The following is a 69,661-nucleotide window of genomic DNA, read 5'->3' as shown; positions in this document are numbered from 1 at the left end:
GGGACCGGCGTCACGGACGGCCGCCGGCTGGTCGTTGTGGTCGGGCGCTCCGTGGTGGTCGGCGGCGGCGGTTGGGAGGTCGAGGGACGGGCCGTGGTGCTTGAACTGGCCGCCGGAGGCGCGGTGGAGGGCTGCGGCGCCGGCCCGAGGACAGGGATGGGCTGCACGTGGCCGACGGGCTTGGTGAGGACGTTGGAGCCGAGGTCGGAGGACGGGGACGGCATGGGCTGCGCCAGGCCGTCCGGCTTCATCGGCGCCATGGTGCTCGGCGTCTGCCGGTCGGGGGGAGGGCCCTGGTCGTCGGTCGGCCGGTGGGGACCCTGCCCCGCCGGCAGGACGGGGATCGGCTGAATGTCTCCCGTGGGTTTGGTCTGGACCGGGTAGCCCGGCTCCGCAGGTAGCACCGAGATCGGCTTCACGTCTCCAGTCGGTTTAGTCTGGACCGGCCGGTCGGACTCGGCGGGCAGCACAGGGATCGGTTTCATCTCTCCGATGGGTTTGGTCTGAACCGGCCGGTCGGGCTCGGCGGGCAGCACAGGTACCGGCTGCACATCGCCGATCGGTTTGGACTGGACGGGATGGCCCGTCTCGGGAGGACGGACGATGATCGGCTCGACGTCCCCGATGGGCTTACTCTGCACCGGGTGCCCGGTCTCCCCCAGGACGGGTATCGGCTGGAGATCGCCGGTCGGCTTGGTCTGAACCGGGTGGCCGGGTTCTTTCTGAAGGGACTGGATCGGTTCTTCACCATCTGTTGGTTGTACACCTAGCTCTGGGCTATCAGAACCGTCCTCCGGTGTCAGCTCGTTCGATTCAGCTGGTTTCGGGAGTCCTGTCGGGGGCCGCGGAGTTGGGTAAACTGCCGGACCGGCCATGGGGTATCCTCCAAACGATCCTCCGGGCCTGGGGTATCCTCCAGGGGATCCTCCGGGACTCGGGTACCCTCCGAACGATCCTCCGGGCCTGGGGTATCCTCCAAACGATCCTCCGGGACTAGGGTACCCACCGATGGATCCACCAGGCCTAGGGTATCCTTGGACGGATCCACCTGGACTGGGGTATCCACCGAATGATGCTCCTGGACTGGGGTATCCTCCGACTGACCCTCCAGGATTTGGATATCCTCCGACCGTTCCTCCAGACCCGGGATAGCCTCCGAGCGAGCCGCCGAGGCCGGGGTAGACGCCGCCGGTGGCCCCGTGTCCCGGGCGGCCGGTGCCGGGTCGGGCCGGCCGCTGGGCGGTGACGGTGACAGTCAGGGTGGCCGTGGGCCGGGGCTCGGGGACGGCCGGCGCCGGGCCCATGCCGCCGGCCGCCGCCGACTCGATAGTGAGCGTGGCGCCGGGCCGGTGCACGCCCGCCATGGTCGGCGTCGGGCCGGCGATGATGGTGACCTGCGGCGGGCCGGGCCGGGGTCGCGGCGGCCAGCCGGCCGGCGACGGACGCGACCACACGATGGAAGTCACCATCACGGGCGCCGCGCTGGCCGAGGGGCGCACGGTGACCGCGGTCGACCCCGGTCGGATGGCCGTGACCGGTCCGTAGGGGCCCGTCACCACGACTGTCTCAAACGTCAGCCAGCTGGTGACCTGCGGCCGCACCGGCCGGGACGGGGTCACCACCGGGGACGGAACGGTCAGGGTGGCGCTGGGGTGGACTGAGGTGACCGAAGGACTCAGGGTAGCCCCGGTAATGAATGAAGTAACGGACGGTTTCTGTGTCGCCCCGGTAATGAATGAAGTAACGGACGGTTTCTGTGTCGCCCCGGTAATGAACGAAGTAACGGACGGCTTCAGTGTCGCTCCAGTAATGAAAGAAGTAACTGACGGCTTCAGTGTCGCTCCAGTAATGAATGAGGTAACAGAAGGTCTTAGTGTCGCCCCAGTAATGAATGAAATAGACGGTGTCAGCGTCGCTCCAGTAATGAACGAAGTAAAGGATGGCTTCAGTGTCGCCCCAGTAATAAATGAAGTAACGGACGGTTTCAGTGTCGCTCCAGTAATGAATGATGTAACAGAAGGTCTTAGTGTCGCCCCAGTAATGAATGATATAGACGGTTTCAGTGTCGCTCCAGTAATGAACGAAGTAAGGGATGGCTGCAGTGTCGCTCCAGTAATAAACGGTGTAACGGACGGTTTCAGTGTCGCCCCGGTTATAAAAGAAGTAACGGACGGTTTCAGTGTTGCTCCAGTGATGAACGTTAAAGACGGTTTTAGTGTCGCTCCAGTAATAAACGATAAAGACGGTTTCAGCGTCACGCCAGTAACGAATGAAGTAACTGACGGTGTCAGTGTCGCTCCAGTAATGAATGAAGTAGCGGACGGTTTCAGTGTCGCTCCAGTAATAAATGATATAGATGGTGTCAGTGTCGCTCCTGTAATGAATGAAGTGAGGGATGGTTTCAGTGTCGCTCCAGTAATGAACGATATAGACGGCTTCAGCGTTGCTCCAGTAAGGAATGAAGTAACGGACGGTTTCAGTGTCGCTCCTGTAATGAATGAAGTTAGAGACGGTTTCAGTGTCGCCCCAGTAATGAACGATATTGAAGGCCAAAGAGTAGCTCCAGTTAGGATTGATGTAATCACGGGCTCCAGCGTCGCTCCAGTAATAAAAGATATTGACGGCCGAAGTGTGGCCCCAGTAATGAATGGGTAAATGGACGGCCTAAATGTCCCTCCAATCGTGAAGGACGTAAGAGAGGGAATGAGAGTCGCTCCGGTCAATATAGACGACACGGACGGTTCCAATGTGACGCCAGTGAGGATGGACGAGGCCGATCCACCCTCCGTGGCTCCGGCTGGGACCGAGGACACTGCGGTGCCCAGCGCGGCCCCGGCGGGTATGGCCGGGGTCAGGCCGGGCCGGCCGCCGGCGGGGTCCGCGATGGGGGTGCTGGGCCCGCCGGCCGCCCCCGCCGGCTGCACGGACGGCTCCAGGTGCGGCGAGGAGCCGGGCCGGTCGGGCAGCGCCGCGTCCGGCACCCACACCACCGTCGGCGGCCCGTCGTCGTACTCGGTGTCGGTCGGCTCGATGGCGATCGACTCGCCGGCCGGGATGGTCGGGTAGTCAAAGTCAGTGGTCGGGCCGGGCGGCAGCGGCTGCGTGCCGCCGGGCGAGGTCGGTACAGAGACCTCCTCCCACCCCCCGTCTGGGTACTCGGGCTCCACGCCGGGCTGCAGGTAGTCCGGGTACAGGTCAGGGTCCTCCGTGTCGGGGTACACCGGCTGGCCGATGTCCGGGATGGTCACCGTCGTCTCGCCGCCCGACGGACCCGTGTCGGTGGGCTCGATCTCAATCGACTCGCCCGGCGGGATGAACGGGAAGTCGGGGTCGAAGCCCGGCGGGAACACCGGCATCGGGGGCGGCCTCGGCGTTACCACTGACGTCGCCGGCACTGCGGACGTCACCGGCGTCACAGACACTGACGCCGTCAGTGACGTCAGCACAGAGAGCGTGGTGAAGCTCCCCGTCGCCTCTATCGTCATCGCTGGCACGGTGGGAGTCCCGGAGACGGACGTGGGCGCTCCGCCGCCGCCGCCGCTCTCCCTCGAGGGGAAGATGACCGCGGGTGGGAGCGAGCTGAGGGCCGTGAGTCCGCCGAGAGCGGGCCGCGGCACCGGGATGATGGTGACCACGGGCCGCCGGCCGGCCACGATCACCAGCTGCTTTCCGGGAGCCGTGGGCCACAGGGCGGCCGGCACGGTCAGCGTCATCGCCGACATCATCATGGTGGGTGTCGGACGGGACGGGAACGGCACTGGCGGCGGCTGTACCGGCGGCTGTATCTGTGCCCCTGGACCGGGAGTCGGCAGGACCTCCACTCCGGGGCCCGGGACCGGAGCAGGCAGGATCTGAGCCCCGGGGCCTGGAGTCGGCCGGATCTGGGCCCCGGGGCCAGGGGCCGGCGGCAGCACGGGCGGGTGGATCGGCTGGTGAGGTCCCGGAGTCGGCAGTGAAGCTGGTCTGATTCCCTCGCCGGGACCCGGGGTCGGAGCCGGCGCCGGTGGGAGGACCGGAGGGTGGATCGGCTGGTGAGGACCGGGCGTGGGCAGCGGAGCCGGCGCCGGCTGCAGCGGCTCACCCGGCGGCAGGAGCGGCGGGGACACGGGCACGGGAGCCACCGGTCCCGGGGTCGGACCAGCGGGCGGCAGGACCGGCGGGTCCACTGGGATCACGGCGGGACCGGGGGTCGGTCTGGGGGTGGTGGTCCGCGGCGGGTCCACGGCAATCTCCGGCAGCGGGGCCGCTCCCGGAGTCGGCCGGGAGGGAGGCCACACCGCCGGGTCTACAGGCACCACAGCGGGGCCTGGAGTCGGCTCGGATGGCGGCAGAACTGCGGGGTCCACGGGGACCACCTGTGCGGGCGGCTCGACCGCGGGGGCCTGTGAGGGCGGCTGGGGCTCCCAGCTGGGCGGCTGTCCGTCGGAGGTCGCCGGGCCGGTGCTCGGACCGGCGCCGGTCGGTGTGACGGGCTCGGTGGGCTCAGAGCCGGGGAACACCGGCCGCTCCAGACTGTCGTCGGTGCCTGCTGCCGGTCTGGTGGGCGGCGGAGTGCTGCCGGCCGGCGGAGGGCCTCCTGGGAACGGCGTGGGACCGCCGGCGGGACGGCCGCCCGGCCAGAACGGCGGCGGCCGCGCCGGGCCGGGCCGGCCGCCGGACCCGGTCTGGGGGCGCTGCGGCACCACACAGCCCAGCTCCGAGGCCCAGAGGCGCAGGTCCAGCGCAGGCAGGTGGCGGCACTTGACGCGCTGGTTGGACCTGCGAGAGGCGGAAATGTGTCAACAGGAGAGACCTCGCAAAGATGCATGAGGCATCGCGCTTTTCGAGGGTCGTCGAGGCTGGTGAAGTAGTTGGTCCTCGACAGCCAGGCATGCCAAGAACTGAAGCCAACACTCAGACATTCAGTAAGTGTCTGCACATATGCAAGGAGTTGCTTAACAGCTGACTTGATAGCGCAAGCCTCAATCTCACGCACCGTACGAAATCGACAATAAATGTCACTGTGATTGTTATTTGATTGACCGATTGCTAAAGCGATTGACAGTTTCTGACGCCCACTTACGTGTCGTCTGGTTTGAACATGATGTCGGGCTGGATGGTGGCCAGAGCCGAGTTGTCGCAGATCACCTTGGAGAGGGTCACCTTGCGGAGCTCCCTCAGCTGGCCTGTGGGGAGAAGGGACAGAGATTAGCTGGGCTGTGGAGAGAGGGCGGGGATGTCGTCAGCTGAGCTGTGAATGGATCAGCTGGGCTGTGGAGAGCGGAGAATGGAGATCCTGTCAGTCCTGCCAGTCCTGGGACTGACAGTCCTGTCAGTTAAACGGGCAGCTCTGCCAGTCAGGCTGGACCGCTCTGTCAGCTGGGCGGCTATCTCCATCAGCTGAGCGGTGGAAGGGCATCTCTATCAGCTGTGCGGTGGAGGGGCATCTCTATCAGCTGTGCGGAGGCCAGCTGTAGCGCCTCGATCAGCTGGGTCTGAGGTCGAGCCGCCCGGTAATCGCCATCCGACAGTCAGGGAGTGGCTCTCCATTTGCATACTGCACACATGCTTGGCAGTGGGACGCTCATCGGGATGGGCTCCCTCCGATGGATTATTCAGTGTCGGCTCACGTCCAGTGGCACGCCGAAAACCGGCCAGCCTGTCGTGACGACGATACAAACGAGCCTTATATAATCAGCCCAGGCCGTTCGAGGACGGTTTGCAATTGAACAGCGCTGAGATTCTTCACGGATTCCAATGACATACGCTCGTTACGGATGCATCGGTAAAATCGACGTTTGTAAATAGTTCCTGGAATTGAATTGAGGACATTCATATTTATAGGAAGGCATTGCTGCAGAAACTTTGGACATGGCATGTGCTACTTCTTGTTGAAAACCATTGAAATGCCGGGATGGAGATATTTTACATACGAAGGCATGGTCACCGCTTACGTTTTGCTCATCATACACAATAAGACATAATATGTGCCCCGATACGGTACATAGATTTGGATAGCTGATAGCTCCCGATCATAACGACATCTGTATAACTATCCGCGAGTTGCCACATCCTGGGGTGGCAGGGGACCAATTTTATAGACGTTATTCAGAAAGTGCGTCGTGCACGTGTTTTGTCAGCAGGGCGAGATTTCCGAAGTCTCTAAGCTCGGGGTCGGACTGTGCCGAGGCCTCCGCGGGCCTCAATTTCGCCCCTCCGCTGTTCGCCGTTTCTCGGTTTGGCTGGCTGCAGCTCGGCTCTGTCCCAGACGGGTTTGGTTCGGCTATCGGTCCAGCTGACCTGAGATGGATGAGAACCTCTGCTCCCACGGCCAGCTGACCTGACTCTGACCTGACGGACCGCCGCGCCGACTCTTTACTGACCTGACGGACCGCCGGTTCTATACTGGCGTAGTGTGACTGCCGATCCTATAGAATATACTGACCTGGCGTGAACGAGTGGCGTTCGTCGCCGTTCTCGTACCAGAACCGATCGCCCCTCCTGAGCGTCTGGAACTGGTTGGCCATCAGACAGGCCAGTGTGGGCCCGACCAGGGCGCCCTCCAGCGGCGTCTCCAGCAGACCGCCGACGTAGAGGTCCACGTCGGCCAGGTCCCTGCCGAGGCGGCGCCACCGTCAGCCACGGACACTGCTGCCACCTCCCGGACACAGGGGGAACTAAACGGGCAGCTGCAATTACGTTATACAGCACATTCCGGGCGGGATCTTATATCGCCATGAAATATGAGACAGACCGCATGCATGCCCGGTGACAATAAAATCCGAAACGATGTCATGAATCAAAGTGATGGCTCTAAAGAAGACGCTGCAAAAACGGGGGCGTGACGATTCGTTCCATTCCGTTCCGACGGCCCTCATCATGATTAAGACCGCCACGGCCCATTACTTGTAAGTGGTGATCAGCTTGGCCACCGCCAGCGGGCTCATGACCGTCTTCAGCTGGGCGAAGCTGTCGACGGGCGTCAGGCGGCAGGCGCGCCTCCATTGGACGTAGCTGGGCAGGCCGTGGTCCCGGCCACGCTGGAACAGGGCGAGGGGCACGGTCAGTGCGGCACAGAGGTCAGAACGGTCTGAGGGACACGGACCAGGCCGAGGGACGTGGTCAGTGAGGAACAGAGCTCAGGTCGTGGTCCCGACCCCGCTGGAACAGGGCGAATGACATGGTCAGATCGGCATGGTGGTCAGAACGGTCTGAGGGACACGGATGTGACAGGGGAAGGTCAATACCAAGGAGAGTGGTTACGGTCACAGAGGAACAGGATGTCAGAGTGAGAAACACGAGGTCAGGTCAGGTATTGGTGTATTTGTGTAGTTGTGTCAGCGCGCTCGATATCTTCACTAAGTCACTTCTTAGTGCTTCAGTGGTTCATATTTTTGTGGCCATATATTCTGAGAAAACGTGGCTTATTTTGCCATCTTGTTAACCGTGAATAATCGTTCCACTGCCACAACACCGCACCAGCCCATAACGTCGGTGTTTGTGCACCGCAACCGCGGTCCAAACGCCGAGTCATCTCCGTACTAAAACAGTTTCAGCAGCGTGTAAAGCGCTGCTTTGTTGCCGTAACGCTGAACATGCTTACCTGCACCCACCCGTGACCCCTGACGTGAGCTGATGCCAACGAACTGCACAGTGCACACGATTACCAACACATTGCAGAGTTTTGCATTAAAGCTCGAAACAGCCACGGAATGTTCCATGAATGCGGCGTTAAACACACGAAGCAGACTTGTTCCCACACGTGTGTTCCCCTGCTCTCACAGTATAGGAGGGCAGGGGTCAGCTCCTACCCCGGCTGACGGTGGGTGAATCAGTGACGGCCCCCGTGTGGCTGCATCGGTCGCCGACCGCCGATGGCGTGTGGCCCTCCAAGGTCGGCACGGTGATCACCCGACCCGAGCAGCGCACCTCGAGCCGCTTTTTACGAGCGTGACGGCGCGCGCCCGGCCGCAGGAAGTCGCTCCAGCCGCCGCCCCCGCCCCCGCCATCACTCACTGAGCCGGCGGCCGCTGCGCCCGAGCTGACCGCGGCCCGCGATGCACGACTAATTCACCGTCCGTGGGACACCGTCGGCTCCCGGTCATGACCCGTGGCCGCCGCCCGGAGCGACGCTCGTCAGTTCGGCAAAAAATGGACCGCGCTTCATTTGTGTTGTCCGGTCGTCGGCGGCGTGACGCTGATTGCGGTGTCGGGCGGCGGTCCCCTGGGCGGCGGCCGGCGGCCGGCTGGGACGCGCTGGGAGTCGCCGCGGCGCGCTCCCACCGTGGGACCGCCACGAGGGCACACACCCACTCGGACCTCACCTGGATGTTCAGAGCACCCAGGTCCAGGCCGAACGCGGCGCCCGGCGGCGCGAACAGTCGGTTACGGATCGTGTCCACCAGGTAGTTGTCCGCCTCGCTACTGTTGGCGTTGGCCAGGCCTGGAACATGAAATGGACAGTCGGGTGGTTTCGCGTGTATGTAGGTAAAATATATATGCATTAATACTAGGGAAAAGAGAAGAGCGAAGAGGGATTCAGTCCGGATAACAAAATGTTATATTGATTCGCGTTTTACGGACGACATTCGTTGAATACTGCAAGACGTATATTTGACCGGCAGATGGTTCTACAGCCGGTTAATTAGCCTTCTAAAGGTTACATGTGTCCCATGAGTCGAGTGACGCCGATGTTATCGCGCAGCGCCGGTCGGGACGAGGGACTGCGGTGGCCGTCCGGGTTCATATCGCGCCGCGGCTGGTCACCGGGAGAGGTCACTCACTTCGCGACGTCACTCGACAGGAAATGGACCACTCTTTTAGTGACACTCTGTGCCGGCGCTCCTCTAATTGGCTCTATACACACAGCGGTCATTAAATCACTAGGGCACTTACCGAGCTGTAAAGTTCACGGGCGCTATTCAGATATGAATCAGCACCGGAGACCACTATACGGACACTAAACCATCTCCAGTAACGCTTATTTGTCAAATCAAACCGTAAATGCTCATCATTCTTATGTCGACGACAAAGCACGGTGAAATTCAATTTCAATGCCGTCATTAAAATTGGGCAGGGACAAACAGTCCTACCTAAATATAGCATGGGAACTGACATCATGACCTCGTCATCACATAATTGTGACTTAAATATGTAGATAACCTGACCTTTCGGATGGCATTTCTCTGTCGTTACGAAGACGGGCAATTAATCTACCGTACACATGCATTCACTATGTACTACCGAAATCCATTTATCTATCGTATACCCTTACCGGCCATGTACTCGTCTATTCTGCCGGGGTGATAGAGCGAGTGTGGTCGGAAGAAGTTCTTGTGGAGCGCCACGCCGGCCAGCTTGGTGTGCCAGGGGGTGAACAGCATCAGGTGGTCGGGCACCAGCGTGTGGCCGAACCTGGAGAATGAACCAGAACGGCGATCAGTACAATACAACTATGACTATGAAAATATGTTTGAAATATCTTAAAACGGATTTATTTGACTTTGCAGCATTGTTAACGAAAGCATTACATATAACGGTATCTGCATCTAAGGAGAAAAATAATTGTTGATATGCAATTTTTATGTAAGTTCAAAAATTAAGAAGGTTCTCGAATAATGATAAAAGTCTCCATTTACAAATGTACGAATTCTTTCGACTTAATCCGTTTGTTGCATAGTAACATGCAATGCAAATAGGAGTGAGACAGGCGCGGGATCAAATAATGGACCATTGTATTCAAATATTATTATTAAATATCAGCTAGATAAAATACGAGTAAAATATGCAGCAAAGCAACAAAAACATTAGCATGGCCTTTGTTTACGCCTTTCCATATTTATGGAGCAGCTGCGTCTTTGAAAATACGCTCCCCTAATCGTCCCTCTGTAGACTGCATGCCCTGGAAGACCTACATACCTCATGGCTCCGGTGGCGAAGACGTTGGCGATGGTGGCGTCCACGTCGGGGCTGTAGTGGCTGAAGTAGCCCTCCTGGAGTGGCTGCAGGCCGTGGCGGGCCGCCAGCCGGGGGCCGACCACCAGCGGCACCCACTCGCGGTAGGTGACGTGCTGCAGCATGGCCGCCACCAGACGGCGCGACTCCTGGGGGAGAGAGGGGGACAAACGGGACGGGACGGTCAGTCGGGAGACAGACGGAATGGGGCAACACTAGTCAGATAGGAACAGCCGGCGAGACTCCTGACAGGAACGAACAGGACGGGGACAATAGTCAGACAGGAAGACCTGCAGGAATCCAGAGACGGACAGGGCGAGACAGCAGTCAGTCGGACAAATCGGAGGGACTCCTTATTGGGGCAAACAGAACGGGAGGGGATAGTCGATAGTCAGTCGGGGACATTAGTGGGACTCCTGTACGGGACAAGCAGGATGGGTCGAGACGAGACAGACAATCTTGTTTGTTTGTTTATTGGGGCTTTAGGGCGCGCCGACTGCGAAGGTCATTTTGCGCCCATAACGTCACACTAATAAAACAAGTGTTTCAAAACAAGAGACCTTCTATATACCAAGGCTAGAAAGTAAAAGACTTGATAAAAAGACAAGGTAAGATAGAACAACGCAAGAGCGTCGTAACAGTCAACTGACTAGACAAGTAGACTAGAGAGGAATTGGGTCAGGTTGAGTAAATCACCTGGAAGTTGACCGAACGGATAAAGGAAAAAATATTGCCGGATAAAACCCAGGGTGACTCGTCACCCAGTAAGTGGCGGATAGTGGTACCAGGAGCAATACAGCCCAGGTAGCGTGTCCGGTTCCGTTCAAAGAGTGGGCAAGATAAAAGAACGTGAGCGACGGTTAGAGGCACGGAACACCTGTTGCACAAAGGCTGCTCACCTCCTGAAAGGAGATAGCTGTGCGTCGCGTATGTGTGACCAATACGGAGTCTGCAGAGGACCACTTCATGGAAACGATTGCCTTGCATGCAAGACTGCCAAGGCTCTAGAGTTGGTTTCAACTCTCTCAGCTTGTTCCTTACACACAAATCCCACTCTGCCTGCCACTCTGAAAGCATGAAGGGTCGCACCAGCGGATAAAAATCCCGGGCAGGCAGAGGCAAGCGCCGAGTGCAGGGTGCTGCGGCGGCGCGTCTGGCAGCAGCATCAGCAAGCTCATTGCCTTCAATGCCGACGTGACTGGGAATCCAGCAGAAACGGACTGATTTTCCAGATTGCTCCACCGACGTAAGCCGAGTTAAAATGTCCCGCACGATGGGGTCAACTGAGTTAAAAGTACGTAAGGCCAATAAGCTGCTAAGAGAATCAGATAAAATCAAGTAAAAGGGACTGCCAGAAACCTCGATGAAACACAAAGCCTTCTCTATAGCGACGGACCTGCCGGAGGGATTCCTAACAGAGACGGACGGGACGGGACGGCAGTTGTCCGACGAGGTGAACACCTAAGCCGTCTGACAGTGAGGAATTCATCAGTCAGGACAGGCTCTGGTGAAGTCAGGGGTCGGCCATCAGTGTGGGCCGGCAGGCTGACGTTCCTGACTGCAGTTTAGGTGCGCGTCCGACACACGGCATTCGACGTCACTCAACTGTCTCTGCGATACTATCGGACTTCGAGATAGGCGATCTAAGGTAAAGTAATGTTGTCATTCTGCGTAATCATTTTGGAATGCATAGAAACTTGTAGATTTTGATATTTGATGCATCCAGTGTTGGCTTAGTGTGCCGAGGCGAATTCCCAAGACTAATGCGTTTCCGGCATAAAAATGTACATCGTCTGTCTGGTCTAGTAATAACGCTATGTCACATGTGCCTTTTCCCAGCAGAAAGCAATTTAGCACAACGATGCTTTCCCCTTACGACTGAGAACCGGAAAGTCTGGGAATGACTCATAAGTGTCCATCACTGCTGTCCATGACAGTGCTTTCCGGGCGGCGCGGCGCCGCGGCCGGTGCCCCGTCCTCCCCTGCACTGTATTCTCACCCCGGTCAGTGCCCGTGCAGCGCTCCCTAATGACGGGCGCGGGTGCACGCCGGTTCCGGCGGCGGGGCAGCGCGGCCCGGTCCCCGCCGCGGCCCCGGGTCTCACCTGGAACAGCGTCTCGTCGTCCCAGGCGGGACTGCGGTCCGGTCCCCGCCGCGGCCCGGGTCTCACCTGGAACAGCGTCTCGTCGTCCCAGGCGGGGCAGTAGCGCTGCAGCCGGCCGGCCACCCGGTTGTGCTCTCGCAGCCACAGAGTGTGCAGGGTGGTCAGGTCCGGCTGCTCGTTCACACGGATATCACCTGGGGAAGGTTTCAGAGGGTTGGCAGGGGACAGACCAGACGGAGAGCGAAGGCTATAATGTAAGCGATTCGGCACGGGAAAATAGACATAAAGGAGTGGTCAAAATAAGATGGCGTAGAAGTTTTCCTAGTTTTCCCAACGATCTTCGATACCAAGGAGCAATGAGCTAATGACACAAATATTTTGTTGTAGTTTGGTATGTACATGCGTCAATTCAGATCTTCTGGACATCGAAGGCGTGTAATTGAGCTTCAAGTTGGCTGATTTATAACCTGTTCATTTCTGGCATCTATTAGCTTTCGCGTGCCACATGGATGAAGGAAAGACGGGAAGACGCGCATTGATGTCTGGGCAGTATCACTACTCTCATTTTCTGTCACTACTCCAGCGTCCGGTGACATCTCCCTAGTTCCTACTGCGTTCGGCTCCGGCCACCGCTGGTGACTGCAGCGGAGCACTACAAGTTAACACCTGAGAGGCGCGCGACCAGCGGGAGACTTGATTGCAGCACATGGCAGTAGCACTGATTGCCTTCATATCGTACTGCTTTGATGGAGTGTATGCCACGCTTGCGGCATCGTGCATCATATGGCTTGCAATTGTGCACTGTGTACTCATTTAAGATATGCTTGTAAAAGGTAACCTTTGTCTCATATGTTAGTGTTGTATGTTTAAAAATCAAAATTTTAATTGCATTTGTTCCATTTATTCTGGTCAGCATTACCATATGCTCTCTTCCGTTGTATGTGATATCTCTTTTAAGTTTTATGTTTGTGTGGTAATGGCACTGTACAAAGGGAGAATAACACTGCACTTAATCATTTACAGTAAACAAGAGCCGTCATAGACCACATTTGTTGTAACTTGACGAAACACTTACTGTATGCACTTGACCACCCTGAGTGTTCCTAGCACCGGCGACTCACCCGACTGGAAGCAGCGGACGTCTCTGCGCTGTCGGATGCAGCCCCCCTCGTCCTCAGTGGTGGGCAGGCGGCTGTCCTCCGTCTTCATCCGACCGCCCTCGAACTGCCGGAGCCGACCCATCTCGGCGTCCGAGCTGCCGTACACCACCGAGCCGTCTATGTAGGAGGTCACCTGGTTCACCTGCTCCCGAGGACCTGGCGGGGAGAGGACCATCGTGTCAGTGCGGGAGGTCACCCTGCTCCCGAGGACCTGGCGGGGACAGCACCTTCGCAACGCTGTATGTAGGCTGCCTGGTTCACCCGTTCTCGAGGACCTGGCGGGGACGGCAGCGTGCCGCTAATTAAACATCCTAAGTTAGTCCAAAAAACGAATAACTGGCGCCCAGACGACTATGAAATGACGCCTTGATTTGGTCAGTTTTGATGCGCCTGTGGTGGCATGCCGTGTCATTAGGAGCTGATGAGCGTGCTTCCTCAGTCCGAGGCATTAGAAGCTATCCAGCGTGAAGGGGGTAAATGAAGCCGCAGTCGCGCCTGCTGATAGCCATTATCGAACACAATCACTGCCAAGTCGACAGAAGGGTATCGCATAGAGTTCTCCCATAGCCGCTGAGTCTCGTGTTTCAAGTTTTTCAGCACACGTCACGGTAGCTCTGTATTTGTTAGAGGCTCTCCACGCCGCGGCTCCGACATTTATATACGATATGTTAGTGAGCCGCCGGTTTTTGTGACACGTTTTAGGGCATGTTTTTCGGCTAATTCACCACACGAGCCATATTTTATGTCGCCGTCTGAGCGCGTATGGGCGAGAACTATGACAAATGGTTGTCTGCTCGTCCGTTTGTTGATGGTTGCCGGTCCAATTTCGGCGCCGTCCGGTGATGGAGCGGGGGCGGCTCGCCGCGGCCTCCGCCCGCGCGCCGGCCGCCTCACACGTAATGACCGCCGCCTGACGACCGATGCATGGACGGGGTCCCCGGCAAAGGGTGCCATTAATCCCACGGCAGGTGGCTGACCGGAGCAATTAACGCCACAAACCGCCTCAGACGGTATGTCCCGGAACAATGCTCGCAACTCGTCACAGAGATATATGGCGACGCAAGCGTAACAAGTTCAACGCACGGAAACAGTGTAGCGATAAATATTAGTCAGTACGCACACAGAAAGCTGTCAATCACAAACGAGCGACACTGGATAATAGCAGCATCAGCTAACACAACCGGCGTGGAGCGGGCTTCACTTAACACCCGGCAGCGGCGGCTCTGGGTGGGCGGCAGACGACTCACCCAAACCGCAGCCGTTGTGGAGAGCCGGCACGGAGCGCGCGAACTCCATACACGTCTGGCCGTGCTCCCGGGACAGGCTGTCTCCCCGCGGCACCGAGATCGGGTAACAGGCCGGGTGCTGGCCGGGGTCCGACAGCCCGCAGCACGAGACCGGACGGCCGTACAGGGTGGCTGGAAACGCAGAGACACGGCCAAATACAGCACCGGCGCCGACAGAACGGATCATCAGCGGAACGCACGACAGGCTTATGTAAGGAGACTGGCCATTGTTCTGTTATTCGACACACTTATCAGAATCTCTAAGAAATCCGCTGAAAGCTCATTCAAATTTAACTATGTCGATAAGGGCTTATGGGGCTTATGTACAATGGACATCAGGATTTACATATGGGACGAAACCGTCAACCACAAAATGTTATGCATTACTGCATTACGAGATTGGTTAACATCAAACTTTAAACGGTTTTGACAAACCGGGCATCAAAAACAACGAAACAAAAGAAAACAAATTTCATAAAATCAGACTTCGCAGACCTAACTGGAACCAATTCCTCATCTAGGCATTTATAAATCTGTCAAAGGCCTTTCCTGTCCGTCTCTGAACCTTGGTGCCATGCGCCGCTGACCTGTGCTCATGGGCGTGTGGGAGAGGTCGTGGTCGAGGAACTGGCCCCACTGCATCACCATCAGCGAGATCCTCTCCGAGAGCTCGGAGACCACCAGCGGCTGGGAGAGGCAGGCGGCGCTCACCCGGCGGGCGCTGGGCAGCGCCGAGCCGTCCGCCGCCGCACGGGGACTGTCCACCTCTGGCACAGAACACAGCGGGATGTTACGGTTACCGGGCTGTCCACCTCTGGCACAGAACACAGCGGGACGTTACGGTTACCGGGCTGTCCACCTCAGGTACAGAACACAGCGGGAATGTTACCGGGCTGTCCACCTCTGGCACAAGGCACAGTGGGTGCTACCGGGGATAACTGTCACAGAATACGGGGGGCAGCTTTGTCAAAGGGTACAGGGGCAGGGGTAGTTGGAAAAAACTTTGTCGCATAGCACAGTATGGTGCTGTTAAGGAGTAAATATTGAAAGCTCAGGTCATCTATTTTTCTTTTCTTCTTTTCAAATCATTCATTCACTCGTTCATTCATTCACTCATTTATTCATTTGGTCACTCAGTCAGTGGGACATTGATTAATTCCCGTATTCATCCGTTCATTCATTCATTCATTCATTCATTCATTCATTCATTCATTCATTCATTCATTCATTCATTCAGCTATCTACAGATGCATGCGTAAATGGTTTCATAAAATAATCGGTAATGCTCTTTGCTAGTTTTTAATCACTTTTTAGACAGGCGAAAGCTGAGAATAGAACAAATCGGGATCATTTGCGACCCATCGATCGCTCTAGGCAAAGATATTCCATTTCTCGTTCCCAAATCACTCCCTTACGGCTTACGGAGGAGTTTTCCTTACAGAAGAATGCCAAGAATGGGGCCACCTGTGGCACAGGCCAGTCGTGAGCCAATCAGCATGCACTATGGTCGGAGCTATAAGGCAATATGATTGGTCAATTTTCAATCAGTTTCCGCTGCAAACACTATAAAGTGTATACCAAAGATGGAACATAGTTCTTCTTGACAATTTTTTTTTAAATGTAAATATTGTTTTCTTTTCTAATCATTTTAAGCATAAAAATCCTATACCTAGAACTGTAGCAAAAAAAAAATAATTTGAGGGAAGTGGTACGGCATGTAGGTATTGTTGTCTAACACATAGGCAAAGATACGTAAAAGGCATAGTCGAATTTGCATAGATGTGGACATTCTAAACGTTCTTGTCAATAGGCAGTATGATGCATTCTGACTGACAATGACAGCAGAACAGCTGTAATGAGACAGCTGTTACGGTGCTGGGCGGGCCGACGGCAGCAATCTCTGATATGAGGGGAGATAGGTGAACCTGTCCGGTGTGTCAGTCACCTCTCCGAGTTGATTGAGTCGAGCCAGCGACCCATATCTCCGTTGCATGTCATCGTACACCTCATACGGAGGGTAAACAGTTCAATGCTCCGCGATTGGGGCGGTCGGTGCAGCCGTTTTACGATAATCCGCCGACTCCGCGGACGTGCAGTGAATGATTGCGCCGATAAAGGGCCGGCCCAGCGCCGCTCGCGGCGGGCGGCCAGTTTGTATGTCATCGACGGCCGTCTCCGCTCGGGGGCCGGCTCGTTTCCAGCAGTGTGCACGTGGCCGGCCGGCGCTCGGAGCAGTTCCCTTCGCCGAGCCGTGGGTAAATAATCTCGCCGCACGGCCGGCCGCCGGTGGTCGACACCGTTCTGCGGTGGCGGCCGCGCGCGCGATAGCCGCCGGCTGGCCACAATCGCTCCCATAACCCGGCGCGGCGGCGACCGTCCCGGCGCACGCTGCCGACGGCGTCGCAAGAAAAACGGATATGTAGTTGGTCGGTGCGGTGAGCGAGCCGGCCGAGTAAACACGGGGTCCGTAACTGGCTCGTTACTTCTTGGTAACGGTGCTAAAGCGTCGCGGCGACGTACCGGCCGACGCAAAAAGGTGGTCCGGCCGAGGGAGGGAGGTGGTCCGGCCGAGGGAGGGAGGTGGCCGCCGACTGACGCTATGGAGCGCTATTAGCGTCCGGAGCCCACCGGGCACTGACCGGCCGCAGCCCGCCGGGCAGACGGGAAGGAGAGGAGGGGAGCGGTCAGAGACTGAGCGGGTGCAATGACGTACAAGGCTGCATCCTTTGTGTCCGTCAGAAACCGGCCATTGGAAATCCGGAATGCCCGCACGAGTGCTGAGAATTATGATGAAGGACCCATTGAGCAGATGAGGGACCTCGTCATTCTGACGGGCAATTATAGCTGGGTTCAGGAAATTATCAGACACTAAAATCGTAAAATTGCACGCGAATCGCCAAGTAGATGCTGAGATATGGGAAGCTCTAATAGCACGCTTGAGCTGGAGCGAACCAATAAGATCAGGTAACGTAATTGAAGTAAAGTCACGCTTGACATCCTTGTCGTGGCCAGGCAAAATTGAAATAAATAGGTAAGCGTGTTTCTCAATCATGCCTGAAACTACATCATGGCCATTCATTCTAAAATAGAAAATCACTATATCGATTGTTATATTGTTCGGGAAATTCCCTTATAGCAGTGCAACAAATAACATAGGTACTAGCGGGAGTCCCTGTATGCAGTGCACCATCGGAGACATTCGTGAATATTCAATAAATCACCAGACGCGATCCTCTGTCACCGGCGACACTTTGGTGAGATATCGCTGGTCTCTGCACACTGGGTGCAGGAGAGACGCTCAAATGGTGAGAGAGAGAGAGAGAGAGAGAGAGAGAGAGAGAGAGAGAGAGAGAGAGAGAGAGAGAGAGAGAGAGAGAGAGAGAGAGAGAGAGAGAGAGAGAGAGAGAGAGAGAGAGAAGAGGGAGACGAAGAGAAATCCCTTCATTGGCAGAGTCCTGGTCCATGATGAACACATCAAGCAGCTAATTCGTAAACACACAGACATACAAACAGACATGTGAGAACTGCACGTCCCTCTGTTTGTGTTTCCGTGCGGGCGCCCGCGGTGGTCTGGGCGGGGTGATAGGTACTGGGTACTCACTGTCGCCGTAGTCGGGCGGCAGGAGGCGCACGAACGCCGACCGGGCGCTGCCCCACCAGGAGAACTGCACGTTGTTGCAGGTGCCGTCGGCGGTGCGGTAGCGGGCGGCCGAGTCGCAGGCCGGGTAGCGCGCGCCGTGGTGCGGCGGACACACGCGGCCCAGCCGGGTGGCCGCCAGGTCATACAGCGGCAGACGGAAGGCCACCTCGGCGCCGGAGAGCGCCAGCCTGCGGACAGGGCGCCGACAAACGACCGGTGACCCGGGGCCGAGCGGCGGCCACCCCTCCGCTCCGAGACTGATGTTATTATTGCGGTACCCGGCGGCGGCGCAATTAGGGCGAATTAGCGGCGCCGGGTCGCGGCGCCGGCCGGTCCTTTGTGGCGCGCTGCCGTGACGGTCACTGGGAGCCGACACTGTCCGTCCGACGGAGACCGATGGAGTCGGCCGATCGCGGGATATCGAAAATCGCTCCAATCAGACCGGCCGGACAGAAACAATTGTCCAGAGCGCCCGACAAAGCGGCGCTATTTATATCTCTCACTTTTCCATTGAACGCGTTTATTGTGTCTCTCTCCCTCTCTCTCCCCCTCCTCTCTCTCTCTCTCTCTCTCTCTCTCCCTCTCTCTCTCTCTCTCTCTCTCTCTCTCTCTCTCTCTCTCTCTCTCTCTCTCTCTCTCTTACACCTGTTTCTCCCGCTCTGGTCCCAGTCTCCTCCCCGTTCCCTCACCTTTTCTGCAGCAGCTGCGTGGCCCGGATTGCCGTTCGGGCGAAGTAGGAGTCGTTCAGGACCTCTTCCAGTGGCTTTCGGTGCATACCGTGCAGCCGGGAGGGGTACGCCGCCCCCGTTCGCGACTGGTTCTGAAAGCCTAAGGGGTAGCCATAAAGCATTCGTCAGTACTGTCACACAAGTAAGAAATAACTAAGAATGTAATGCCTTGGCAAAACAAAGTTAAATGTTCACAAAAAAATGGTGAGCGTGACGCGTGATTTCTAAAATCACTTAATCGTACCAGTTTGTCGTGCTTAACAAAGTTCGACTGCGAGGGAAATCTTTTGTTGCAAGTTGCATTACCTCTTGTGCTTCTCCTTGCCACACCCTCCGGTAAGTTATTCTTTATGTGGATATGTCCACTGCCGCTGACGGCACCGCCGCGGGCGCCGGCCATCCCCGGTTTTTCGGCGGCGGCCGGTTTACGATGGGAGCCGGAGCTCGGAGCGCACTGCGGCCGCCGCCGGCCACCGGACTTCCGCGTACATCCAGCACGCGGAGCCGGCCGCGGTGGCGACGCACTCGTAAAGCGGGGCACTCTCCGCCGGCCGGTATGCGTCAATAGCGCCGTGGGAGCGGCAGGCGCCCGGAACCGCCCACACCGCTCCCAAATAAACGGCTCCGCGGCGGGCCGGCTGCAGCACTTTTTCAGAAGGGATTCCGTGGAAGAAGGGTGAGTGGAAGCTGGAGTTCAATGCCTGGCGTATTAGCTAGAGTGTCGATGGATCACTCCTTGATAGCTACTTATAAACAATTACCTGAAGTTGATCGGTGATTTCGTTTTGTAATGTGTGGGGTTAGCACGGCGGTCCCTATAAATTGATTAGAGCATACACGATTTACGACGTTAATTGTACGTTTCAGGAGCACATTTGTCGGCGGAGATGGCTAATACAGCCGGCTGTGATGATCGGCTCACCCTGGGGGGCCTCTCGGGTGCGCAGGCTGTCCAGCTCGTCTGTGGCCGCCGACACCACGTCCCCGAGCAGGTCGCCGCGGAAGGTCAGGTCGGCCGGCGGCTCGATGTCGCCGAGCGGCGGACGGGGGAACTCTGTCCCGAGCAGCGGCCGCAGGTTGAACAGGCCGACTCCACCGCGGACCACCACCGAGATACTGCCGGAAAACAGACGGGGGGCAGAGAGGTCAGCTTAGGGGTACTGCCGGGAACAGGCAGGTCAGCTCAGGGGCACTGCGACGAGGGCGTCCGGGATATGAACCGAGACCCATCGACTGAGTGGGTCTTTAGAAACAATGATAAACAGCAGCTGTCAATTCAGAGAGACGATGACTGGACTGTGGGGATGGACCTGCAATGCCGAGACGGACGTCTTTATAAACCTGAAAAATGACTAGTGGTAAGGGCTGTAGAAACATCCGGCAACGTTAAATCGCTGGCAAAACACTTAACCGGCCATCGAAGTCATATTTGCATTCGTGCAACATTGGTGAGTCATGGCATTCGAATGTCTGCATGGTCATCCTTGTGTTTGTCTCTTTTGTTGTCGTATTAAAACATACCGAATCACGCATAAAAATCCACTTATCGTTTTTCTTCGCATGCTTGTCGAGTGCACCAAATGGGCGATGATAGCGCTAGGGCCGCACGGATGCGTGTTTCGTGCGAGAGCGGGCGTTTTTATCGCGAGGCGCTGAGCCAGCCGTGGGCGAGTTCCAGTCCAATTTCGGCCCGCCTCCCATGGCTCTGTCTGGCCTACACTTCCAGCTGGTGTCGGTGGTCCATGGCCCTCTGGTCTGTAGCCTCCAGACCGCTCTCAGTTCGTTCTTTCCGAACCGCTGTCGGCACTTTGCATTCAGTCCGTAGTTATTCATTTTCCCATCTGTCACCAACGTCAGGGTGACGGCCGACAGGCCGACATCACGCCGTTGAATGCAAGCCGACACGGTCCAGCTGCCGGCGATGACCGGTGTTTGGTGGTTAGTGGTCGGTACTCGGTCGGTACTCGGTGGTTAGTGGTCGGTACTCGATGGTCGGTAGTCGGTGGCCGGCAGCCGGGCGGTGGGTAACGGGCGGTGCCCACAGTCGGTGGGACCGTGGCGGCGCCGCGTGCCGAGGTGGCCGACGTCGACCGTCCGAAGCCACGACTCACGAGCTGCCGCCGACCGTCGGCTGCCCACGACTCACGAGCCGCCGCTGCGCCGGCCTGCCGGAGTCGGTGCCGCTGGCGACAGCCGCGGCCGGACACTCGAATAGGCACACCGTCACCGTCGGTGTCTGCCACTGCAGCACAGGCTGTCACTGGGTGCCATCGGCCCAGCTCAGCTTTATATCTGGGCTCGAGGCTGGGCTACCACCTCTCAGTAATTCATCATAATGGTCACGGTTGTTCTGCAAGCTACATCTGAATTAGCTCAGGAAACCTGCTGCAACATACGAAGTACACAACCAGCATGACAAAACGAGAAACTTGTGAAGTAGTTACATTAACCGCATGACAAAACAATCTAGGCTCTGCACACCTCTGTAAAACCTCCGGTCATCCTAGGTGACTACAGCGGGTGACATCTGCATGCAGTTCCTTCGTGACCGGTCTCCCTGGCGTCGGCACCTGCTCGGCGCTACCTAATCACCGGGCAGGTGGCCGACAACCATTTGTCACCTCTGTCCGAGCGGCTCCCGCTTCTCAGCAGTGTTCTGGTGCAGAGGGCCGCGGCGTGGACTGCAGCACACTGAGCGATGCGACACTGCTTGAGGGAGCCAGTCGTCCGGCCGCGGGATGACGTCCTTGTGTCACCGCCCCCGGGATCTCTGACACGGGCCTCGGCGGTCACCGGGACAGTGGCTGTCTGCATTACCATTCGGTATTCACGGACGCATGGCAGCATGATCGATGGAGACGGGATGGGCGGAAAATCGACATCGGATCATGTTTGTGGGTTTGACTGACGACGAACACATGACATAGGGACTTGTTTGATACAGATGGCGATCGTTTTATTCGATGTGGCTGTTGACGGGACCACATGATCGTCCTCTGATATGCTATAATTATCCCGCTGCTATGTTAATGTGAAAGGCTACGGGCGCCCTTGTGACCAATTAACGAGTTCCAGTAAAAATTGACACGTACATGACGTCATCAAGTGGATCCGCTGACACCGACTGACCCCGGAGACTGCGGAGGACATGTCAGGTGTCCCGGTGGTGAACTCTGACACGCCGGGCGCCCCGCTGTGCCCCGGGACTGACGGCCGGCCGCCGCACACGGCCGCTGTCAGTCCTAGTGGTGGATGAGGCCCGGCCCTGGGACGAGCGCCCCAGGAGCCGGCTGGCGACTTTTTGTCCTTATTAATTACCACTCAGGAAACGGATCCATCAGAAGATGTTTGTCACTTTAAATGCAGTATGCATAATTAATTTGCCACCGTTTAAATAAGTACTCGAGGAATATACCGACTGCAGTTGATAAAGCACCGTGATAGCTTTGTTGCGCCCCCATACATCATTTTATTATGCAGTTATTTGTACCGGAGTACGCATTTTTAAAATCTTACCACTCCTGATTATAAATATAAGCCCATTGTCCGACACCCACACAATGTGGCTGTGAACAGATAATTCCGGAATGTGTTTGTGGTAAGTGAGGCTGCTACCGCAGTGTTATTTACCTGCATATTACTTTGTGGCGTCATAACCTGCGCTGCACGACCAGAGCCGTGCCCATGTGGGTCTGGGTGATGGTCAAGTCACAGCTGTTATGGTCAGGAAACGGCAGTCACTTCCAGTGATCCTGGCATTGATCAATGAAAAATTGTCGATTGAATGTGCTGGAACTGCTGGTTGAGTCCATTGGCCACTTGACAAGGAAAAACAGGGTAGGTATTAATGAGTTTTACCCATATAATAGACCTCTTGTCAAGGCATGATTCTTAGAAATGTCAAATAACAATATAAACCTGGTGAAATAAGCATTCCAATAAGCCGCCCTGTGACTGCCTGCCGGTCTACATGGCTGAGTTGTGACCTCCCAATAACTGAATTCACCGTTCGATGAGCGGCCAGATATGAGCCACTGGGGTGTCGCGCCCCACCAGTCACCCGGCGGACCGGACCGGCGCGGTGGACGGTGACGACGCTCCAATTACTCTGCACCGGTGCGCACCCTGTCCGTACATGTCCGTACACAACATGGTCCTGTGCACCGCTGGATAGGGTAATGTCCTGACCGGTGTAGGTATATTTAGCTATCCGTCCGTCCTGCGATCAGTCCAGTCACCGGTTCCATGAGTGAGCACTTAGCGGGAGTGGCAGCGTCCGTCCGAACCACACACGCTCGGGGCTCATATCGCCCCGCTGTGTTTGCGGGCTATCCGTTCAGGGGCGGTCGTCCACCCGGCCGGGGTCAGTCCGATCGTTTTGGGTGTCGCGGGAGACTCCCATGCGCTACTGCACTCGGAAATAACCACGCCGGGCCGCTGGGAATTATCGGAGCGCTAAGCCGCACGGGCCGTCGGCACCACGCGGCGCCAGTAATGGCCCGGCCGCGCTGCTCGGGTGAAGAGAGCCATTGGCCGGCCTGGGTCTGCCGTGGGCCGGGCTGGGTCTGCCGTGGGCCGGTCTGGGTTTGCCGTGGGCCGGCCTGGCCCCGCCCCCTGTCTATTCGGATCAGTGGGGACAGAGATCGAGATCGTCTCGCAGTGGGCGGGTTACGGGGTTCGAAGAGGACGGCATGCAGGTAGTGACGCTTGCTTGCAATAAAAACGTCACTCCGCCACTAGAACATGGGGAGATTAAAATGGTAGAATATTCCCTAGAGAAAAAGCTGACGTTTAGGCGTTTAGAAGTGAATGCTTGTATAGGTAAACCTTTATAGGTTCTCTGCAAATAGTCAGCGTATAGTTAACATATGATAACGTCAGCCATTTTTCATTACAATTCATAACTACATATGATCTGCAGTGACTACTGACTGAGAACAAATCCTTTATGGATGGCATTCGGCATTCGGATAAATACTGTGTGTGGATAAATACTGAGCCGACATTTGGACGGGACGATAGCGGTCTATCGTAATCGGTGCATACTTTATCGTGTACAAAACTAGATATGTTACCACTCCCTGAGCCATTGGACGCCTGTAGAAAGGCGCCGTTCTAAAAAAAAAAAATGGTATAGATAATTAAATGAGTTTTCACGTTACATCAAAATATACTATGGGGTCAGGACGTACTTTGAACAAAAAACACGCAACAATGCTGAAAGTATTACATCTCGTAAAAACAAGAAGATTTAGCATGAGAATACGTTATCGTCGACAAAATAGCAGCATTTATATCAAGCTCAAGCACCTTAACCACCGGTTTGGGAATAAAACGCGTCGAGACTTCATGACGTCGTGTCGTTCACACCCGCTTGTTACGCCACTAGTGGCCGGAAAAGGCGGGCAATCATCCCACGAAAAACGTCCGCGCTTTCCAGCGCCACTTCTTTCGGTGCTCTAATGGTTCGCTCGCGTGCGGCAGTCTCTCGGGCCATCGACTTCTGATCAGATGTTTGGCGCCACTTTAAGACCGCTCTCACATAAAGATACGATCGAAATCAATCTGTAGGTAGTAGACTACCGTATAGTGACTTATTTCAGAGATGGAGGCAGATGCTGCTCTGATCGAATACCTGTTTTAGTAGTTATGAACAAACGGCCCGAAGAGTGGCAGGGAAATTAAAAAAAAATGATCTAGTCTTTTCTCGGATATGATCCGAACTGCTCACAGTGTTTACAACTATGCTGCCAACATTACAAACTTTTCGATATTGCGTGACTATTGATGGATTGCATGGCTTCTGTTTAATGAATTTTGCTGTGCATTATCAATTGTGCTGTCGCAAAAGATTACCTAAACTTAATTTTGTTTGGAATAATATAATGTGCATCAAAGTCTAATATTCTTTTCTTAATTGGGGCATTCCACGATAGATCGTACCACTTTTTTCCAATTTGACACCCTCATCTCTCGGAATTTGACGAGAATTGGTCTCAGGGGTAATCAGGGGCTCTGAATCCACCTGTAACAATTTCAGGCTTATCAGATAAATATTTTTTGAGTTATGGTGTATAACATTTTTTGGATCTTGCTTTGCAGCGCTAAGTTTGGCGGGCTGTAACTCTAAGACGGATTATTCAAATGCCAAATGTTATATAACATTGAACTTGCAATGAAACAGAGATTAATATGTATTTTTGAAATTTCGAAAAATACGCTATTTTTGATATATGACATATCGAGTTTTCTTTCATTTGTATTTTTTGGACTTTGGGACCAAATTTTTTTGAATTTTTATTTCTTTCAAAAAATATTTGGCTCATTGTTAACAAATATGCAAAAAATTAGGAAGGTGTTCTGTCTATAAATGTATTTATTTTGCGTCACGATAACGGTTTCGAATAGTGATTTCGGGAGGGGAGCTTACAAATGGCGTGGTAAAGCTGCCTAGTGACATCACGGGTTACTGAAATTTCAATTCAAGTCTAAGTCATCTGAAAAAAGTGAAAAGAGGGTTCATTCAACCCTCTTTCTATAAGCGCGAGGGTGAAAAAGGCTGTTTGGTTCTGACATTGTTTTGGACGCCAACGACCATAGCTGTCCGAGATGAAAGTTACAGGACGCATACATGGTGTCCTCCAGAGGTCTCACAACTTGTATATCTGGGAATTCTTAAGGTTACGTTAGGTCAGGTCGGTCACGTGACATCACTGTTATAAGTCAATGGGGAAATATAAAAACTGTTATTTTGACGCCGGGAATGAGCTAAAACTATCCCACGTACATGGTATCGTGATTTCATGCACTTCTTGCAAAGTCCAATGCTTTTCTTTTGCATTGGTAACCTTGCGTGACGTCATTTATGACGTCACTAGGGTCGTACGAGTTTTTCGTCAATAACTCCCGATCAAATGGAGCTAGAGAGTCGGGAAAGCCACCAATGGACTCGTGAAGACCTTCCGAATCGAATGATATGCCATATGATACCCTTTGCCCAGCTTCGTGACCTGAGGTGCTCTGACCTGACCTTGATCCAAGGTCAACTACTTAAGTTGACCTCACCCTAGCAAAAAGTATACCATTCGATGCACCTGAGCTAGGCGAGCACAATGATGCCAAAATCGCGGCTCTACGGCCATTTTTTGCAAAGCTATTTACTAAAAACCGAAACCGTAACTTCAGTCACTTGACCTGACCTCAGACGCTACCAGTTAAATTGAGACCTTAAAATCGGGTACCAATCGCTGCGACTTGTTGCGGCACACACGCTCGTTTTTTCCGCGAGGCTCTAGCTCTATTAGAAGCGAAACGGCGTGCTGGGGTCATATCAACCCCTCCGAAACCCATTTTGTTTGCGGGAAAATGAGGATTTTATAGAAAGAACACCTTTCTAATTTTTTGCATGTCGATTTGCAATGACATGAAGTTTATTTAAAAAAAATAAAAATTTCAAAAATTTTGGTCCCAAAGGTCATTAGAGGCAAATGAAAAAAGATTAAGGTTTTTGCTCAACAATGAAAATTTTTCTTTGGAATTTTTAAATGGTAATATTAATTTTTGATTCATCGCAAGCTTAGTGTTGTTTACTGTTTGTTGGTAGCTTAACCCGTTTTTGAGTTATAGGCCATCAAACTCACCGTTACAAACCGAAGTTAAAAAAATGTAATGCAATATAACTCAAAAAGTTTTGATCTGAGAAGTCTGATATTTTGCCAGGCGTCTTTGGGGCCTATGATTACCCCTAGGACGGATTTTCATTAAAATCTGAGAGATGAGGGTGACGGGCCTGGTACGATCTATTGTGGAATGCCCCAATTATCACTTTGTATTTGTAAACGCACCAATATAAACGATCACTTGTATACAAGTGATCGTAGACGCGTTATAAGCATGAGCAAGCTATATAATTATATATATATATATATATATATATATATATATATATATATATATATATATATATATATATATATATATATATATAGCTTGCTTGTCATTTCTATAGACGCGTTATGAGCACTTTACGTACATACCTTGTTTTATTTGTACGGACTCTTACTAGCACGTTATATGCCTCCATCAAATTTCGAATGTACCGTATTGACAGTTGTTGATTTTATGACGAATGCGTCGTGAGCTCCGTCGGCACGGTGAGGTGAAATGACACATGCAAGATTGCGGTCATTGACCGTGAGCAGCATGGGATAGCCACTGCTGGGATGCTTTTACGTCGTTCATAGAATAATTACAATATGAGTTATCATTAATCCACGTTAAAAACGATGTCTGACTGAAAAACCGTGTGTAGTTACAACATGGTCTACAGCATGGTAAGGAAACATCATTCAAAATAAGATTCACATAAACGGCTCATTAGGGGGTAGTTCGGTACTGACCTGAGTAGCCACAGCGCCCGGGGCGCTCCCGGCCGCAGCGATGCCATGGTGTTGCTCCCCTTCTAGCTGCTCCTGGACATGGTGAGGATCCTCCCCGACTCCACTCCTGCCGCTCCCCTCGGTGTGAACGGCAGCGGCACTGTCACCAACAGCTGGAGCGGCTGACTGCGACTGGTGACTGATTGACTGACCAACCGGCGACTGCAGTGCAGAGCCTCAGAAGGGTGCCGCTCCTTTAACTCCAAAAGCGATCAGTTCAGTTTGTCATTAATCAATTTGCAGCGCGCCAGTCCTGTTTTTCGCCGGTTGTCTCGGTCGGCCGGCGTCGGGTGAATCCTATCCGACTAGGTTTCAGAGAAACGTTCGAACAAGAGAGGCTCAGCAGAATGTCCTCGCAGGAGCTGTGACTTTAGTCTCTTGCTGGCAATAACTCGGAGTCGATTGCGCCCTGAGCGGCGTTCCAGGAGCTGTTTTAGCAGGAGGTCGTTTACGAGTCACGTCTAGGTTTGTGTAAGCTCGTCTTGCTCAGGACGTTGCTCTGCCGAATCGGGAGACGGCAGCCGGTCTGGGTGGCACGAGCACGGGACACTTCCGACGGTGCGATCCACCGCGCCGGCCCCAGCCAGCACTACTGACGTCCGCATAACGGCTGAGCCGTATTAATAGTACCCATGGCAGCGGCGGCGGCGGCGGCGGCGGCGGCGGCGGCGGCAGCGGAACCGCCGGCGGCGCTCGGCGCTCCCTGTCTCTGTCTCACACAGCAAACATAACGCACATCATACTGTATGGAAAATATAGCTACAACAAATCATCAACCGTGAACACCGCGCAGTGGACAGGAAGTGCTGCACCGCCCGCCAGAAACATGTTCATAGGAATGCAGGCTGCATCGAACTGAACCGGTACCGGCAGATGTCCTCTGAGAACTCGGATATCGGATCATCGGCTCCGGACAAAAGGATGCATTTTTATCAACCGATTGGGAGGAGGGACAGAAGATACGGTTCACGTGTTATGAAGCGGGTGAAATACTCGCATAGATGACAGAGCGTTCCATCCGACATTTAGGCTGTATTTCATGTCCCAATATTAAGCAAAAACATTTATGAAAATCGAGTATATTCTACATTATTTTCTCGTGTATCAAAGAATCACGATTTCATTGGTGCCAATCCTATACATACAGCGGTGCAGGTACTTCTTCTACCTTATTCAGTGATCTGGACTCCTGTCAGCCCTTTTATGGCTCCTCTATCGCCGGAATATCTGCTCAGACTTCCAAATGACATTTATGAGCCCATCGATACACTGGAAACATATCGAATGAATGTTTTATCGGTCGGATAGTTGAACGAATGCAACTGGCCACACACATTATTTGTCAGATCAATTTTAAATGGTAATTTTTACAGTTTCAATTATTTGTCGGCACTCCAGCCACAATAGAGACGCACCAGTTATTTCAAGAGGTAGTACCTAAAACCTAAAAGCGACAAGGAAATAATTGAGTGCACTTTAAGCGGGCATTATATAAGACGGCGCGATAATTTATCATCGCTCTCAATACACGTAATATGGAAAATGTAATAATGCATGATTTCGAATAAAAAATTGCGCTCGAAAATTATGTAAGTTCAATGATACCGATTCATAGCTGGAATCATGCTTCATGAGATCTTCCTTCTTTAATGCTATTTGGATTTTAACCCACGAGCCGCTCGTTGGGGGGGGGGGGGGGGAGCATAAAGTTGCCCTCCTTTACGTTTTGTGCAATATCTCCGAAACTTTTTTTTTTTATTTTTTTTTTAAATTTAGTCCGAACCTTTTGATGGGAAGGATTCACAAGGACAGAGCCACCGCTAAGCGAAGCTTGTTGCGATGACCCTGCCCTCTACCCTCCGATCGCGCAATTCCGATTCTATGGCAGAATTTAGAGTCCAAAGTTTAACGTGCGCACAAAGCCGCGCACGGCCGGTCCCCTCGCTGACTTCGCCTGGCTACGGCCTGCCACCAACCGCAACCATACCTGTCAGGAGGCCCATAAATGTCGAGCGCCCGTCGCGCTTCGAACCCGGACTGTCATAACCGGGAACGCGTGCTCTCACCACGCGGAGTCCAACGCTCTAACCAACTGAGCTACGGGACCGGCAAACTGAGCTACAAGACCGGCAACTTGATGGTCTACCAACGTGAAACCTGGCATAGCTTCAGGGGAATACCAAGAAAATGTTTTTTTTTTTTAAGTTTGGTGGTTGTAGCATTTAAGATGACGTCACAGTGACGTCATAACTTTTTGTCGTTTTCTGATATGGACCGTTTCTGTTGTCGCTGAGCATGAAACTTAACTGTAAATGAACTAGACAACACCTACTGTCATCCTAAAACACCTAAGTAAACTTCCAACTAGTTCTTGACCAATTATCAGTCCATTATCGTCGGTCTCATATATCGGATATATCGCGAGGAAACTGAGGCTGGGGGGATCCAGAGCGTCGTAAGCCTCGTCGCAGCTGCGACGTGTCGCAAGTTGTGTAGTAAGTCGTTTTTGGAGGGATCAATTGATGAGTAGCGTTACTTAAGAAGTAAAGTCTATCGCAAAGTGCCTGATTTACGACACAACTTACGAATTTGAAATAGCAGTCGTAAGTTGTGTCGCAAGTTGATATGGCCTTGAGGGAGAGGTCACAGGTCACAGGTCATTGGGGTCATGGTCACGAAATTTGCATGGTACGTGGAAAATTGTTGAAACTTGAGATCCTGAAAATTTCGTTGCAATCCGTTGCCGCTAACGCGAGTTATAAAGCAAGAACCAACGGTTCGTCTATGAGGCCTCAATCCGCGCCAGCGAGAGTGTTGAACATGGTGCATAATATGTTATATTCACATTTATTGGGGTATCCATGGATATGAAGTAGTCTAACACCATTCCAGCAACTACTGGCGAATCCAGAAAGGCGGTCTTGGACGTTGCGAGGGGCATCCCCCAAAAGATTCTCCAAATTCTAAAAACGATGTGTCCCAGATGACCCCCATGACCTCGAATTGATCTCTGTGATGACCCCAAGTTGACCTCTGTGACCTGACGTGTCCCAGATGACCTCCAATTGAGCTTTGTGATGACCCCAAGTTGCCTGACGTGTCCCAGATGACCTCCGTGACCTCCAATAGAGCTCTGTGATGACCCCCATGACCTCCAATAGAGCTCTGTGATGACCCCAAGTTGACCTCTGTGACCTGACGTGTCCCAGATGACCTCCAATTGAGCTCTGTGATGACCCCAAGTTGACCTCTATAACCTGACGTGTCCCAGATGACCTCCGTGACCTCCAATTGAGCTCTGTGATGATCTCAAGTTGACCTCTGTGACCTGACGTGTCCCATATGACCTCTGTAACCTCTAAGTGACCCCTCTGATGACTCCAAGCTGACCTATCTGACCTGATGTGCCCCAGATAACCGCCATGACCTTCAATTGGGCTCTGTGATGACCCCAAGTTGACCTCTGTGACTTGACGTGTCCCAGATGACCTCCGTGACCTCCAATTGAGCTCTTTGATGACCTCAAGCTGACCTCTGTGACCTGGCGTGTCCCAGATGACCCCATATTGAGCTCTGTGATGACCCCGAGTTGACCTCTGTAACCTGACCTGCCTCCAAGTTGCCTTCTGTGACCTGACGTGTCTCAGATTACTTCCGTGGTCTCCAATTGAGCTCTGTGATGACCCCAAGTTGACCTCCGTGACCTGAAGTGTCCCAGATGACCTCTGTAACATCCAATTGTGACCTCAATCTCCAACTCTACTAACTCTCTGTGACCTCATACTCTCTTAACTCATTTCTTCTAAAGCATCGCTTCTAGATGCCCTATAGCGCCACGAATCTCCTGTGATCGATCCCAAAATTCATGGCAACTCACGTGAGCGTTAGCAACCACAAGTCACCCAGTTGAGACAAAGCTTCAGAATCAGAGAACATGCTTGAACTGGCTGTCTCATAAGCTCGCAAACCAGAAGGGCGAATGTTCCTTTATGCTTGATAGAGTTTTCGACCTTACTGACGCTTACTACGGGATCAGCTGATCGTGTAGCCTTTTAAATTCTCGAGTAAAGCGGGTATTTAAACCTTGTCGCAGCTACGTTCTGTCGTATCCTCCGACAAACCCCTCTTTCCTCAACATCCCTCCTTTTTCGCTACGACACAACTTGCGACGGGACATGTGTCGTAACTTGCGACGTGTCGTAAATGGACTTGCGACGCCCTGGATCCCCCCGGCCTCATCGCAAATCTATAATTTGACTTCTGACGTCACTGTGACGTCATTTCAAATGGGATGGACACCAAATTTGGACAAAACCTCGGCTAGGTATTCAGGAAGATGTGTGTTAAGTTTCGCTTCTCTATCTCTTCGCGTCGACGAAATCGTCGCAGATGTAAAGGGGGGCAACTATATGTCCTCCCCCCCCCGGCGGCCGGTGGAGGGCGCGGAGGCCCAGCGGCCGCCGGGTTCATACGAGTACAATTTGTTCTTAAAGAGTTGATCAGCCAAAAGTAACGCCTTTTAGATTATTCTGGCTTTAGACACATTGATCGGAAGCTCCACAAACCGTTTACCGTTTTCATGAGGCGACTCGATAACTATACCGATTTATTTTAGACGTTAGGTCAACCGTCCCTGTTTCATTCGTTGGCGATGGCAGATGGTTTAATCTATCAGCATAACCGCAGGATAGAGAGCACAATCCATTACGGCCACTAATGTGTTGGCTTTTCCCGCAGATCGGATATCCCACCCACCGTGACAAGCGGCGCGCTGCTCCCCGGTCCCGGCGCGGCGGCAGACCGGCGCGGCGGCGTCCGCGGGGGGATCTGACCGCAGGTCACCCCTCCGCCACCTACCTGTTCCCTCTCCACTCCCACTGGATGATGTCATCAGTCCGACCTGCTGGAAAGGGTGGAGTGGGCGAGGGTGGTGTTGACAGTGTCTTGACGGGAGACGCCGAATTTGGGAGACATATGCGGTGCATTAACCCGCGCCGGGCCGGTGCTCTGAGATTCCGCGCCGGGCCGGGGGTGTCTGAACATCCCCTTCTAACTCGGCTCCTGGGCCACGTAGCGACACGCGGTAAGCGGCAATCGAAAGAACGTCCAAAATAAGGACGAAAACACTGGTCATTTTTTGGTTCAGGTCAAAGGTCAGGTCACCAGAGGTCACCAAAGGTCAAATGTTCACTATTTCAACATTTTGGAAACTGCCAACAGCTACCTATCTCGGGAACCGATAGAGCTACAGCGCCGCAGAAAAGCGCATTCGATGGCCCTTTTACAGACCTTTCTGAGTAATGCTCTCAGATTTGACCTCAGGTCAACGGTTTAGCCTCCAGAGGGCAAAAACTCCAAAAACAACCGTTTTTACGAAAGACGTTTTTCGGCAATAACTTTTGACTCAAAAGAGTCATGACATTACTTTTGCCACCATCGTGTTCCTCTCGTCGAGACGCGTCGAATGAACTATAATTTGACATTGAAAGGTCAACTTGAAAATTTGACCTCAGGTCAAGGTCATGACCTGACCGGAAAAGGTCATGTTGCATATCAGTCGATCCGCAACGTCGAGCCGAACGCATCTAAGGCGTTTTCAGCGCTCTAGCACGTCTCTGTCAGAAGTTATTAGCGAAAAACTGTTAGATTCTGTTCGTGACCTGAGATGACCTCGGGGACATAACGAGGGGTCACAGTTGCCATTTTCCGGTTCAGTGTGTCCAATTCACCTACATCTCGATGTTTGAGAGTGTCTAGAATAGCGTTCGTGCAAAACAGACGCTTTTCAATTTTATCCCATTGACTTATAATGGAGAGGTCGCAAAATTGACCTGACCTTAGGTCACCGATATCAAAATTCCGAGATATACATTTTATAGATAATGTTGTTCTAATCAATCGCTGAAAGTTTCAAGGCAATCGATCAATCGGTGTAGCCATGACGAGCATTCTTATTTTTTCTGAGGTGAGGTCACTTGGCGTGACCTGGTGACCTGACCTAAGGTGACCTGGGTCTGAAATTTTCACAACATGTGCGGAAAAGATGCACGAACAGGTGTGCTAAAAACGGCCGTTTTTGAGGTATCTGCGAAAAACCGCAGGGGGGTGTTCAAACACCCCCCGGCCCGGCGCGGGTTAATGAGCTTTCATACTTCAGTTTTCTTCCATCTTGTACCCTTCAAAGCATATGGCTTGTGTAATTATGCAAGTATCCTTGACTGTGCAATACCATCTTTTAGGAGGTAAGATAAGAGATATCATTTCAAATCGAGGTATGCAATGTGAATCACTGGTCAGACGAGGGCTTGTCTTTCCGGTCGTTGTAAGTTGACCCAGGCTGAGTAAAGAATAGGTATGGAATGAGTAAAGACTGAGTCGAGGAAAACGCCGCAACAGCTCGGTCCGCCCGCTACCAATCCACCTCGCCACCGCCCTAAGGCTATCACCCCAGAGTGACCTGTCCTGGCCGACCCGGTGGAACTCCCAACGGTCCGGCCGCAGTGGCTGATCGTCACATAAACCGTAACCATCCCCTCCTCTCACCTTGTCCATATGTGACGACGGCCGCCACCCGTGCACGCTGAATGGGACGTCTCGGGGCAAAAACAGCCGTATTATTCGCTCGATCGCTTATGGCGTGGTCTTGTAGGTGCCACCGTGTGTCAACGTAAAGGCGGGCGTGGAAATGGATGGAGTCGTATGGCATCCTGAAAATCTGCGTATCTGCAGACCAGTCATAGCAATCTCCAAAAGAAGCTAACTTTGCTTTTCCGTTCAAACTTTTTATAACATACACTTTTTGAAATGAGGTCTTCGTGGCAGATAATTTAACCCTCGCATGTGTGCGGCGTTTGCCAGCTTCTAATGTGTAGGGGGGGGGGGGGGTCGGTTGGACCCCCCCCCCCCTTGCCGTTTGGCCCCTGATCGAGCTAGAGCTTCGCGGAAAGAACGAGCGTGTTGCCCGTGACGAGAGGAAGCCGATGATACCCAATTTTAAGGTCCTAGGTCATTGGTTGACCTTCCAGGTCAGGTCAATGACCCAAAGTCGGGAAAATCGGGACCTGTTAGAAAGTCGTAAAGTGTGGCTGCTAAGGGGTTTTTCGGGGTGCTGATCACGAATATCGTGTTAGTTTTGATCACAGATGATGTCTTGAAGCATTTAGACCAGGTTGGGTCAGGTCAGGTCAGGTCAACCAGTAGGCGTCGTGACGGGTATTCGTAGTACGTGTCAACCGCCTCTGACAGCTTCGTAACATGTTACGAAGTCACCAAAACTACTTCGTAAATGTTCAAATGGTTGCTAAATTCGAATTCAGCTCCAAAAACTAGCCTAGAAACATGTAAAACTCGAAAAAGTGACCCGAGGTCACCCGAGGTCACCAAAGGTCAATGACCTGACCTGACCTTCAGGTGACCTTGACACACACGGGAGTAACATCAAATCACATGTTTGAACGTTTGAAACCACGAGAAGCTTGCAAACACGCGGCTAGTGCGAGCCGACATACGCGAAATCGCGATTCCGGCCAAACATGGTCTCGGAAAAGAGGTCACAGGTCAAAGGTCATTTGGGTCAGGGTCATGAAATTTTCAGGGTCGGTGTAAAATTGATCAATGCGAGGGTACTGAAAGTTTCGTCGCGATCGGCCGCTTTTTACGCGAGTTATTCGCGAAAAACCATGGGGGGGGTCCATCCGACCCCCCCCCTACACATGCGAGGGTTAAATTTAAGAAATAAAGCATACCTACCTAGTGGGCATTTATATTCAGTACAGTACACCGAGTTAAAGAAAAGTTATGGATGAAAGACAAATATAAACTTTTAGCTGATTAGATACACTACCTTTTTCATATTTTTACAGAAAATATGCTAAGAAGCAGCGCATCTGGTAAAACCTACCGTCCTAGCAGGCAGCACAGCTGGCCCACCTCTACGAGTGCGCTCCCGTTGCCCGGGGCGGTGTCCTGACCGCGGCCCGGGTCAGCTGAGCGCGCCGCCCGCCTCAGTCGGTGGCCCGGCGGTCGGTGGGGAGCGGCTGTGCGCGGCTCCGGTCGGTGGACACTGGTCGCCCGCGACTACACCCGACCCTCAGGACGCGCGCTCTGGAGGCGGCCACCCTGGGGAGCTCATCCGGAACGTCATCGTCTTCTCCACCCGTCTCGAACGCCGCCAGCCTGGGTCTCCCGGCCGAGTCGGAGGGCTCTCCGCTGACGCCGGCGGCTGTCGATCGGCGCCGCTCTCCGCACACACCGTGAGTGATTCCGCGCGGCGGGTCGACGCTCCGCGGCCGCGCCCGGCCCCGTGTCACACCGACGACACCCGACCCCGACGGGCCGGCGCGCCGGTCTGTCGCCGAAAAAGCTGTTCCCAGATGAATATTCCGATAACCTTGTCACGTCGGATCGGTGAACATCGCCGAACGGCTCCGATGTCTCTATCTTATCTATCCGGCCACGGCTATTGTTCGTGAACTCTCCGGGGTTTTGTTCGAGTACAAATAGCTAACGTCAGGTTTGAAGTTTTACGTTTTATCATGGTAACCGAACCTTTACTAACGGTCGATTTTAAAATAATAATATAAGTGTAAGCGCCTGTGTTTTCATATAAGCGCCTGTATTTTCATATAAGCCCCAGTATTTTCATAGGATTTTTCTTTTCGTCTTGCATTGAATTAGTTTTGTCGACTATGGCCTTAGTTACAAATGGCATTTTATGACAATGTTCCCAAATAATTGAGATACAAATGTCTTTCTAGTTGAGGTTTATTTGCCACTGGGTCAACAGTGCAGGGATATAGATGATCAGTTCGTGGCTCCGAGTGGAAGATAAAGATATATTATTCAAGCGGGTCACTGAAAAAGCGAGCTGGAGCAACGAAGGAGCGAGGTTTTTCTTCCACTCGGAGCCATGAAGAATCCTCTAAAGCTCAAGGGTCATTATCGTACGGATCTAAGGGCCTGTCAATTTCATCCAGCTCTCAATCTTCTGCCTACTTTGGCACATCAGAGTGTGGCACAGTGCTCGTGCGCACTGCGCACTTTGTAGTCGTTGGTTTGTGCACCATGCCAGAGCACGGGGGTTATTCCGTCAGCTCTAATCACCGGCGGCGATAAAATCCTGCGGCTCTATTGATCTTCCCTCAGTTAATTTCACGTCCTGGCTGATTGATGTTCAATTATCCCATGACCCTTGCAGGTGGTTCAATAACCGACCGTGTCCTTAGGTGCGCAAGTACAGGGCAGTTATACCTCCCAGGTGGGGTGGGGACGGGGTGGTCAAACGGACGGGGTCTCTCCTTTTCATGACGTAATTGCCAGGCTGTCGTACTGACTAGCGCACATTGAATACATGAGCTGAGAAAAGTGACCATAAAAGTAGTTGTGGGGATCACGGTTATGTTGCAAGGCAAACTCTGCGCAAACACATGTGACATGTGTTGCATTTAATTTGCATTTTCTTTTTAGTTGTATCCGGGATGCCCAGAATTAATACCATGAAGGTGCGATGCATTCGGTGGTTCTGATTCCCAGTCTTCTGCGCGGTCGGGAAGTCGTTTTCTATTTTCCATAAGCAGCCGTTACGAATCGGCGGCTGTGATGAATAGTGGGAGACTGCAGACATTTATCAGAATCATCAGTGCAGTGAGGATGCCACTTCCGACTGTTTGTAATCAGCAAACGGGAGGCTTGAAATATGGAATGTGTGCATGTCCAAAGTCCGTCTTTCATCATTATTTCGGCATGCAGCGGTGCGAATATCTTTCCATGGTATCCGCGTAAAGGACAGGCTGAACTGTGAATGATGGATGATGGAGAGGCAAAAAGTTGCCTGCAACATTAAAATTTTCCTTGTTGTTTTCCATGGTGCCATGGTCAACGTTTCAGAGTAAAACAATGTAGTGACGAATAGAGACAAAATTGCAGCCGTCTATTGCAGCCGTCTAATGTAACAATAGTTAGTACCGGCAATAGGAGACTGGAGTGTCTCACAAAACAATAGCACTGCTCCCACTCGGAGATTGCAGTGTCTCACAGCACAATAATAGGTAAGTACTATCAGCAATAGGAGACTGCAGCGTCTCACAGAACACTAATCCTACCGGCAACAGGAGACTGCAATGTCCCACAAAAGAATAGCCCTACCGACCATTGGAGACTGCAGCGTCTCACAAAACAGTAATACAAGCGACAATTGGAGACTGCGGCGTCCCACAAGACAGTAACACGCGGCAACTGGAGACTGCAGCGTCCCAAAAGACAGTAGCACAAGCGGGCAAGTGGAGACTGCAGCGTCCCACAAGACGGTAACACTAGCGGCAACTGAAGACTGCAGCGTCTCACAAAACACTAGCACTGCTGGCACTGGAGACATCAGTGTCTCACAAGACAGTAGCGGCAATTAGGTAGGAGCCTGCAGCGTGTGCCAGCGTCTCTGAAACCTCTCGGACATAGGTTAGCTCTAATGCTCATATACTATATGTATAAGGAGCGTGGGAAGCATGAAGGCCCCAAGAGGTCAGCATGAGACCCTCAGAAAACGACGAGGGCCTTCAGAATTAAACTTGGGCCCTCATGGAATGCAAAGGGCCCTCCGATGCTTATGTGGGACCCTACATAGACTATGGATGGGCATAGCGGGCATAGACATTCAGATCGGTCCAAACTCCAAAGCCCTAAGAGACTACGATGGGTCTCTCAGGAACCTGTGCGAAGGCCCTCTGAGGCATGCGTTAAGGCCCTTAAGAAAATGTATATGGGTCCTCTGAGACCCAATGGCTGACATGAGGCCCTGTGGATCCAGCCCCAGCTTTAGTGACTGGCATCAGGTAATCGGTTGAATCTCAGATCAGGCCCTTGGAGGGTTTCTAGTCGCTTTTTTAGGGGGAGTGCAAACGAGTGGTATTTACTCGTAACTGCATCCCTTGTATCCCCTCCCCACCATCAATGGGTCCGCCCGGCTCCGGTGGCTGTCCCCGCCCAGTACCGGTGGCTGTCCCCGCCCAGTACCGGTGGCCGTCCCCGCCCAGTACCGGTGGCCGTCCCCGCCCAGTACCGGTGGCTGTCCCCGCCCAGTACCGGTGGCCGTCCCCGCCCAGTACCGGTGGCCGTCCCCGCCCAGTACCGGTGGCTGTCCCCGCCCAGTACCGGTGTCTGTCCCCGCCCAGTGCCGGTGGCTGTCCCGCCCAGTACCGGTGGCTGTCCCCGCCCAGTACCGGTGGCTGTCCCCGCCCAGTACCGGTGGCTGTCCCCGCCCAGTGCCGGTGGCTGTCCCGCCCAGTACCGGTGGCTGTCCCCGCCCAGTACCGGTGGCCGTCCCCGCCCAGTACCGGTGGCTGTCCCCGCCCAGTACCGGTGGCCGTCCCCGCCCAGTACCGGTGGCCGTCCCCGCCCAGTACCGGTGGCTGTCCCCGCCCAGTACCGGTGGCTGTCCCCGCCCAGTGCCGGTGGCTGTCCCGCCCGGCTCCGCAGCGCCGCCGGTCCCTGACGTTTGCGGCGCCCGCCGGCAGGCGGCAGCACCGTCTCTCGGTGATGATCGAGGAGCCGGACAGCCGCTGGAGGATGTCGGAGCGGCGCATCTTCTGCCTGTCGCTGACGGTGCTGCTGATGCTGCTGCTGGTCGGTCTGCTGGTCGGCATGGTGACCTGGTACCGCACCCAGTCGGACGCGCAGCTGGCGCTGGCCGAGCAGCAGCGGCTCTGGCGGGGCCGCCTCCTCCAGTGTCAGCAAGGTACCGACTCCGGGAGGGGAGGGGGGGGGGGGCAGGGTCGGGAACGTGGGAAGGTGCAGATAGGCTAATTAGAGTTGACGGGTTTTCATGGGACAATTATGAAAGCATCCTACTTCTGACGTGTATGCATGTATCTTGATCAGATTACATTGACAACTTTTACATCGCCAACTGTCGTGATCCTCGTAAATAATATTTATTATCATGAAAGGCTTACAAACGGTAAGCTAATGAAAATTGGTCATATTTCTGCCATGTTCTCAGCAATGGCACGTACCCTGCAGGTAATGACGTCCGAGCCATGGGGCATGGCCACCATTCGTCACTGTGCGCCGAGTCAGGAGCTGGTATCTGACCGCCTGTCTGACTTTACCCACTCCCCGCCCGCCGCCAGGTCGCCGGTCGGCCGAGACCCGTCTGGTGGCCGCTGCCTCTCGCGTCGGCTCCCTGTTCGAGGAGGGCTCGCCGTACCACCGCGCCGCGCAGCAGGGCCTCCGGGACGCCAACGCACGCGCCAGCGTGGGCCGGCCGCTGCTGCAGGCGGCCGCGCCGGACGGAGGCGGCGACCAGGGACCGCCGGCGCTCTCCAACGTCACTCTCGTCAGCGCCAACGTGTCCGCCACGGTGAGAGCCCGGGACAATGTCGTTAATTTTTACAATAATTAACTCATATGCTGAGATCTTCATCTATCGGATTTAGTGTGCACGTTTATTTTACCGGTTTTCTTGGTCGACTTCGGTGTATAAATCATGGTGTCGTCCTCGTTGAAGCTGGCGCCCAAACCCAGCATCCACCGGCTCGTCTATTGGCCAGAGTGGCTCTCTGAGCTCGTGTAACCTCGTCCCTCCGCAGGGCGACACTCTGGCTGCTGTCCAGCAGCTGTACGCGGACGGGGTGCGGCTGTTTATCGGGTTCCCGGACAGCGACGAGCTGCTGCGAGCCGTGCAGTGGGCCTCGCAGCACGCGCCGGACGCCGTACTCGTCTCGCCGACGGCCACGGCCGGTGACCTGCAGTCGGACTCGGGCAATCCGCTGCTGCTCAGTCTGGGGGACGCGGCGCTGGCGGCGGCGCTGCTCTGCCTGCTGCGCCAGCGCTCTGTCCGGCACCTGGTGCCCGTGGCGGCCGACACCACCTACGGCCGCAGCGTGGTCGAGGAGCTGCGCCGCGCCGCGCTGTTCGACGGCGCCGCCACGGACGTCACTGAGCCGGTCTGGTACCGGCCGGCCGACGCGGCGGCGGCCGCCGGCCGCGGCGCCGTCATCCGGGCGGCGGCCGACGCGGTGTCCGCGCTGGCGGCGCCGCCGGCCGCCGTCGGTCTGCTGTTCGTTTCCGGCGCCGAGATGCGCCACTTCCTGGAGGAGGGCGGCTGGGACTCGCGGCTCTCGGCCGCCCAGTGGTTCGGCACCGACTCGGTGGCGCTGCGGGACGACATCCTGGCCTCGCCGGCGGCCCGCGCGGCGGCCGTCCGCGTCAAACTGACGGCGCTCATCTACTCCGGGGCGGACGCGGCCAGCGCGGCCGAGCAGTGGGCCGTGCTGCGCCGGCTGACCACGGGCGCTCAGCAGCCGGCGCCCAGCGTGCTGCGCGCCTACGACGGCGCCGCGCTGCTGGCCGAGCTCGGACACCTGCTGCTCGGCCACGGCAACACGACCGGCGCGCTGGCCGCGCTGCGGGCCTCCGTGCGCGCGGGCGTCACCGGCGCCGCCGCCGTCAGGGACGGCTCGCGCCGCGCCGGAGGACAGTTCGCCATGACCCGGGTGGTGGCGCGCGCGGACCCGGAGCGCGAGCTGCTGGCGGCGCCGGACGCCGGCCCGGCGCTGTGGGCGGTGACCGGCCAGGTGCGGATCGAGGCCGACCCGCAGCAGGGCGCCTACCTGGGCCGCATGGTGCTCAGCTCGGCCGGCGCCGGCCTGCACCTGGTGCGCCGCAGCGACGTGCGCGCCCTGTATGCGGCGCTGGGCGGCTGCGGCGGCGACGGCCTGCAGCTGACGGCCACTGCGCCGGCCGGCGCCGCCGAGCTGAGCGCGGCCCGGCGCGCCGCCGAGCTGCCCGAGCGGCTGCTGGTGTCTGCCGCCCGGCCGGCGCGGCTCGAGCTGCACTGTGCCGCCTCCGAGTCGGGCCTGCTGCACCTCAGCCTCCGCTGTCCGGCCGTCCAGCTGCCCGGCGCCGACACCGTGTTCTGCCTGGCGCAGTACTACCGCCTAGTGGGCGCCAATGCCACCAGAGCCTCTGCGTCGGCCGTGCGGTGGCGCCACGAGCGGCGGCTGGTGGGCTGCGGGGCCGCGCCGGCAGAGTGTCTGGACCGGCCCTGTCGGGAGCAGCGCTCCTGTATCACCGCGCTCACTGACGAGCTCGGCACGTGGCTCAAGGAGTGAGGCACTGCCGGCTCCACGGAGGGCCAAAACTGACGGCCCACGTCGACAAGCCGGCTGGACGGCGACAATGTTGACCGCCATCTTTAAATTGTTTAAATGTACCGGATTGTTAATGCTGTATTACAATATCAACTCGAATAAATATACACCTTGAAACTCAGCGTCCACATGATTTACGTGCTAGTCTGATGATGCCACGATAAATTAAACGGTAAAGCTGATTCAGAACTGTTACAAATGGGTGGCAGAGGTTGGCCCAGGGCGTGTGTCGTCCGCTTACCTTTCCAGTTTCCACTCGAGGGTTATACCACTGTCCACCACTGCATGGGAGCAGCTAGTGATCCGGGACAGCTTCGTAACAAAAGATGGCTGATAGAACGAGGGTGATACGCAAATTCGTCATTCAGGACTAGATGAACTTTTATTTGTAAGTGAAATGCACACAACATGTTTTGGATGGATGAGTAGAAAACCGCATTAATATGTGTAAAGTGACTAGGCAAGTAATCGACAAAAATGGAAATAAATAACAATTTGCACCATAGAACACGTAGGCAAAACCTTGACATTGCCACCACAGAGCTGGCCAGTTTTCCCGAGATCCTGCTGAACCCCGCACGGCTGTCAGTGGAGTGAATAGGCCAGGGTCACACGCCTCACTGTCAACATCCAAATGATCACACCAGTCGCAGCCTCACCAGCTCAGCATCCGGCCTTGCCTCAAAGAGGACGAAGACGCAAACAATTTATTGCTTAGAAACATGATCGAATACAAGGCACGCAATTTTGCTCGAACAAACCAAGCTACGCATCCCCTCACGAGGGGCACGAAAGTAGGGTGTGAAGAACAAACCGACCCCGGGCGGCGGCCTCCCGACTCACCGGGACGGGCGCCGCGCCGGCCCGGGGCGCAACAGAAGTGAGGAAAGCATTAGAGCTGCCGCTGCCGCCGGCAGCTGGCGCTGCACGCTGCGCGCGCGCGCCACCCGTCGTCTGTCTCCCCGTCTGGACAGGCCCCGGCTCGCCGCTCCAACTCGGCCGGGGCCGCCGCGGCGCGTCCGCACCCGCGCCGTCTTCTCCGAACGTCTCCGAACTGACTGCGGCCGTCTGGACGGCTCGTCTGCGTCGTCTCCCTCGTCTTTCTCTCCCCAATTTGTCGGTCGTGAATTTGCTCTCGCTGCTCTGGGGCAGCCGTGTGGCGGCGCCGCGGTGCGCGGACGGCCGCCGGCCCCATGGACGGCGCTACCGACCCGCCGTGTGCTTCTGGCTGCGGCCCGCAGGCCCGGCCCGGCCTCCTCTAGCCGTCTCGGGAGCAGTCGCGCGCCATGTGACCGAAGTCACCGCACGTGTAGCACTTCATACAGTTGCGGGCAATGTGACCCGTCTTCTTGCATCTGTGGCGGGCAGGGCCGAATTAAGATCCTAAATTGATTTAGCATATACAAATTGACAATCAATTGTGGATGCACAACCTCAAACTGAAGACCATTTCCGATTTGAAATTGAAGTGACCCAAACTTGGTCAATGAGGCTAACATAACTCATAAGTTGCTTTCTGCAAGACCAACGAAGCAAAGTCAATTGTTTACCCACTTCTCAAAAAAAGTATCTGCACATGCAATCGCGAGCGAACGAAATGTTGAGTGTAAGTTTCATCTCCTGAATCAGTATCACCCTGGAGCGGGACAGGATTGCAGAGAAAAAGGAAAGACCAGGGAGAGACCAGGAGAGCGAAAGCAGGCGGCGAGTGCCCCACGACCCACCTGTGGCAGGAGTCCTCGCCGGCGGCCGGGTTGTCGGGACAGTCCCGGCTGATGTGCTCGGTTGACTTGCACGTGTAGCACATGCGCTTCTTCTCCTCGCCGCTGGCCTCAGTGCAGTCGGACGAGATGTGGCCGCTCTTGCCACACACGTAACACTGCCGGGCAGACGGTCAGACCACAGTCCGACTCAGCACGGCGGCTACAAACACACATTTCCCGATCCCCTGCAGCACACACACTAATGAACCATCCCTGTAAGGTCAACTAACAGCATTCAGTCCAAATATGGCGCTAATGCGCTATGGGCCTGTGTCCACGGTCTCACTCACTCACCATGCGGTCGTCGACCTCGCAGTCTCGGCTGATGTGGCCCTTTTTGCCGCACGTGTAGCACGTCTTGTCCGAGTCGGGACAGTCGCGCGCCAGGTGGCCGGTACCGTTACAGTTGTAGCAGAGCGGCTCGCGGCCGCGCCGCTCCGCCTGCGGGTTGGAGCAGTCGCGCGCGATGTGGCCCGGCTGGTCGCACCGGTAGCACACGTCCTCGCCGGCCGTGCAGTCGCGCGCCATGTGGCCCATCCGGTTACACTTGTAGCACTTCTCTGCGGAGCGCGGGAGGGAGGTGTGGCCGGTTAGCACTGGGTGGGACGGGCGGCTGAGGCGGGCGAGCGCCTGCTGTCGTAGGACTGTGAGGACGTCTGGATGATATTGAATGGTAAGACATTACCATGCTTGGGCTTTCTAGGACGTGGCGAAGATCTCGGTCATAGCGTACGTCCTACTTTACCAGTAAAACAGCACCGCTGATACGCTAATACATTGTACAAGTATGGAACAACCGATTACTGTTTGCAACGGTCAGAGAGAACATAACATATGAATCACATGCTGTTTGACGAAAGCACGATTTACGAAGCCGCTAGTGCCGCCAGCTACCCCCAACCGCCCAGCTCGTTTCTCATGTTGTGAGTGATAAGCCACTCGTCTGACCCATCCTGTGCACTGACCTCTGAACACGGTGCGTCCACCCCTGCCGCGGCCTCGGCCCCGTCCGGCCGCGCCCGGCGCCGGTCCCGACGGCTTGTGCTCGGCCGTGGGACAGTTGCGCGCCATGTGGCCCGTCTCGTGGCAGTTGTAGCACTCTATGGTGCTGACCACCGCCGGCTGGCACACGCACACACAGAACTGTCAGCATTGCAGTCGATACCTATCCATTCATCCGAGTATTCAATTTCAAACAACTACCAACTCCTGGTGTTACCCGTTGTAGTTAATGAAACATTTTGTTTGCTGCATCACACTTTGTTCAAATGTCATGGAAAATGATAGTTCCATAAAAATTCATAATGAATTATATGAATTCTCAAAATATATAAATGAAATATACATTGTCTATGCAACAAAAACAAAGACACAGGTAAGAAATGCTACATCAAAATATGGAGAATAACGTATTTTGTAAAAAAAAGCATTAAGCTGCAAAGCCACAGCTATATAGCAAATATCATAGATGGGCACCACTCCTCAAAAATGTAACTTCATTACTCGCTCCTCCATTCCTTCAAAACGCCACTTCCATTACTCGTTCCTCCACTCCTCTGCAAAAAATGTAACAGAAGTTTCTTAGCTAGTCACCTTGTTACAGCTTCACAACAAAAGACCTAAAAATGTTCTGTGCATTTTACACATAACTGCAACTGACACCGGTTCCAAATAAGGCCACCAATACAGAGGGCCACATCTCTACCCACTGAGACAGACTGCTTCAGTGGGTTCAGATAACTGGCAGCTTGCTGCCATACAGTGTTGAGTTGGAACCCTGCAGTATCAATGCATTGCAATGCAATCTGTCTCTCTTTTGCCTACCATTCACCTTAAAATGCAGTCCTGAAAGATGGAATATCAGCTTGGGAAAAACTATCTTCACATAATTTCTTTCATTCAAGTCTACCTGTGACAAGGCACTAGCATGTGTTGATGCATTAGTAATGACAAACTAAGCTTAAAAGAATTCAGAATAATTCAATCAATTGGGTGGGACAGCCAGTCAGCATTCAGATGAACCCTTAAAAATTGAAATACATTCCTCAGCTGCCACAATAGCTGGTGACATTTGGTTACTGAAAACCATAACAGCACTCAGTTCATCACTTAAAGAATAGATTGTGCCCATCTATGCTGTGCAAAATATTGTTAAAAAAATCAACACCCACACACTGATACATTACTTCAGAACAACCATCTAATATCTACAAATCAAGCAAGTGAAAAATATAAGGAAAGATTCAAATAGTGCCAATAGTATGACCTGTGCATACCTTTTCAGTTTTGGTGGTATCTGAATCATTCTTCTCAGCTGACGGACAGGCACGAGCCATGTGTCCCACCTCATGACAGCTGTAGCATTCCACAGCGCTGGCACTCATTGTATTGACAAGAATCGCTGAAAAGGGTACAAATTATAAGCATGACAAATTCAGATGCAATTGCAAGTGAGCAGAAGGGTGGAATCTGCAAACAGGGCGCCAGGGGGCATATTAGTCAGGTGATTATTGAGAAATTCTTTACCTTCCAATGCCTCTAGCAGGTCAATTTTGCAAAAGCCTTGATCAATTGCCCCAGGCACCCTGAATTCAGATTTCACCAGCATAAGTGTTTCTAAGTTAAGATTTGCATATCATGACCATCGCCCATGCTGATGCAGAGCTTCAGCCTGAGCTAAGCATGAACGAAAAGCCAGTCACCTTGACAAATAAAAACCACTGCAGGTTCAATGAAGCTGTAGATCAGAGTATATTGAGTGAAGATAAGGTAACAAAAATTTGAAAAACCATCAACATATTGTAACCTAAACAGAATTTGAAAAACTCAAGCTTGATGAATCGATCCACATGCAATTACCCTGTCACAAATCCAATAGGCAAAGATTTTAAGGCTAGTGAGAGTGTCTGCATGAGATTTCGGAGCTAGGAAAGTCTCGACCTTAGACAGTCAATTGAAAATAATAAAAAATTGGGTATTGTGCTACCGCCCACACCCTACTCACCAATCGGACGCAAATAAACTGTCTCACGCGCACGCGTCCCACATGGGAAAACGTGCGCAACAACCGCCGCCATAAAGCAAAAAATAATTGTAAAATATCTTAATCCTAAGACAACCAATGCAATTGACATATATATTTTCAGAGGTTTTTAACAAATATATTATAATAAATTATGAGTAACTGACTTTATTCGTGACAGTAATCATCATAGTAATCATTTTCAACTATTTCTGGAAGTCAAGGTTAAATTTCAGAAAAATCACTAAATTATGGATATTTGTGTCAAAGCAACAAGCGTAGTACTAAATGTAACCTAAGCCAATTTTACCATATTTATTTCCAGTAGGTAGGGAGGCTATATGATTTAGGTTTTTACGGTTTTAGCCCATCCGTGAATCGATAAATCTGGTTCATACCTAAACTACACTAATAGATCTGGTTCGTTTGGTAAAAAACGAGGCCTGCACAGTGCACACTGCACACTTAGAATTTAGCTTGAGCCCCAAGGTTACCCAGTCCGTAGGTAGGTACCACCTACCTCTTTGGCCTACCGGCCCCGGGAGCTGGGAAAAAGATATGCACGGCTGTCCTGTCCTATTGATACGAGTAGATATATGCACGGAAAAGATATGCACGGCTGCACGGCTGTCGGCGGACGGTCCGCCGGACCTATTGGTTTTCTAAATATGCACCGGCCGAGGGGAGGGGGGCGGGTACGACCCCCTCTCGCCGTTTCGCCCCTGATAGAGCTAGAGCGTTGCGGAAAAACGAGCGTGTGCGCCGTTACAAGATCAAGATGCAGCGATTGGTACCCAATTTTAAGGTCTCAGGTCAACTGGTGACCTCTGAGGTCAGGTCAAGTGGCCCAAGTGCCCAGGTTCGGTTTTTGGCAAATAACTTCGCAAAATTGGTCGCAGAGCCGCGACTCTGACAACATCGTGTTCGCCTTTCTCAAGCGCGTCGAATGGTACCTATACTTTTTGTCTGGGTGCGGTCAGTTGAGGTGTTGGCCTCGGGTTACGGTCAGATCAGAGTCTCTCAGGTCACAAGCTTGGCCGAAGGAGGTCATGTCGCATATCATTCGATTCGGCAGGTCTTCTCGAGTCTATCGGTGGCTTTTCCGACTCGCTAACTCAATTTGATCAGAAGTTATTGACGAAAAACTCTAATGACCCTAGTGACGTCATAAATAACGTCACGCAAGGTCAAAAATGCAAAAGTGAAGCATCCAAACTTACAACTTACAAGGAGTGCATGAAATCACGATTCCGTCACCGTGTGGTTGAGATAGTTTGAGATCGTTCGGCCGGCGCCATAGTAGCAGTTTTCATTTTTTTCCCCCATTGACTTATGTAGGTAGGTATACCTATCTACCTAATGATGAGGTCACGGTAGCTGACCTGACCTCATGCGACCTTTAGGAAAAATCCGAGATATACAAGCTGTGAGACCTCTAATGGATACTAGGTCCCGAAAGTTTCATCTCCTTGTGAAAGCTCCTCTGACACTGAGGGCGTTGCGAAGTTGCGACATCTGAAGACCGTGCAGAGGTTCACTTATGACGTTATAGGTCAGTGACCTGACCTGACCCGAAAATGCAGTTGGTGTCAAAAGATCCAGCTTGAATCAAAGATCAGCTATGCCAAGTTTGCAGCTCTCCATCTCCAGCGTGCTTGGAGCTATCGCGAAAAAAAAACTATGGGTTTGATGCTGTTTTCCTACAAGTTATTGCAGTCTCCCGCATAGTGCGTGTCTCTCCCTCTCTCCCGTAGGGTATGGCTAGGTGGTGGCGCCCCACATGTCATCACAGTCACCGTATGGTTTGGTCGTTGGTGTTTGTGCTGTGCATTCAGGTACCCACCACACCGGAGATCGGCGCGGTGATCCCACCGCGGTGGGACAGGGGACAGGCGCTGTGGGACAGGGGAGAGGCGCTGTGGGACGGGGAGCGGCACGGGGTCCCGCTCGGTTGGACCGGGACCATCGCAGTGGTCTCGCCGAGTCTGGCCGACCGCGGAGACTGGCGGGCGGCACAGCCAGCGGTGACAGTGACCGGCCGATTAGCAGTTCCCGGTAGCACCTTTGTTTACGAGGGGCGCCGCCGCGGCCGGACAGCAGTGCTGCCGCACAGGGGACGCGCCGCGGACGTCCGGGGAGTACCGCTCTCTCAGAGACCCGTCTGCGCCGCGCCGGCCGACAGTCAGCGACGAGCGGTGATATCAGAGTGTCCTCGTCCGTACGCAGCAGCCTTGGGGGGCTCTCAGCGACCCGCCAGCCGCGCCCAGCCGCCATGTCTCTCGCGCGCCCGTCTCAGGAGTGTGACAGTGCTGAGCGCGCCTCGGCCGGCGGCCGGTGGGCTGCGGGGGCGGCCGCGCCGGGCCCCGTCAGCGGCTGTGCCGCCGGCGACTGTCGGGTGTGCGCCCTGTGTGTCCGCGGAACAGAGAGGGATCCACGACCGGGCGTGGGTCAGACACCGACCGGGGACACCCGCCGGACCACCCGGCACACCTCTGCACGACCAGCGGCACGTGAGTCCGCCGAAACGGGGAACCGAATACTCCAGGGGTCGACCACCACGGAGTCTCTATTTGGTATAGTACCTAAATCGAGTCTCACAATAAGCGTAGATGAATAAAAACTAAAAAGGCTGAGCAAAGAGCACGTAGGTAGCTTTTGTGGGTCACAAGTCCACTAATTGACAATGTAAGTAGGTATTATTAGGCTAATCAATGAACGAACACAAAATGTTAATCCAGTCCGTCCATGAGTGTCAGCCGGCAACGTCCGACCCCCCCCCCCCCCCCAAAAAAAAAACGATTTGGATCCCTCCGGCCATCAAAATACCTACGTACGACATTTCTGAAGTGAGCACACAATCAATTCATAGTTGGCGTAATGGGTACTGAAAGAGTTTTAACATGGTCTATAGGTACCTATCACGGGTTGGTTACCATACCGTGAACTCGATAGAAAAACATGGTTGCCGATCGGATGAACTATTTAAGCTCAGAACGAGCCGACACAAAAAGTCGAGTACCTACCTACCAGTCATCAGTCATCTACATAAATACGCTCGCCGTGTCCATACCTAATTATAGTATTCATGAATGAACGGCGGTCGTACTAGCCCTGCCAGACGACACCGTTATCGTGGCTGGTAGGTAATCCCGCATTTCATGAAACACCGGTTCCCAGCGAGGGGCGTTTCAGGAGCTCGGAGCCGTCTAGGGAGAGAAGGAGATTAACGGAACCGCAAAACACGATAATATTGCTGGGCTGCTTGGGCAGGAATATGAGGGGTGAATATAAATCGGCTTCCACGTACCTACCTTATCTACCGTGTTCGGTACATAAATATGACTCCAAAACAGGAATACAACTATGTAGGATTAGAAATCGGCAGCAGATGCCAGATATAGGTAGGCAAACCTAATAGAAAGTAAAAAGCGTAGTTTTTTAATTACGTTCTATGTACAGTTGATTATAGGTAGGGGAGATCCGTGTAAGACGCCCAGGGTCGGTAAGAGGCCCCATCGCTTTTTTTACCAAACCAATAATGTTATTTATTTTTTAATGTACTTGTAAAGCAGAAGCCCTCTTGAAACAACAACTCACGAAACCTGAGGTATCAGGTGCGTCGCAGAGACTTTTGGTAAGCCTGTTTCTGTTTTTGCCCCTTTACTTGCCAGATATATGCATCTTTATCGCCCTTATATATCTGAAAAAACAATGGCTATCAAATGCAATCTTATCTCATCGAAATTTGTCACATGTTAGCTTCAGAATAGACCATGTTCTGGTGCGCTGCAAATGTCTCATAAACCATAAAGATTGTGACGTTAAAACACTGCATTTTTTTAAGAGGCCCTCCCTTCGAGGATGATAAAACGCCCCCCGATAAAAAATGCCCCCGATGCTAAAACGCCTGCACCTGCGGCAGGCGTGGCATTCTTCTTTCAAGGAGTTTGTTTTTGTTTCTTTTTTTCTGTTTCTTTTCTTAGAGGTAATAGGTACAATTTTCGTTGGTCATCAGCGTTTGGTTGTGCTAATATATAGTTTTCGCATTGTTCGAGCGCTTTGGAAGTGTTATTGGTTTCGATAACACCGTATTTGCTTAGCGTTTCGAAATAAAAGGCCTTGCAGCTGTGTTCGCAAAGCGTCTTTTACAAGTCGACTTGACTTGTAAAACGCCCGAGGGGGGGGGGGGGGGCGTCTTACCATACCCATAGTGTAAGAGGCCCTTTTGCAACTTTTTCCAAAATGTTTAAGTTTACGGTTTGTGTACCCCCTAGATTCATTTTGAATGCAAATATGTATGGGAAAATGATGCATGCTCACAGCGCATGCACACGTTAGCTCTTAAATATTATCATTTGTCTAAAAATAGCAACTGAGCTTAAGGGGGGGCCTCCTGCACCACTCTCCCCTATATGATGTATGGCGCGATGGCACGACATGTTAATGGCTTATTAGTGAACTCCTTAGCTACGCAATACGAATAACGCATTGCTGTCTGTGCAGTGTACACTTTAAATAAACTAGATCTAATAAAAACTGTGTAGTTTTCCTTCTATCCGAGAAAAGCGATGAAACTTTGTCAATATCGGGCTCTGCGAGATGGGCAGCTCATGCCTAAAATGCCCGCCATCCATCCGCCAGCGCCCACACCGATCGTCCAGGCACGCCGAGGCGCGCCTACGACACACAAACCGAAGAGCACAGCACTGCTGATACTGTGCCGCATGCCCGTCTGCCCTGCGGAACAGTATACCTAGCCACGGAGGAATACGATTAGCCATTCGTAATGCCGAGCCGAGATACGGGAATAGGAGCGAGCCAAATGATTGTTGGGTTTCATCTTTTTAGATGATCAACATGACCGGCGCAGCGGAATACGATGGAGTAGGCCGTAGGGTGTCAGCCATGTGAGTTTCTGTGTGCGTGGGAGAGGGGGGAAGTGTAGAATGTAAAGACACGCCGCTGTTCTCACCGCCCCGATTGCCGTTAATTCTGGATAATCTTCGACTTCGTCGCAGTCAAACCTGGTCCGAGTTGTGTTAGACTGATTTGAGTCACCAAGCTGTTCATGTGAGATAGCATGCCGATCTGCACCAGACGTCTCCCGGCGACACCATATCCGGATCACGTATCTTTGGCATCCATCGTTTGTATCTTGATCTAGAGCGAGCGCTGTGGGCTCTGGTAACCCCGCCCCGGTCCCTCTGTATAACCCCCAGGTCAGTCGGCGCTGGTTTCTGGTGACCCGGTCCCTCCGTGTATATTGTACCTATAACCCTCAGGTCAGTCGGCGCTGGTTTCTGGTGACCTCGGTCCCTCTGTATAACCCTCAGGTCAGTCGGCGCTGGTCCCCCTCCTGCTGATCGCCGCTCTGGTGACCTCAGTGAGCGCCAAACCGGTCAAACGAAGCTGGCGAGACCCGTGTAACCTGGAGGCGGCGGCGGCGGCAGCCTCCGGCGGGAAGGCCACCGCCGAGACCAAACTGCTCGACCAAATCATCAGCGTCATCGACGTCATCCGACCTAAGGTCAACCGGCTAATGAACAAATTCGTGAGTACCGACTGTAGGGTAACGGGGAACGAATTGTCCCTATATGCGAAACTGCATGTGAACTCGTCACCAAAGATCTTGTGTGGATACGGCGTGAGGCACTGTGATCAAAATTCTTCGCTGATATAAATATTCCCCTTTCATGCTCACATATCATATTGGGATTGAGGAAACCTGGCATTCACTATTGCAACAAAGCTCACGCGAGATCCTAAGTGTTCAACTTCATGTGAATCTGAAAGTCGGGTAAAGAAGTAGGTACATCAAATAAACTGATACAGGTGAATCAAGGGAGGATTACAGCCTGTCAATGCCACGCCGAGATGCCACAGCGATAAAATCGGGACAAATCACACTGCCAGCCACCCCCGCGCCGCCGCGCCGGTCGCATTACGTCATCGTGACGTCACGATGTGTCATGTGGCGGAGAAAGTGGCGGAGCGGGGTGTCAGGCGCCGCCTGCGGTCTCACTGGTTACCCAGATAGTCGGTCTGCCGGCCGGCCGGGCGCCCTCAGGGTCGGACGGGTGTTGACCCGCCGGAGGAGGGGCTCTTGCGGTCACCTCCGCAGCGCCGCCGGCGACCGCAGAGCCAGACAGGATCGGCCGGGAGGCGACACGCTAACCCACACACGGACGCAAAAAAGCGTCAGGATTTAACCCCCGCCAGACATATTGGTTTTCTACCTAAGCGGCGGCCGGGGGGGGGGGGGGGGGGGGTCCGTACGACCTCCCCCTTCTCGTTTCGCCCCTGAATACTGAGAGGTAGAGCCTTAGGAAATAAGAGCGTGTGCGCCGTTACGAGACGCAGCGACTGTTACCCGATTTTAAGGTCTCAGGTCAACTGGTGACCTCTGAGGTCAGGTCAAGCGGCCCAGGACAGGGTAAGGTTTTTGATAAATAACTTCGCAAAACGACTGGAGAGCCGCGATTTTAGCATCATCGTGTTCGCCTCGCTCAGGGGCATCGAATGATATACTTCTTGCTAGGGTGAGGTCAACTTCAGGTGTTGCCCTCACGTCAAGGTCAGGTCAGAGCCCCCAGGTCACGAAGTTGGTCAAAGGAGGTCATGTTGCATATCGTTCGATTCGGCAGGTCTTCCTGAGTCCATTGAAGGCTTTCTTGACTCGCTAACTCAATTTGGTCGGGAGTTATTGACGAAAACTCTTATGACCCTAGTGACGTCATAAATGACATTACGCAGGGTCAACAATGCAAACGTGAAGCCCTTGCAAGGAGCGCATGAAATCACGATTCCGTGTGCTTGGGATAGTTGAGATCGTTCCCGGCGCCAAAATAGCAGTTTTCATTTTTCCCCATTGTGAGGTCACGTGACCGACCGGCGACCTGACCTCATGTAACCTAAAAGAAAAATCCGAGATGTACAACTTGTGAGACCTCTGGAGGATACTACGTCCTTTTAGTTTAATCTCCCTGTGAAAATTTCTCTGGTGCTGACGGCGTTGCGAAGTTCCTCGCCTAGCTGGAGCAGACCGTACCCTGACCCCGCCTCCCTCCATTCTCAGCTGGAGCAGACGTACCCGGCCAAGGACGAAGCGGAGATGCTGCGCGACTGGGGCCAGCACAACGTCACCTGGCTCGAGTTTGTTCGGGAGACGATGGCGGCGCACGCGGCGCAGCAGTCGCCGCTGTCGGCGGCCGGCGCGCTGCCGCGCCTGTTCGCCGACCTGCAGCGGCTGGCCGTCGGTCTGGAGCGAGCTGCGCTGGAGGCGGCGCTCACCGGCAACGGCAGCGGCCTGGAGCTGTTCCGCGCCGTCCAGGCCGGACTCATGCAGGTGGGTGGAGAGAGACGGAGAGAGGAAGGAGAGAGGGGAGAGAGAAACAGAAATGATAGAAAAAAACCTTCGGAGAACTCCCATTCAATCACGGACGAAACTGAGCTCTGAACTGCACAGGTCGATGCTAAATATGGATGGGGAAGCATACCCCTCTAAATGATGATAGGGTAGGTAAGTGCTGTTCCGTGCGAAGTTGGCGTGTTTTGGTTTCCGCTGTTCGTGTTATCCCCCGGCCACTGAACGACGTCTCGCGTCATTTAACGGAGACGGCATCACCATTCCCGGGAGAGTGCAGCGCCTTTTCCGGCGATCCGGCGCTAAGCCTTCCAGTCATTGCCGTCCCGTCAGGGACAGAGGAGCCTGACGCAATCCTGGCCACGGGCCCAGTCCCTCCGAGATTTCCCCGTGAAATGGTAAAACATATCCCAGCGCTTGTGCGTTCTCCAGCAATTACTGGCGTCGTCTCCGAGACTGCCACTGAGTCCCTCTGACCCGTCCTTTGCACCTCGGCCAGCTGCTGTGTGAGCTGCAGCTGGCCCACGTCCGACCCGCTGCCCCGCCCCTCCCGCAGCTGTGTGAGCCTCCTCTGACCCGCTGCCCCGCCCCTCCCTCAGCTGTGTGAGCCTCCTCTGACCCGCTGTCCCGCCCCTCCCGCAGCTGTGTGAGCCTCCTCTGACCCGCTGTCCCGCCCCTCCCGCAGCTGTGTGAGCCTCCTCTGACCCGCTGTCCCGCCCTCCCGCAGTTGTGTGGGCCTCCTCTGACCCGCTGCCCCGCCCCTCCCGCAGCTGCTGTGTGAGCTGCAGCTGGCGCTCCTCGAGAAGCAGCTGGAGGCGGACGCGGCGCGCGTCACCGACATCCTCGAGCACGACGGCCCCGACCTGGACGAGACGCGCGAGAGGGACCTGCGCAACTGGGTGCTCATGCGCGAGTACAAGGCTTACATCGGGCACGTGCACACGGTGGTGCGCGCACTTCGAGAACAGTCGGCCGCCGACTAGCGGCGACGGCTGGGGGCCCGGCGGGGGCCGAGGGGTGGTGACGCCGCTCTCCGGCGACCGCAGCGGCGCGCCGGCACCCCGGCCGCGCCGCAGCACCGGGTATTAGACGAGCCAATGAACGACGGCGCCCGTCGGACGTCGACAAGGCCAGGGGCCCCGGCGGAGCGGCCAAAACCGCCCTCTACGGAATGTCAAGGCGTCAAAAGTCGCCGGCCTGATGGTAACGGCCTCATCACGAGTTCGGCAGGATTTATCGGTGTTCAGCAAACACCTTGCCTGGGAGGACCTTAGTCGCTAAGGCGCTCTTCACGGCAGTGAGACACGTGCCATCGAACTATTGCAATGTGTTTGTCACTCTTCTGTGACCACATCAAGCAAGGGAAGTTGAGCGCAGAGTCCGACGCGCTACATGATTATGTACCTGATTGAACTGTGTCATGCAGCTATTTGCAGCTGTTAACTAGTAAGTAACGTTGGCTGACTAAACGCTGACCGTTTCCAGCAAGCTCGATTACTTTCGGTGTTTGGTTTACGGCAATACCGGCTACACAGGGCGTGCTTCATGTCTATCGGAGGGAGAAAAATGTTATTTTCCTAGATTCAAGCGATAGCACCCACGGAGAAGGCAGGCCAAAATTGTCCACATAAGGGACGTGGGTGGCGCTTGAAGTTAACAGGCGCAATTCAACCATATTTGCGTCTGAAGCGATAATTGCAGAATGCAGATTGTTTCAATGGCGACACGTCATCGAGATCTGTGTTCATTTTATACGACTCGCGAGGCAGTTGCGGCTTCCCTGACAAGCTGTGAATGTCGGTACGAAACACTAGCACGCCGAGATCTTGACAGTGAGCTGTGAGCGATCTTACCGTTCAGCCACTGTGCATTCCTAAATATGTGATACTTGTGTAAGAATAGTTTTTTATATGACTGCTCTTTTGTGAATAGCGCGAGCATGTATATTGCAAACGATTATCGTATTATTGCGTTACCTTTCTGTATCATTTTTGGAAAATGTGCTGAGTTTTTAGCTGACACTTATACCGAGTGTTGTCTCACGCTGCTGTGTACCGATGTGCTGAATACAATTCAAGGTAACAGCTGTGGATTTAGCGACAATAAATGTCGTGGAAAATAAATGCCGTCCCAATGTCGCTCGTGGGCGTCAGACCTGGCTGGAAAGGAGTCTGCTTTCATCAGCGACCAAGGCTGATGGGGAGAGTCATATTAGGCCACTCATGTAATGACAAACTGACCTGTTATACAAGTCGTGCCTGCCATACTGAGTGTAGTTCGAAATATCGTTTTTACAACACAAATCGTTTTACTCTCATCTACAGGGTTTTATTCTACACAAGTTGGAGGGTAGCTCGTTCTATTCAGTTTACAAGTAAAAAATGTACAAAAAGATAATAGCAAGCAGCAGCCGAACGAACCCTGTTTCCAAGGAAGAAAATAAATACGAGCGTAAGTAAGAGTGTATAACGGAATTTTATCTGTCCAAATACGGCCCAGCCCTCTGGAAGAGAAAATATACCGTGATTCTGAAAAGTGATATTTGAAAACCGCCTCCAGTCCCGTGATACTTCGACCGAGAGCCACGAGAGCTCCCCACTGCAGCCCCTCACAGGTCTCACTGCGGCCTTGAGGCCGTCCAAACACCCCACACAAGTGGTAAGAATGAGGAGTGGCACCACAAACATAGAAATGATGCGCCAGAGGCGTCCCAATTTTCAGAAGTGCGACACCCCCGGTGTCTGAAGTGTATCGTTCGTTGACCCAACCGGTTTCTTCGGAAATACTACGCAATGTTTTGGTTTGAAGTAAGCCACTTAGCTACTCCTGGGTGAAGGCCGCCGGGCAGCGCGGTGAGAATTGAAGGCCACTGTACCACTGGGGCCCCGGAGTGGCGGAAAAGAATGAAACTCGCCGCGATCAACACACAAAATCCCGACTTGTGGCGGATAATCAGGAAGGCCATACCCTGCCCACAAATGGGACGACATCTCAGTGGCAATGGCCCGCAGCTCAGCACCTCCCAAGGCTGTGTGAGGCAATAGCAGAGTGAGGACTGTCGATCCTCACAGGACATACATACGGCTGCACTTCACAGTAGACTAGCTTTGGGGAACATTGCCAAACAAAAGAGACAATACTCCAGGACAGTTATCAAAACGCAGCGAAATTGAGTGAATCTAGCTCCGAAATGATAATGAAATATCAATAAAGAGAGTCCAGGATAAAAAGGGACTTCCCAGTATTCAGACACGAAACTGATATCACATTTCATAATTCAGTGCGTATGACATTGTGTTTTGGCCTCCGGGATTACTCTCCGCTGGCCACAACTGCGACCGATGAAAGTGATAAACACTGTCAGAGAAAAACACTCATCACATTTACGGGGAAGGGTTCGGCAGCCGCCAACATACCTAATAACCTCTGGCACAGGTGCGTTAACCCGACATGCCGTGAGGGCTCATAAGCGCCAACACTTTCTTCGGCTATGAGTCGACAGTCGTTTTTCCGAGAACAGCTTCATACCAGTTTTGTGTGCGATTGCGAACACTTATGACGTCATAGGCCCGAGGAGCCGGAACAACACGTCCGCTTATCGCTGCGGCCCTGACGAGGAATCTCCAGCCAATAATTTGACATAATTCTCGAAAGCTACGACCGTTTTTGCCTAAATCTCACAGCAGGCGTGGAGGCAAACGAACTTACGGCCATGAACCGGGTTATAATGATATCGTCCCTGAGTCTCACGTGTTTAACTAAAAAAGAAGATGTGCAACGATCGATACCTCGAGAGCTCAGCTGGCGCCGTCAGTGATGTGGAATGCGATTTGGGAATAACAGAGTTACCCGCTCCGGGTCATTCCCTTCCTATAAACAGGCGGTATAATGCCTGTTTGAAGCAGCGCGGGCACCATATGCCGGGTGTCATAATACGTAGTGACAGAAATCGATGTGGCGGGGTGTGGTCGTGGTCATTAGTGTCCTGTATCTACAACTTTGTTATCCTCATTCTGTGTCTTCCATGTGAAATCCCAGCACAATTCGGGACTCATCAAATATCACCAATACCATCCGAGACTTCAAACCCAGTAAAATCCTCCCCGACGGTTCCAAGAGCACAACCCAATGAAAAAGCAATCATCATTTCCACCATAATGTAATCCATAGAATATAGAGGAAGGACAGATAACCGACCATTTTCCAGTGCGGCGACGGCGTTGCGCTCACCACTTTTTCTTGTTCTGCTTCTTCTTCTTCTGGGCGTTTCGGGCCATCTGGCGGGGTCCGGCCGTCTGGTCGGGCAGGGGCGCCGCCTTCTGCTGTACCGCCGTCTTGGTGATGTCGCTGAGGGGAAGGACGGGGGGACGGGGGTCAGTGGGGTCGGACATACGGGGTCAGAGGGGTGGGGTCTGAGAGGGAAGGACAAATATGACAACGTCGTAGGATGACGATAGAAAATCTAGATTTGGCGTCAGACAAATTTTGATCGAATTAAGCCAGCGTTCGTTTTTTTTTTTGCATGGAATTTCTACGCTGAGGAATCCCTCACGAAAACAGTCGTTCGGGCATCACGAAAAGTGAGGAATCCCGCGGGATCCCGCGAAACGGGTCTGCCCAAACGGCCGTTTTCGTGAGGAATTCCTCGGCGTGGAAATTCCACGCGAAAAACGGCACGTCCGAACGCATCTTTATGCTCTCGTGAGATTAGGACGACCAAAAGCAACATAGCACGATGTGCTAACAACATGAAACTGCCTCCACTGGCCGTGCTAGACTGGCGACTCCCAGTATCAGGCGTGTCAGCGCCACCCCTCCCATCCCATCCGGCACCACTGGTCCCAGCCGCCGCCGCCGCCGCTAGAGACCAGCCTGGGTACCCGTCATTGGTTATTTACGGGTGATACTGGAGGTTGCCCTGAATCCCTTCATTAATAATTGCGGCTTTCATTCACGAGGGGTCACCCTAGGCTACTTTCCGTTAGTGATGTAAGGCCGGTACTCACTAGAGGTCGCTCTGCGCCGACGGGCCGCCCTGGGTGCCCTTCATGGGCTCGTTGCGCCGCCTCTTGCGCTGTTTGAAGGTGGATCGCTCGCGGCGCGGCAGCCAACGCTCCGGGTCCGGCTTCACCTTGGGGTTGTAGTTCTTGGGCAGCTTGGGCTTCTTCTTCTTGCGCTTCTTGTTCTGGCTCTGGATCAGCGCGTCACCGGGCGTATCCGGCGAGCTGGAACACAGCCGGGGGTCGGCAACGTCAATGTGATGTCAGGCTCGACGATGACAGCAATCCATTAGGTGATTGGTTAGGCACGTAATTAGGTGTACTTTAATTCGCTATCATTAGCTTAACAGCACCAAAATAGGCATAACACATTGCCAGCAGAAATGTGCTCCTAGTCATAATTCCAGAGGGTTAGGTTCAGACGGTCGCCAGCATTCGGTAATCTGAGTGATCAGGGACTCGGCAGGCCGTTTTTACCTGGGTGATCCGGGACTGGGCAGGCCGTCCTTGCGGCGCGGCCGGCCGCCCGCCGACCACGAGGTGCTCTCCAGGGCGTCCACGTCCAGGCCGGTGCCGAGCTGCGGCGGGGGCAGTTCGGCAGAGACGCGCCGCGCCGCCGCCGGGTCGAACTGACTGTAGGCGGTCACCAGCTGCGCCACGGTGCGCACGTCGCCCGGCTGGGCGCGGCGCAGCTCCTCCAGGCTGGCGGCGGCGGCGCGCGGGTCGCCGCAGCGCAGACTGAAGTCGGCCGACTGGCGCCACAGCTGGCTGGCGTCGCCGCGCGCGCCGGCCTGCGCCTGCTGCCTGACCGCCTCCTGGAGCAGCTGGGCGGCCGCCTCCTGGCTACCGGCGCGCACGCACAGCGCCACGCGCGTCGACACGACGCCCGGCCGGCGGCTGAGGTCGCCGAGCGCGCCCAGCTGCCGGCTGGCCTCCAGCAGCTGGCCGCGGCCCACCAGCAGCTGCACCTGCGCCAGCTGCACGAGCAGCTGCTGCTGCGGCGAGTCGGTGCGCAGCTCGGACAGCAGGCGCGCCGCCTCGTCCGGGCTCTTGCGGGCGGCGGCCGAGGCGCGGATCAGCGCGGCCGTCACTGCCTCCTGCGGGTAGCGCTCGGTGAGCTGGGAGAGCTGCTTCTGCAGCGCCTCGCCCTGGTGGGTGAGCAGGCTGAACAGACACTGGTTGACGGCCATCACCCGGCGCTGGTGGCCGGCCAGCTTGGCCTCGGCGCCCTCGGCCGTCACCGCCCGCATCCGCTTCTTGGAGTCGAACACGTTCTGGTCGCCGTTGATGCAGACGATGTTGTTGGCGGCCACGGCGAGCACGGCGCCGTCGGACGGCCGCTTCTTGAGCGTCTCGTGGTAGAGGAGGGCGGCGTCGGCGGGCCGGCCGAGCCGCTGCAGGCAGTAGGCGCGCTGCACGTCGATGACGGCCGTCTCCTGGTCCACCTCGTCGTCGTCGGCGCCGTCCTCGCGCAGCGTGTGCCGGCAGAGGTCGGCAGCGCGCGCCAGCTGCCGCTCGGCCGCCTGGTACCGGCCGGCCGCCAGCAGACGGCACGCCGCGTTGTACACCAGCTCGTATGTGGAGTCGCCCAGGTCACTGGCGTCCGGCACCGGCTGAAAGGGAACCGACAGTCAGAGGGGGCAGCACGCGTCAAAGGCGCGCAGATAGCAGGGAAGTGCGAGACAGATAGGCATGCATCGGGCGTAGTCTTGGGGTACTCTCCCGTTATATCATTCACACCGTAGTGTAGTGATCGTACCCTCCCGCTACTCGTATAATCGCCTTCATTCAGTTACCTTCAGCACAGCATACTCTCCCGTTATATCTCCCGTTATATCTCATTAATTCTTCCTCTTTTATCAAAATGTCCCCTCATTGTCACATTACGGCGTCTGTCCCGTTCCCCAATCGCACTCCCTCGTCTCCTCCCCTCCTCTCCGACCAGTCAGTCCAGTCGTACCTGGTTGGTCATGCCCAGCTGCGCCAGCACGGCGGCCAGGTTGGCCATTCGCTCGTCGTTAAAGTCGTCGTCCGTGTTTTTGATGACCTCGCGGTAGGTCTGGTGCGACTCCTGGAACCTGAGAACGGATACGGAGCATCAGACATGGACCGGAAAACGGCGGGGCTCAAGACGAAAAACGGAGCATACCACATGGACAGGAACATGGTGAACCTCCATACATTACTGTAAAGGGTGAGTCTTATGACATCGACTAGGTAACGGCGAGTTTCAAATATCAACCAGTAAACGACGAGTCTTACGAGATCGACTGCTCGAGATGGACGAGAATGACGAGATCGACATTGACAGCTGGCCTCAAATACTGACAGATAAACTGCAAGTCTCACGCATCGACCAAAAAGAAAAGAAACGGCGAGTCTCAGATATCGACCGTTAAACGGCGAGTCTCCAGACACTGAGCGGCGACCGGCGGGTCAAAGGCGTCGAACAACCAACGGCGAGTCTCAGAACCGACCGGCAAACGGAGCATCCCAATTCGACCGGCTAACAGCGAGTGTCAGACATCGACTGGCAAACGGGGAGTCCCAAATACTCGATTACACAACACCCACACGTACATGTAGATAGCTAGTCTATTCCCCTACCCGAGGTCGCCTGTGACCCACCTGTCCAGTTTGTAGAAGAGCTGCGCCTTGAGCTCCTTAAGCTGGAGTGTCTGCTCGGGCGCCTGGCTGATGGCCTCCAGGGCCTCCTGGTTCTGGTTCAGGCGGTACAGGCAGTAGGCCTTCTCAAAGTGCAGGGAGCTGTGGGGTGACAGGAAAACATACAATGCATACAATCACATCCATGGACCACATATTTCCACACCCATGGAAAACAGTAAAATAACCCTTTACTGACAACTATTTCAAAATAAATGAAACTCAGTCATCCAATATCACGAAGTTTCTTACCTTGCAAGTTTGGCGCTGTTGCTCATCTGTTTCAGAGCTTCATCAAATCTGCCCAGGTTGATTAGACTGATGATCTTATATTGCAGAGCCTTCAGAGCAGTCTTGTCCATTGAGAGGACTGTAAACAAAATGGTTAGATTGTGAGGGATCTAGGTATCAGAGCTTCTCAGATGTTGATAATTTTGAATGCAATCATATAATTTGGATTAAACAGAATTATACTGAAAAATGGAGTAGGGCTGCAAAAACATAATGTACAAGTTTAGAGAAATGTGATTAAAAACTAATAAATTAGGCAAGCATATGTTTTTCTTTAACCCTGGAAAATGAGTAGCTATCATTCAACATCTAATCATTGAAACTTACTTTTATTGGAGATTTTGATAATCTTCTCATATTCATCTGCTTGTCCCAAGGTGTTAAGTTCAGCATAGAGGCCTGTTAAGGCTGCATTTGAGCCTTCTTTCTTCTTTGAAGCCATCTTACAAAACTTAAGTTGGTCTACAGCTGAAAAGAAACAACACATAGAATGGCATCAAATTAATGGCTTAAACAAATATTCATCTACAAAACCAAGCTCATCAATACGGCCCATACCAAGGCTGTCTCTAAAACACAAAACCAGTGACACTGGATATAAATATACAGCAATTCAATAAGCATACTCATGCACAAACTGTCCCTTGCAATACTTGCTATCTCAAGCCTACTATAACTTGAACTTCTTTATAGATTTAATTCAAATGATTGAATAGACAAATTTAGGGCCAGAAATGTGCTAAGCTTCATCACAGTTCATTGCATAAGCACCAAACCCACCATTCTATTGTGCACTTTGTGGTAACTGAAAAATTTAGATACCAATTACCAAAGCTAAACATGTACATCAAAGCTCGGTCTGCTCGGACAGACACAGCCTGTTCCAGTCTACTGAATTCAACTGGCTGTGGCTGCTACCACCAGCCAGAAAATCCCCATCATGGGTATAATAATGTAGAGCATCAGACTTCAGAGGGACTCAAGTCACAACTGAGCTCTCACTCCCGGGACTCCTCTGCCCTGTTCAACAGCATGACGCTAGTTTACTACGCTACACAGCATGCTGTAGCACTGTGCGGTGAAACGGGGCCCTTGTAGCGGAAGTCCAATGCTCTACTAACTGAGCTACAGTTGCAGGCTTGCACAAAAAATCAATGCAATTTGTATCAGGATGGCAAAACAGTTCACACAGAAAAAAAAGATAAGGTGCTGGAAACTGACACCTCATTCCTCAACCCGTAATGGTAACTGTTACTGATTTGGGCTCATCAAATCAGTATATGTATCAGTATATAATCAGTATCAGTATCAGTGTCATAGGATGGGTTAGCTACTTACCAGTGAAGAATATATGGTATTAGTAGGGCCTTGCAGTGAACTACCAAATAGAAATATACCAATTGAATATAACCCTCTATCTATCTCTTCTTTAAACCCAAGGCCATATACACGGTATATAGAGAACTGGCCATATAGATACCACGGTGACTATAAATACCACGGTGATAGATAGGGTAGAGTGGGGCAAAGCGCCCACCCTAACTTTCCAGCCCCAGTATCTCTTTATCTTACAAATTTGAAAGACAACTAGGTAGCTGATCTGGTAGCTCATTACCTTGGCTTTCTTCGAATAACACATCAGAAACAAGTGGCATGCATGGTTTTTGAGATATGCCATCCAAATTGAGAGGACTACAAATCGGGCGTTTTGCCCCACCCATGGGGCATAACGCTCATATGAGTGGGGCATAACGCCCAGTCCTGAACGTTTCATTACACGCTCGGTACTCTGACAAAAGAATGCAGTATTTATCCATTCTCATTTCGTTTGACTTTAAATCAATAGATTACACCACCAAACACATCTTGAACACTGTTGTTACCACCCCACTCCTCATTCAGTCAACGGGCTGTCACCGCCTTAAAGAGCGGAGATTAGTTCGTGCGAATAAATTGTTCCAGGCGATAATAACCAGTATATTGCATATTTCATAAGAATCCTGAGCAGTAGAAACGTATCCCGACACTCACTTTCAGCCAAAAATGTTCGCAAATACCCGTACTGTATAACTCCCATTAGGGGTAAAACGCCCATGATGGGCGTTTTGTCCCACACCAAAGTGGGCGTATTACCCCAACAGCACATTCAAAACGAAGTCCACCAAAATTAAGCGTGTGACGATTGTGTTGCAAACCAGTAAATGCTCAAAACGTAGCTTAAAGGGACCATCCCACCTTAACATTAGTTTTGAGTTGAGATAGCCAAGTTTGCGGCCAGGCTCAGAAACCACCATTTATCGAGGGCTGTTCACGGGCCCTGTGTGCGGTCGGACCGCACACAGCCTCCAAACTCCGCCCACTGCGTCCCTACGTCAGCCTTCCGTCACCGCACACAGCGATCGCTGTGGCCGGTCGGGACTGGCCACAGCGGACCGTCCACCGCACGCAGCCGTGACGTCAGAGCCGCCTACCCATCCCCTACCCCCACGCCTGCTGGACGTACCGCACACACCGCACGCAGCAGTGTGCGGTGCCCGTGAACACCCCTGGACGGTCCGCTGTGGCCAGTCCCGACCGGCCACAGCGATCGCTGTGTGCGGTGACGGAAGGCTGACGTAGGGACGCAGTGGGCGGAGCTTCGAGGCTGTGTGCGGTCCGACCGCACACAGGGCCCGTGAACAGCCCTCCTATCTCTTAACCATTAGCGGTTTTTTGATGACGTCAGCAGTCATTTCAACGCCCGCCATTCCTTGAACCCGAGTTTTGCTGACCTTGAGCTCCCTTTTTTATCAACGTGAAATCCGTCGTCGGCGCTGAGAAAGCCTATTGCTTTTCATTTTAATTTGAATATTAGAAGATACCCACCACTGGAACTTGGACTGATAGTATACCAAGGCCGAAGATGATCAAGCTGCCTGCTATATCTGGAGCTTGGTGTTCAACTTCAACATGGAATAAAAAACAAAATATCAAAGCAAACTGGATATGGTACTGCAAGTTAAAGTCCAAAGAAATTTGAAGAGCTGACAATTGACATTAATTCTTTTCCTGCAAGGTTTCCATATGGAGATCACAGTCACACCATGAAGAAATATTTTTGATGTTAACAGTTGAAAGGGGATTTATCTTCCAGTTTTGACGAAAGACGCTGCTGACTGTCTTTGGAAAAGGATGTCGGCATGAGGTGCAATTGTGCTTGTGAAGTGGTTATAACTGGTCTTTTCACAGTATTAAATTAAATGTGCCATTGCAGCCAAGTGTGTTATCATGTAAGGTAAAATCAAAACTACAATGTTGGTTTTACGAGCATTGAGAAGGCTGGTAGGTAACACCTGCCTGTGCTCGTAAATCATGCTGCCAGAGTTTTCTGAATTAATTTTATCATACACTTTTGTTGTCCAGAATGGTTGCACTATTGTTTGGTATCATATTATTCCATGTAAATATGGTAGTGTAAAGTCTGACCAACATGTTACCAGATTTGAAGCTGTTACGTTACCTAAGTACCTGTTTTTTACTGGCGTGGTGAATGTCACCTGGATTTTGTTTTGAGGTGCAGACCTAGTAACTCTGACTACATGGGTTTGAAGCTATTATCTATTCTGTTTTTACTGGCCTGGTGAATGGCGACTGATGTTGTCCGTGGATGGCACTGAAACAAATTTTGAGTGTTTTGTACAGTGTTCTAATACAATGCTGAGGGCTGAAAGTTGTCTTGTTTAGAGTGGTGAAAGTTCAGGATATGCCAGCCACCATGGTGGGTCAGAGTTAAATGTGTTGCAGTCAGTTCGGCTTCGGCAAGCACACGGATGGGCATACGCATCAGCCATCAAGACCTGCTCTGCCATACTTTCAGCCAATTTTACCTAGGTAAGTCTTTTCTTTTTTTTCTGCCAAAAGCTATGACATTGTGAATTTCAGCACTGTGGCCTGTGTGTAGCTTTCAGGAAAGCAATTCTAAATAAAGCTCTGATAAAGTAAAAGGGCCTGATGGGATCCCTTCAATAGTGCTGAAGTCCTGTGCTGAGGCCCTGGCCCAGCCTCTTTCCTCACTGTTTAATAAGTCACTGGAAGCAGGCATGATACCAAAAGTATGGAAGGAAGCCACAGTGATTCCAATATTTAAAGGTGGAAGTAAGAAGAAACCAGGAAACTTTAGACCCGTCAGTCTAACAAGCCAAGTATGTAAACTACTAGAGAGATTGATCAGAAGGAATATTACAGAGCACATGGAATCCAACCACATCATATCTGATCACCAACATGGATTTGTCAGAAAAAGGTCCTGTCAATCAAACTTAATGGAGACATTTGAAGACTGGACAAGTTTGATTGATGAAGGAAACGGTGTTGATGTGATCTACTTAGATTATCGCAAGGCCTTTGACACAGTACCGCATGAGAGACTGAAGGCAAAACTACATGGATATGGAATCAGGGGAAACATACTAAAGTGGATCTCTGAGTTCTTGAGAAACAGAACACAACGGGTGTCAGTAAACGGGAAGCTGTCGGACAGCATCAATGTCAGCAGTGGAGTGCCACAGGGATCGGTTTTAGGCCCAGTATTGTTTATACTGTTCGTCAATGAACTGCCAAGACTTGTCCGCAGCACAATGAAACTATATGCTGATGACACAAAGCTGTATCGACTGGTGTCAAGCAAGAAAGATGCAGAAGTGCTCCAATCTGACCTGGACACACTGGCCTGCTGGTCCGAGAAGTGGCTCTTACAGTTCAATGCGATGAAATGTAAAGTAATGCATTTTGGCACCAGAAATCCCAGAGAAAGGTATCATCTGAAACAACCAAATGGAGATGCATTGGAGCTTATTGAAACAGATGTGGAGAAAGACCTGGGAGTTTGGGTGTCTAGCTCGCTGAAGCCTACCTACCACTGCCTGAAGGCCAGTAACAAAGCCATGTCAGCACTGAAACTTCTTAAAATGACCTTTGACACCCTGACTACAACAAACTTCAAAACTTTGTACACTATATATATACGTCCTCACCTAGAACACTGTATTCAGGCAGTCGGTCCGCATATGGTACAAGACTTCATGGCATTGGAGAAGGTACAGCGAAGAGCTACCAAGCTAGTACAGGGACTGAAGAACTTGACCTACAAGGAGAGACTGAGAAGACTGGATTTGCCAAGTGTCGAAGATAGAGTGAGGCGAGGAGACTTTATAGAGACATTCAAGCTGCTTTCAGGACACATCAATGTAAACCCAATGCAATTCTTCACCATGAACAATGACTGCCAAACAAGAGGCCACAGCAAGAAGCTGAAAGTCAAAAGATCGAAAACTGTTACAAGAGCAAAGTTCTTCTCAAATCGTATAATCCATGACTGGAACAAACTACCAGAAGATGTTGTACTGGCAAACAGCACTAACACTTTCAAGAACCGGCTTGACCAATTCATGGCGCAAACGGCTATACCCTAGATCCAATCAGTCCAGTATACCTACCTTATACCTGACGTGGGCACCGAATAGACACCCAGTCTACATCAGCCCATCCGATTAAACCTAAACCTAAACCTAAAGTGCAAAATCAGCAATGCAGCCCTCTATTACATTTTCTACAACATCTTACTTGTTCCTTGCATGGAGAGAAAAATGCAATGTTATGAATTCGTTTATTCACATAATTTGACAAGCATGCAGTTACCTGCTACTATCACTGCACAAAACAGAGCAGAAAACATCAGTTGATCAAACACAAGACATAACAGAAGTTTACAACATAGGGCTGCCGAACCTGCTTCCTCCCACCACAGTTGATGCCATTTCCTAGCCTGGCTTGATGTGAGCACTGAATAGCTGCTCTGTCTAATTACAGCTCACTACCATTCAACTTAAACTACTCTCTTTAAAGTAAGAGTGAGAGCGTTCAGTGTTCATAGCAGCTCGACAGACGACAGACAACAAACATCTTGACAAACCAACCAGTATTTGATTTGGCTAATGATTTATGTGCTTGTTGTATCATGGCCAAACTACTTTAACAGCAATAATCCCTGTTTCATCTTGATCTTGCTTTTATTTCCATTTGAACTCAGATCTTGAAACAATCATCTGAAGTGATATCAGATACTGGCTTCTGTTTCTCTTGAAAGCAAGTTAAAACAACAATGATAAACTAAGGCAGGAGATGTGAGTTGTGGCAGTAGATTTTTGATTCAACATATGTCAACCTTATATTGCTTGAGACCTCTGTGACAGACAAACAAATATTTATAGTTGTTTGATAGTTTGGATTCTTGGCTTGATTTAGCAGATCAGCTGTGAACCTTGACTTTGAAATCACATAAATGTCTTGGTACCCGAACGAATCCTCGCATGACATTTCTTCGTAGCACAATTTTTCGTCCGCATTTCTTCGTCTACAAATCTTCGTCGGTGCATTTATTTGTCCCTCAATGCTTACTCTTGCATATATTTGCGTTGAAGAAGAAATGCGAGCCGATTTTCATATACCCTGGTGCGAGACAAAGAAATGCGATAGGTACGAATAAATGCCCTGACGAAGATTTGCAGACGAAGAATTGCGATACGAAGAAATGCCATAAGAATTGTCCTGGAATCCTTTATTGGCCATCATATATGTATTGACCTTGATAAGATAAACGCATCATTCGCGCAATATTTGTCGCACTTTGATGCCAAACTATTGCTTCCAAATGCCGACGTAAAGAAAACCTTTATGTGACGTCATAGAAACAGCGGATTTCCCAAAAAGTAAACAAAAATTAAAGTCTTATATCTCGAAAACGGGTGAATATTTTCCGGTAAAATTTGGTAGATGTTCATTTTCGCTCTTTGTGATTCACGCTACATCACTTTTATGCCAATTCATTAACTTTTTTGAAGGTGGGAGGGTCCCTTTAAATCCGCAGGTTCTGCGTAGCTAAATTTCATTGCCTACTTTAATCTCTGTCAGACAAAGTTTTAGTAGTATGAAAACATGTAATATCTAAAAATTGTCTGAAATAAACTAATCTTTATCTTACGTCCAGAACAACCCACTTGTAGATCCGAAAAAGGGGGCAAAAGTAGATTCCTGCTCGTTCTTGAAAATGGCTATCGAGAATTCTTCGAAAAGTCGAGCACTTCATAAAAAAGAGGGGTGGGCGTTTGACCCGCCCTGGGCCCTTTGCGCCCCACTCTACCCTACCAGGCCCATGTCGTCCCCTATCTCTCTGCGTGTCCACTAACACGAATGACGTCACGCATGTGGGCGGAGCTATGGGCGGAGCCTAACGCACGCGGCAGTCCAAGCCGCCATATTTGAATTTATATTTTAATAGAATGTTGCCGATATTTTGGGTGAAGTCAATTTATATGGATAGCTTGGTGACAGTTTAGCTATACGAATAATAATTTATTATGGATGTGCGTATATTCAGCTTGGAATTGCAATTAAAGTTCCGCACCGCATAGATTCGAACTCGGGACCTTAGGAATACTGCGCGGGCACGCTAACCACTACACTACCGCGACCGCGCGGCGGCCGGCGGCAGGGAGGCTGCGGAGACATGGGGGGACATTTTACGCTTTTGTGAAAAAAGCAAAAGATTTAGCGAAAAACACGTAATAGATAACTTGCAGAAAATTGTCTGCTCTTTCAGATAAGATACTTAGGTTTGATATATCTTGTGCAGACTCCATTCTACAGTGCTTCGAAAATCGCTCATTTACATGGGGATTGAACGGGGCTTCGAGACTTGACTCCAAATGACGTCACGAGCTGACGTCACGAAAAGGTAGAATCGCCGGACGACCCTACCTGGTATATATGGCCTTGCCCTACCATCTTGCCTACCATCAAGGCTATATAAACCATATGGTGCAAGGCCCGCATATTTACGTCTGGACAACGAGTTGCGGGGAAAAGTGCTGATTGTGTTGCAGTTTTAGGAGCCGGTGATTAGGCTGGATTTTTGGGTTACTTTTTCGTTCCGTTTCATGTATTTCATAGTGTTTGGCTTTTGAATATTTTAGTTCTTTCAGATAAATATTACTTGCCTTACAACTTTTGTAAAAACGTTTCATTTTTTATAAGCCGGCGTTCAGAGTCCTAACAATACATCAGCACTACAATCATTGTAAACAAACAA

At 52.8% G+C, this 69,661-nt stretch overlaps 4 protein-coding genes across 21 annotated transcripts; 2 read left to right on the top strand and 2 right to left on the bottom strand.

Annotated features, from left to right (window-relative positions):
• The first annotated feature begins 35,279 nt into the window (after positions 1-35,279).
• LOC122366086 lies at positions 35,280-41,554 on the top strand. Its single transcript, XM_043337902.1, has 4 exons — positions 35,280-35,541; positions 38,797-39,017; positions 39,412-39,641; positions 39,871-41,554. The coding sequence occupies exons 2-4, from the start codon at positions 38,819-38,821 to the stop codon at positions 41,392-41,394; spliced, it is 1,953 nt and encodes a 650-aa protein (XP_043193837.1). The 5' UTR covers positions 35,280-35,541; positions 38,797-38,818; the 3' UTR covers positions 41,395-41,554.
• A 572-nt stretch (positions 41,555-42,126) lies between these two features.
• LOC122366084 (cellular nucleic acid-binding protein-like) lies at positions 42,127-46,382 on the bottom strand. 9 transcript variants are annotated; one of them, XM_043337898.1, is made up of 7 exons: positions 46,201-46,300; positions 45,473-45,597; positions 44,700-44,752; positions 44,162-44,318; positions 43,491-43,756; positions 43,158-43,312; positions 42,127-42,788 (listed from the first exon to the last, which is right to left on the bottom strand). In XM_043337898.1, the coding sequence occupies exons 3-7, from the start codon at positions 44,709-44,711 to the stop codon at positions 42,692-42,694; spliced, it is 687 nt and encodes a 228-aa protein (XP_043193833.1). In that variant the 5' UTR covers positions 44,712-44,752; positions 45,473-45,597; positions 46,201-46,300; the 3' UTR covers positions 42,127-42,691. The 9 variants fall into 9 exon arrangements, with proteins under 9 accessions (XP_043193833.1, XP_043193832.1, XP_043193836.1 ...); XM_043337897.1 differs by having other exon boundaries at positions 44,737-44,752; positions 46,201-46,220; XM_043337901.1 differs by having other exon boundaries at positions 46,183-46,205.
• A 4,886-nt stretch (positions 46,383-51,268) lies between these two features.
• Positions 51,269-55,704, top strand: LOC122366083. The gene is made up of 3 exons (XM_043337891.1): positions 51,269-51,769; positions 53,294-53,563; positions 54,352-55,704. The coding sequence occupies exons 1-3, from the start codon at positions 51,758-51,760 to the stop codon at positions 54,562-54,564; spliced, it is 495 nt and encodes a 164-aa protein (XP_043193826.1). The 5' UTR covers positions 51,269-51,757; the 3' UTR covers positions 54,565-55,704.
• A 2,020-nt stretch (positions 55,705-57,724) lies between these two features.
• Positions 57,725-68,701, bottom strand: LOC122366080 (signal recognition particle subunit SRP72-like). 10 transcript variants are annotated; one of them, XM_043337880.1, is made up of 8 exons: positions 68,571-68,701; positions 61,864-62,004; positions 61,498-61,615; positions 61,210-61,347; positions 60,542-60,659; positions 59,059-60,194; positions 58,588-58,806; positions 57,725-57,928 (listed from the first exon to the last, which is right to left on the bottom strand). In XM_043337880.1, exons 2-8 carry the CDS (start codon positions 61,976-61,978, stop codon positions 57,808-57,810), a joined length of 1,965 nt encoding a protein of 654 aa, XP_043193815.1. In that variant the 5' UTR covers positions 61,979-62,004; positions 68,571-68,701; the 3' UTR covers positions 57,725-57,807. The 10 variants fall into 10 exon arrangements, with proteins under 10 accessions (XP_043193815.1, XP_043193817.1, XP_043193816.1 ...); XM_043337882.1 differs by having other exon boundaries at positions 68,655-68,694; XM_043337881.1 differs by having other exon boundaries at positions 68,555-68,693.
• Positions 68,702-69,661: the final 960 nt, after the last annotated feature.

The sequence above is a fragment of the Amphibalanus amphitrite genome, unplaced genomic scaffold (assembly GCF_019059575.1).
Source record: "Amphibalanus amphitrite isolate SeventyFive unplaced genomic scaffold, NRLGWU_Aamphi_draft 000783F_arrow, whole genome shotgun sequence".
Lineage (NCBI taxonomy): Eukaryota > Metazoa > Arthropoda > Thecostraca > Balanomorpha > Balanidae > Amphibalanus > Amphibalanus amphitrite.
This window is presented reverse-complemented; position numbering and strand designations above follow the sequence as displayed.

Bases quoted from the DNA above. Each gene is read 5' to 3' on its own strand.
- LOC122366086 (XM_043337902.1), top strand. From the start codon at position 38,819: ATGATCGAGGAGCCGGACAGCCGCTGGAGGATGTCGGAGCGGCGCATC. The intron at 39,018-39,411 runs GTACCGACTCCG...GCCCGCCGCCAG, and splicing joins CCTCCTCCAGTGTCAGCAAG to GTCGCCGGTCGGCCGAGACC. The intron at 39,642-39,870 runs GTGAGAGCCCGG...GTCCCTCCGCAG, and splicing joins GCGCCAACGTGTCCGCCACG to GGCGACACTCTGGCTGCTGT.
- LOC122366084 (XM_043337894.1), bottom strand. From the start codon at position 46,330: ATGTCAATTGCATTGGTTGTCTTAGGATTAAGATATTTTACAATTATT. The intron at 45,598-46,200 runs GTGAGTAGGGTG...TACCCTTTTCAG, and splicing joins AGTTTATTTGCGTCCGATTG to CGATTCTTGTCAATACAATG. The intron at 42,789-43,157 runs GTGGGTCGTGGG...TGCCCGCCACAG, and splicing joins GGCGAGGACTCCTGCCACAG to ATGCAAGAAGACGGGTCACA.
- LOC122366080 (XM_043337888.1), bottom strand. From the start codon at position 63,682: ATGTGCTGTTGGGGTAATACGCCCACTTTGGTGTGGGACAAAACGCCC. The intron at 60,660-61,209 runs GTGGGTCACAGG...ATCCGTTCTCAG, and splicing joins CTCTTCTACAAACTGGACAG to GTTCCAGGAGTCGCACCAGA. The intron at 57,929-58,587 runs GTGAGTACCGGC...CCTTCCCCTCAG, and splicing joins TCGGCGCAGAGCGACCTCTA to CGACATCACCAAGACGGCGG.
- LOC122366083 (XM_043337891.1), top strand. The intron at 53,564-54,351 runs GTGGGTGGAGAG...CCCCTCCCGCAG, and splicing joins TCCAGGCCGGACTCATGCAG to CTGCTGTGTGAGCTGCAGCT.